The sequence below is a fragment of the Molossus molossus genome, unplaced genomic scaffold (genome assembly GCF_014108415.1).
Source record: "Molossus molossus isolate mMolMol1 unplaced genomic scaffold, mMolMol1.p scaffold_m16_p_20, whole genome shotgun sequence".
NCBI lineage: Eukaryota > Metazoa > Chordata > Mammalia > Chiroptera > Molossidae > Molossus > Molossus molossus.
In genome coordinates this window covers 32,903,076-32,975,164 of record NW_023425356.1, presented here as the reverse complement: position 1 = coordinate 32,975,164, position 72,089 = coordinate 32,903,076, and the positions used below count along the sequence as shown (strand labels likewise).

At 39.0% G+C, this 72,089-nt stretch overlaps 2 protein-coding genes and 1 long non-coding RNA gene across 3 annotated transcripts; 1 reads left to right on the top strand and 2 right to left on the bottom strand.

Moving 5' to 3' along the window:
* Window positions 1-41,920: 41,920 nt before the first annotated feature.
* LOC118637253 (C4b-binding protein alpha chain-like) lies at window positions 41,921-47,840 on the bottom strand. The gene is made up of 4 exons (XM_036272512.1): window positions 47,637-47,840; window positions 44,993-45,184; window positions 42,758-42,933; window positions 41,921-42,203 (listed from the first exon to the last, which is right to left on the bottom strand). Exons 1-4 carry the CDS (start codon window positions 47,758-47,760, stop codon window positions 42,069-42,071), a joined length of 627 nt encoding a protein of 208 aa, XP_036128405.1. The 5' UTR covers window positions 47,761-47,840; the 3' UTR covers window positions 41,921-42,068.
* Window positions 47,841-47,932: 92 nt separating this feature from the next.
* Window positions 47,933-51,219, top strand: LOC118637254. Its single transcript, XR_004960927.1, has 3 exons — window positions 47,933-48,044; window positions 49,826-49,974; window positions 51,032-51,219. It is a non-coding gene; the product is annotated as an uncharacterized LOC118637254 (long non-coding RNA).
* Window positions 51,220-62,406: 11,187 nt separating this feature from the next.
* Window positions 62,407-71,766, bottom strand: LOC118637741 (apolipoprotein R-like). Its single transcript, XM_036273296.1, has 4 exons — window positions 71,682-71,766; window positions 64,537-64,704; window positions 63,110-63,285; window positions 62,407-62,580 (listed from the first exon to the last, which is right to left on the bottom strand). Exons 1-4 carry the CDS (start codon window positions 71,764-71,766, stop codon window positions 62,407-62,409), a joined length of 603 nt encoding a protein of 200 aa, XP_036129189.1.
* Between the last annotated feature and the right edge of the window lie 323 nt (window positions 71,767-72,089).

Genomic DNA, 72,089 nt, shown 5'->3' with positions numbered 1-72,089 from the left:
ATTCAAAATGATGGAGATACAGGGCAGAGGGTCTGAGTCCCCAAATCACACTTGGAGGAAAGTGACCTGTAGGAACCATTTTGAACTTTACAAAAGGAAGAAAGAAACTTCTGTTGTATTCAACCACTAAAATTTAAGGGCTTATTTGTTATAGCAGCTAGCAAACCTTACATATCAATTAATATCTAGTTCCCCTTGGACTTCACTTGTTGTTTAACTATCTTTTGTATTGGGAGTTGTAGTAGGTTCTGATTTTTATGGAAACTCAAAGACATCAAGAAAGATCATTAAATTCCTTAAGGTAACTGTCTATAGTGATAGATGGAAGCTGAAAATAAGGTTCTCAGATGAGAACCTACACACTTCCAGCTTTTTGCCTAGCGGTGTTCCCAGTTGGCAACCTCTAATACCCTTGAATACATCTGTATCGTTTATTTCTAACCAGGACTTCCAGACTCTTTTTGAGTTTGTTCAACAGATTTAGCATGGATTTACAAGAAGCTGAGATTTTGTTGGTGGTCACTGGTTTAGTCAAGTGTAAATGATGAAAGCATTCTTTTATATAAAGGGGGTGTGTTCTGAATGAGAGTGTAACCCACCCCTCTGTGGTTTTTTAAAAATATTGTTTCTGTGAAAAGTGTTTTTTTAAAGATGAATTGTGAATTAACATGTAACCTGTGAGTAAATGGCGTATTTGTGTAAGAATTCCAGGAACTAGCTTCTGGGGAGGAGGCTGACTCTAGCAACTGGACATTCTGGCTCTGGGAGATTTGTTGACTCTCAACCATAAAAACCAGACTTCCACTTGACCAGTTTTGAGATAATCAACAGACTGGACTGTGTTGACTTACACATAGAGAATTTTCTATTATTATTATTTTTTAGTCCTCAGCCGAGGACATTTTTTGATATTTTGTTCAGACAGAGTGGGAGGGAGAGAGAGAGAGAGAAACATCGACGTGAAAGGGACACATCGAGTGGCTGCCACCCACACGACCCAACCAGGGCTGGGGACAAACTGCAACCGAGGTACATGCCCTTAGCGGGAACCGAACCCGGGTCTCTCTGGACCGCAGGCTGACGCTCCAACTGCTGAGCCAAACTGGCCAGGGCACACATAGAGAATTTTCAAACTCCCTCACCCTGATTTCTTTTTCTCCTTTCCATCTCCCTCCTAATAAAAAACCCTTGCCTGCACTGAGATGTTCAGATGGTCTTTGTGACAAGAGTCTGCCATGTTCTCAGGTTGCTGGCACTTTAATAAACTGTCTTTCCTTGAACCGGCACCTGTCTCTTGAGTATTGGATTTCGAAGCTGCAGGCAGCCAAACCTGGGTTTGGTATCAAGATGATAAAAGTAATGTGAAAAAAACATTGTGCTGGTAAGTTGATACCTTATCATCGTTGCCTACATTCTGGGTAACTGTAAGCAATTATTCCAGAATCAATTTGACAGTTTGAGTGACCCTGTTCAGTGAACGCAGATGTGGAAAGCTCTAAAAAGAGCTTTTAAAAGAAACCTTGAAGTAGATTTGGAAACTTGAAGGGTGGGGAAGCTATGCAAAGGGCAAGGTGACCATGGAAGCAGATTGAATTTTGGAAAAGCTTGATGTTCGGTATTTAGTTAGAAGTGTACCACTTTGGAAAGGGTGACTCTAGGGTGTGCATCAAATACACATTTTGGCCTAATGTCAAATGGCTGAGTATTAAAGTATAATATTTGATCAAAATGGAGGTCAAAGCCTACTATCAATATCATGGATTGCATTTGAATGCTACAGGGGGAAAAACTATTTATTTTACCCAAAACAGTTTAATAATTATTGCAAATATATTATACAAGTTAATAGTAAAAAACATTTTTTATTTTAAATTTTTATTTATTAATTTGTTTTTGTTACAGATGTTTCTCATTTTTCCCCCATTGACACCCTCCTCCCCTTCCCCTCTGCCCCATCCCCAGCTTTGTTGTCTATGTTCATTGGTCATGCATACATGCATGTAAGTTCTGTGGTTTATCTCTTCCCCCACAAACCCCCCCCTCCTCTGAGGCTCTATGTCTCTAGGTAGCAGCACTATTTACAAAAAAAATTTTTTTAATCTTCGCCCAAGGATACTTTTTCTCAAATATCTTCAGATAGAGTGGGAAAGGAAGAGAGAGAGAGAAACATCAATGTGAGAGAGACACATAGATTGGATGCCTCCTGCATGACCCCTCCAGGGCCATGGACAAACCGCAACCAAGGTACATGCCCTTGACAGAAATCAAACCCACTACTCTTTGGTCTGCAGGCCGACACTCTAACCACTGAGCCAAAGTGGCCAGGGCAATAGCCAAATTTTTTTTTTACTTTTTTATTTATGTAATTTTGTTACAGATGTTTCTCTATTTTTTCCCCATTGACACCTTCCTCCCCATCCTCCTCACCCCACACCCGGCTTTGTTGTCCATGTCCATTGGTTATGCGTGCATGCATATAATTTCTGTGGTTTATCTCTTTCCTCCCCCCACCACCCAGAATGTGGCTGCACCAGTCTGCATTCCCACCAGCAGTGTACTAGAGTCCCCTTTTCTCCACACCCTTGCTAACACTTGTTGTTTGATGATTTGTTGATGGTGGCCATTCTGACAGGTGTGAGGTGATACCTCATTGTTGTTTTAATTTGCATCTCTCTGATGATTACTGATGTTGAGCATTTCTTCATATGTCTCTTGGCCATTTTTATGTCCTGTTTGGAGAGGTGTCTATTTAGGTCCTCTGACCATTTTTTAATTGGGTTCTTTGTCTTCCTTTTGTTGAGCTGTATGAGCACTATATATATATTGGAAAGTAACCCCTTATCTGATGTATCATTGGCAATTATGCTCTTCCATGCAGTGGGTTGCCTTTCCATTTTGGTGGTTTTTTCTTTTGCTGTGCAGAAGATTTTGAGTTTGATTTAGTCCCATGTGTTCATTTTTTCCTTTGTTTCTGTTGCCTTAGGCGATGTATCAGTGAAAATTCTGCTGTGTATAATGTCTGAAATTTTGTTGCCTACATTTTCTTCTAGGATTTTTATGTACTCATGAGTCACATTTAAGTCTTTTATCCATTTTGAGTTTATTTTTGTGTATGGCGTAAGCTGATGGTCTAGTTTCATTTTTTTTGCATGTAGCTGTCCAATTTTTCCAACACCATTTATTAAAGAGGCTGTCTTTACTCCATTGTATGCTCTTGCCTACAATATTAATTGAGCATAATGTCTTGGGTCCATTTCTGGGTTCTCTGTTCTGTTCCACTGGTCTATATGCCTATTCTTGTGCCAGTACCAGGCTGTTTTGATTACAGTAGCTTTGTAGTATAACCTGATGTCTGGTATTGTGATCCTCCCTACTTTGTTCTTTTTCAAGATTGCTGTGGCTATTTGGGGTCTTTTTTGGTTCCATATGAACTTTTGAAGTATTTGTTCTAGTTCTGTGAAATATGTCGTTAGTATTTTGATGGGGATTGCATTGAATCTATAGATTGCTTTGGGTAATATAGATATTTTAACGATGTTAATTCTTCCAATCCATGATCAAGGTATGTGCTCCCACTTTTTTATATCTTCTTCTATTTCCTTTTTCAATGTCCTGTAGTTTTCTGCCAATAGGTCCTTTACTTTTTTTTTTTTTTTTTTTTGGTATGTACCCCTAGCAGGAACAAAACCCAGGACTCTCTGGTCCACAGGCCAACACTCCAACCACTGAGCCAAACTGGCCAGGGTGGTCCTTTACTTCTTTGGTTAAGTTTATTCCTAGGTATCTTAGTTTTTTTGCCACGAGTGTAAATAGAATTTTTTTTTTTAGTTTCTCTTTCTGTGAGTTCATCATTGGTGTATAAGAATGCCGTCAATTTCTTGACATTAATTTTGTATCCTGCTACTTTGCCAAATTCATTTATTAAGTCTAGTAGATTTTTGATGGAGTCTTTAGGGTTTTCTATGTATAATATCATGTCATCTGCAAATAATGACAGTTTCACTTCCTCCTTTCCAATTTGGATTCACTTTATTTTTTCTTCATGTCTGATTGCTGTGGCTAAGACTTCCAGTACTATGTTAAATAAAAGTGGTGAAAGTGGACATCCCTGTCTTGTTCCTGTTCTTAATGGAAATGTTTTTAGTTTCTGCCCATTGAGTATGATGTTGGCTGTAGGTCTTTCATATATGGCCTTATTATGTCGAGATATGATCCCTCTATTCCCACATTCCTGAGCATTTTTATCAGAAACGGATGCTGGATTTTGTCGAATGCTTTTTCAGCATCTATTGATATGATCATGTAGTTTTTATTCTTTATTTTGTTTATGTGGTGTATGACATTTATTGATTTGCTAATATTGTACCAGCCTTACATCCCTGGGATGAATCCCACTTGGTCATGGTGAATAACTTTTTTGATGTATTGCTGGATCCGATTTGCTAGTATTTTGTTCAGGATTTTGGTGTCTATGTTCATCAGGGATATTGGCCTGTAGTTTTGTTTCTTTGTAGTGCCTTTTTCTGGTTTTGGAATTAGAATTATGCTGGCCTCATAAAACGAGTTTGGAAGTCTTCCTTCTTCTTGAATTTTTTGAAATAGTTTGAGGAGAATGGGTGTTAGTTCTCTTTTGAATGTTCGTTAAAACTCCCCCATGAAGCCATCCGGGCCTGGGCTTTTGTTTGCTGTGAGCATCTTGATTACCTCTTCAATTTCTTCTGTTGTTATTGGTCTCTTCAAGTTTTCTATCTCTTCCAGGTCCAGTTTTGGGAGACTGTGTTTCTAGAAATTTGTCCATTTTGCTTAGATTGTCAAATTTGTTCCCATATAGTTGTTCATAGTAGCTGTTAACGATCTTTTATATTTCTGTGGTGTTGGTTGTTACTTCTCCTCTTTCATTTCTGATTTTGTGTATTTGGGTTCTCTCTCTTTGTTTCTTGGTGAGTCTAGCTAAGGGTCCATCAATCTTGTTTATCTTTTCGAAAAACCAGCTCTTTGTTTCATTGATCCTTTGAATTGTTTTTTTTGGTCTCTATGTCATTTATTTCTGCTGTGATCTTTACTGTTTCTTTCCTTCTACTTGCTCTGGGGTTTTCTTTTTGTTTGCTTTCTAATTCTTTAAGTTGTGAGGCTAGACAGTCAATTAAAAATTTTTCTTGTTCAGAACTGCTCTTGCTGCATCCCATAGATTTTGTGTTGTTGTGTCTTCATTTTCATTGGTGTCCAGGAAGTTTTAAATTTTTTTCTTGATCTCCTCGGTAACCCATTTATTGTTTAATAACATGCTATTTAGCCTCCATGTGTTGAAATGTCTTTGCATGTTCTTGTTGTAATTGATTTCTAGTTTCATGCCATTGTGATCTGAGAAGATGCTTGATATGATTTCAATCTTCTTGAACTTGTAGAGATTTAGTTTGTGTCCTATCATGTGGTCTATCTTTGAGAATGTCCCATGTGCACTTGAGAAGAATGTGTATTCTGTAGTTTGGGGTGCAATTCTCTGTAGATATCTATTAAATCCATTTGGTCTAGTTCTTCATTCAGAGTCTCTGTTTTCTTGCTAATTTTTTGTCTAGAGGATCTATCCAGTGCTGTCAACGGGGTGTTGAAGTCCCCTGCTATGATTGCGTTGCTGTCGATTTCTTCTTGGAAGTCCTCCAGAAGATTTTTAATATATTTTGGTGCTCCTATATTGGGTGCATATATGTTTATCAAGGTTATATCTTGCTGTTGGATAGGTCCTTTCAATATTATGTAGTTGCCTTCTTTGTCTCTAGTTATGGCTTTCATTTTGAAATCTATTTGATCAGATATGAGTATTGCTACCCCAGGTTTTTTTTGCTTTCCATTTGCTTGGAAAATTTTTTTCCATCCCTTCACTTTCAACCTATGTGAGTGTTTTGTTGTTAGGTGGGTCTCTTATAAACAACATATAGATGAGTCATGCTTCCTTATCCAATCAGCTACTCTGTATCTTTTTATGGGAGCATTCAATCCATTTACATTTAAGGTGATCATTGATATGTACTTATTTATTGCCATTTTTGTTTAGTGTGGTTCTATTTTTCTTCCCATTTCTCCTGCTAATTACAGCAGTCCTTTTAACATTTCTTGCAGTGCTGGTTTGGTGCTAATGTATTCCCTTAGCCTTTTTTTGTCTGGGAAGCTCTTTATTTGACCTTCTATTTTGAATGATAGCCTTGCTGGGTAGAGTAGTCTGGGAGTCATTTTTTAATTTCCAATTGATTTATTTTCAGCGTCTCTATGTCCTTACTCATGCTGTTGAGCTTCCTCAAGATCATGGCTCTGAATTCTAGCTCTGTTAACATGCCTAGCTGCTCCACATTGATCTCATCTTCGGTGGAGGTCTCTTGCTCTTTCATTTGGCTTCGGTTTCTGTGTTTCACCATTTTGGCTATCACAGTGGGCTTTGGAGCCTGCCAAGTTATCCCTGTGTGTGTTGGTGTTCTGCTGTTTGTGGCTCCCTCTCTTGGATTCAGATGAGTGAGGGAGGACCCACATTAAACACCACTGTCAAGTCTTACTTTCCTGGTTAAAGTTGCTAGCCCAGGAAAGGTACTGTTATCCTCTAGCTTTTTGCCTGGAGGCCAGCAGTCGAGGTTACTTGATGAGTTTTGGGTTGTCAGTTGATTGAAAAACTCCCTCAGGTGCTCAGCATAAGGGGATTTCACGAGGGTGGGGCAGATGCTGGTTGTTAATGAGCTTCAATTAGTACTTCAATGGCCCACAGGGTGGGTTAGGATCTCTGAGGGAGGGGCCTCTGCCTCTTCCCAGAGCCCTGGGAAGGAACAACATGGCCACCGTCCTGCGTGGCAGCAACTTAGCAAAAGCTCTGAGTGCCCTCCAAATCCCTAGTGTCCCGACACAGTTCCAGTCCAGTCTGCCCTCCCTCCGCCGGAGCCCAAGGTGAGTGGCTGTGGCTGTTTCAGCCTCTGTCCCGGCTCTGTGCTGTGGGGCCGCCTGGGAGTGTAACCCGAGGGCGCTGCTCCCAGCTAAGGCCGCTGCCGAGCTGCCGACCATGGGCTCACAGCCCCCGTCTCGTGCCTTCGCTATCCTACCAGGATCGAGTCAGTGTCCCTGGCTATATGGTCCTTGCAAGCTGCTTTTCTGTTGGTTTTTCCCGTTGATTTGTCTGTGTTATAGTTGTGATTCCAGTTTGGTTCTGGGAGATGGTCTGTGTAGCTTCGTTCACTCCGCTGCCATTTTGGAATCGACTGCTTATAATTTTAATGACTTTTTAATATCCACTGCTCTCTCTCAGTGCCTAAAACAGTGCCTGGCACATTGTAGCTACTCTATGAATATTTGATAAATGAATGAATAAATTCTACTGTTTATAACAACATCATATTTGAAACCAGTCCTTGATTGATAAACATTTGGGTTGTCTTCAATGTATTGCTATTACAGATAATCTTGGCCTAAACTTCTGCCTTCCCTGTGGAATCCCCTGGCCCTTACTGTCTCTAGAGTCTCTCTGCTGGCGTTCCTGTATTCATGTTTATTAAAATACACTCTGCTTCCTGTGTGATCAGCTGAGGAATTGCCCTTGATTGGTGTTCACAAGAAACTCGAAAGGAATGAGTACATATCAGTGTATAGCTTTGGCTGTGTAGCTATGGGATTGTTGTTCTCTGCTCCTTTTAAAATTCCCTTAAAGTGACTTGCTTCTGCCACTAAGAGATAATGTCTTAAAGAGCCAATGTGAGATTGTCATGTTCCTTCCACTGCAGCAGAAGTTCCTTCTGCGTGGGTCTCAGAGCAGAGCCTGGCCCATCCCGACCAACCCAAGATGGGCATGTAGTTTTAGCAAGAAATAAACCTTTGTGTTTTTAAGTCCCTGAGATTTGGGCATTGTTGATTCTGGAAGCAGACCTAGCCCTTCCCAACTAATACACAATGGGAAAGACCACATTGAGTGCTTGTGGCTTCTGAAGGCATCCTGTGGGTTCCCTGTTTCATTTCCTCCCCCAGGGCTGGGCTGGCCACTCTGGGCTCCTTCCAGAGGCCATGCTCCAGATATATGACCTTTGTGAGTGCAGTCCACATCCTCTCTGACTACCTTTTTCTGATAAAAATTTTCTCTATCCATTGCTAACTTCCTCCAAAAAAATTGTTACCTCAGCAAATGTATTATATAATTCTCTTGCAAAGAAATTGGAAGAAGACACAATATAATAGTTATTTTGAGACATATTCTTAGTACCCTTGTCAGCCTCACCCTGGACCATTGCTTTCCCAGGGCATTGCATGTAATGTCCCTGAAGCTCCCCCTGTTTCCTGCTTCCTTGCTTGGCCTGATTTGTTAGGACCATGAGAAAAACTTGCAGGGTCACTTGTGTCATTCTTATCACACCCATTACAGAAAAGAGAAGCTCTGTGGTGTGAGGTTCTGTAGCTGCATTAGGAGAAGACTTCCATTACACTTCCTTTTCATCCCCACTCAGATCCTAGTCAGGGGTTATCCATGTGATCTAGAAACAATGCATTGGGTGCATATCCAACTCAGTCTCTTCCTCCAAGGTCTCTATCATTTTTGCTTGTGTAGTCTACACAAAGACCACATCAACTACCATAACACAATAACAGAAAGTGTGTTATTTCATATGCCAAAGCCTAGATCAGTTCTTTGTAAGTCGAATATGTCCCACATATAATGAGCCCAGCAAGATGCCCTAGGCTGATAACTTGACATAATTGCCAAGTTGATAACTGACACCCCTCTGTGCCTTAGCTTAACAAAATGCAAGCAGATTACAAGGGTATTTGGATTGTTTTTGCTGCAAAACAGTTCTAAAATTCAGTTGCCTAAACAACTACCTATAAACAAGGATTCTTCTGAGCAGTCTTTCTAGTATGGCTCAGGCTCAGCTAATCTCAGTTAGATTTTGCCATGTGTCTATGGTCAGATGGTGAGTTGTCTGAGGATTGGCTAGTCCCGATGGCTTCACTCACATGTATGGCAATTGACCGGCTATTAGCCGGGACAAAGAAGGAGCATCTATCTTTTATCACCCTATAGGTTAGCCTAGATTTATTCACATGATGGTGGACACAGGCTCCCAAGGGCAAGTCCTAATACCCAAAGAGATTTGCAAGGTTCTGCTGGCATCATATATGCCCCTTTGTCCCCTGACCAAAGAAAATCATAAGGCAGCTTAAACTCAAGGAAAGAAGAAAGACTCTACCTTTAATAAGAGGGATGGTTAAGAATGTGGACACATCTGTAGAAGCCTTTAAGGCCATTTCTTGCCATCTGCCAGAAGAAGGTAGTCTCCAACTCAGGCCTCAGGCTTCCTCTGAACAGCTTTCTGGTTATACAGGGTGAAACCCCTGCAGCGCACTCATCCCGGGCCCTCCAGCACCCTTCAGAAGCCTGAGTCACTCCCGTGTCATCTCTTGTTCTCCACTTTGGCACTGGTATTTGTAGTACTAAACAACTGTTCTGTAAGGCTTGGGATTATTACTTTTGTACCTAATATAGGAATTATTTTAAATCAGGAAATCAAGATTTAAAACTTTGGTAACTTACCATTTATTTCTATGTGTATTTTCAAGAGCTGGAGAAATTAGAGCACTGAGTTATTTTAATTTCTCTTACTTCTTCACTTCAAGTACTGGCATTCCTGTAATATCTCATATTCTACCCATAGATGAATAATCTAGTATCTTGTACCTGGCATTGCATTCTTTGTACATTTTTCCTTAGAGTTTCCTGATTCTAAGGCATAAAAGGTCAAATATACCCCCAAATTTATGAAAACATAAACATATATTATTTTAATATTTGTAAACAACTGCATTGTAGAAGATCTAGAATTGAATTATATAGTGTGATAGCCATTAGCCATATGTGGTTATTGAGCACTTGAAATGTGGCTAGTTTGAATTTAGATGTGCTATAAACAGTAAAATACATACTATCTTTTGAAGGTATGATATTAAAAAAAACCTCTTAATTATCACATTAATAATGTTTATATTGATTACATGTTAAAATGATAATATTTTGCAAAATTGGGTTAAATAAGATATATTACTAAAATTTTCTTCACTTGTTTATTTTTACTTTCATTAATGTAACTTGAAAATTATATAATGTGGTTTGGCTGTCAGAATTTAATCTAGCTATTTATGGAAAAATAAATGTAAAGTGGTTATATAAATATCAGTCCAATTATATTTTAGTGTATTTGAGAACAAAGAAAATTTCAATTATAAAGAAGGTTATTACATGAAAAGGGGGTCAATTCATCAATAAGACATACAAATTCTAACTATTTATGCCCCTAGTAATAGAACTTCAGAATACATGAAGCAAAAACTGAAAGCAGACAAAAATAAAAGGCAAATCCACAATTATAGTTGGAAATTTGATACCCTTCTCTCAATAATGGATAGAACAAGTAGACAGAACACCAGCAAGTATAGAGAATACAGGAACCAAACTAACAACCAACTTGATCTAATTGGCATTTATAGGAAATGCCACTCAACAGCAGCAAAATACACAATCTTTTTGAGTTCATATGGGACAGTGAGCAAGATACCACATTCTCAGCTATAAAACATGTATCAATAGATTTTTGAAAGGATTCACATTATATACATTATGTTGTCTGTTCACACTGGTATAATACTAGGCATCTGTGACAGAAGATAATTTGAAAAATCCTCCAAATACTTGGAAATTAAATAACATACTTCTAAACCCATGGCTATAAGAAGATGTTGAAAAAGAAATTAGAAACTATTTTGCACTGAATGAAACTGTAGCACCGCCTATTAAAATTTTTGGAATGCCATGATAGCAGTTCTGAGAAATTTACAGTACTAAATGCTTATATTAGAGCCCAGCCAGTGTGGCGCAGTTGGTTGAGCGTCATCCCATGTACCAGGAGGAAAATAGTTTGATTCCTGGTCAGGGCACATGTCTGGGTTGTGGGTTTGATCCCCAGTAGGGGATGTGCAGGAGGCAGTCAATCAGTGTCTCTCTCTCATTAATGTTTCTATCTTCTCTCCCTCTCCCTTCTTCTCTCTGAAATCAATAAAAACATATAGAGAAATTAAATGCTTATGTTAGAAAAGAAAGCTCCAAGTCAAAACCTCAGTTTCCACCTTAAGAAACTAGAAACAGAAAACCCATGTAAACCCAAAGTGAGCAGAGTAATGATCAAAGCATAAATCAATGGCATGGCAAAGGGAAACACAATAGAGTTAATCAATGAATCTGAAAGCTGGTCCTTTGAGAAGATCGACAAAACAATACACCTGTAGCCAGAGTGGTCAGAAAGAAAAGGAGGGAGAGACCGTCAGGAAAGAGCATCCCTACAGAGTTTACGGTTATTAAAGGATAATAAGAAATTCCCAACAGCAAAAATTAGTAAGGTAAAAGATACCGTAGTTTGTGTGAATGTGGAGAGAAAACAAATTATCCTGTACAGTGAAGTACATTGACACTGATACTCCTTTCCCGAGCATATATCCAAGAGAAAGCCTCAAGCAGTTTTGTAAAGAGATGTGTACAGGAAAATTTATCACAGATTTGTATGTGGTAAATGGGAGTTGGAGGCAACCTAGGTGGTCACCATAAGGGAAATGGATAGTAAAACGTATGGAATACTATGCAGCCCTCAGAAACAAGGAATGTGATGAACATACACATCCCAAACCTGCATGCACATTTAAGGACATCTGTCACACTTTCAAGTTGGTTCCTGGATGGGAGAAAGAAAGAAATGTGGAATGGCAATGAAGAGATAAGGAACAAAGGGGCAAGGGGTGTTCCCAGTGACCAAAGGCAACAGTCTCCTATGCACTAAGGACTATGCACCTGACGTCCAGGAAGAACGAGAAAAAAATTGCATGAACACTGCTATTTACAATGTTCATTGCTCTTCACAACAACTAAAATATAATAAAATGGAAAAGAAACCTAACTTTAGAAAGTGGATTTGTGAGGGGCACTCATATCGTATGACATAGATAATCCAAACGAAAATGAAGACAAACTGATGCTTAATAATGTAATTATTTTAGCTAGCCTGCCAAATCCAGAAAAGTCAAAACTTAAGCTGAGTGATAATGGCATAAAGTATTAGTAGTTCCACATTCTGGGGTCACTATGTGTATTGGCAAGTTTTACCAAAGTTATTTACTGCAATAAATGATTATGCTTAAGTGTTGTGGATAAACTGAGGTTTTCTCCCTAGAGTGGTACAAAAAAGTACATCGTTTCTGCATCTTCTTGGAAAAAGAGATGCAGTAAATTTAAATGCTTTTCTCCTTGGTTGTCTTTTTCTTCTGTGTTTTGCTCTTCAGAGACAGTTTATGTAACTCCAGGATCACTTTCGAGACCTGGGGACTTAGGAGACACTGTAAAAGTCTTTTGCCTTCCAGAACTACTTCACAATCTTCAGGGACCATCTGAAAAAGAAAATCAAAAGGATGATTTCTCATAGTTTCCCCATCCTTGTAAAGGCCTGTGCTTCTTCAGGAAGTCTTGCGTAAGTGGGGAGATTGGAAGATGAAGAATGACTGCAGTAGTGATTGATGGGCAGGAAACTCCAGTGAAATACTGTGGATCCTAGCAGAGTATTTCCCTTAGAGCTGAATCCTTATCTGTCCTTAGGTAACAATTAGTATCAGCTCAAGCAGAGAGCAGTGGTGTGTGGCAAGAGAATCCTCCCAAATATCTGAAAGAAATACCTGCATGTCAGTTCGGGGGACCAACCAGAAATGGGGCAAAAGCACATCATATGCTGGGGAAAATACTGAGAGCTAGGGCCATGACATTTGTCAGCAAGACTCCTGTTCACAAGTCTGGAACGACCAGTTATACATAAGATAGCAATGAACTTTTCTACCCCTGCAAACACATCACAATGCTTCAAGGTGGAAAGAACCAGTAAACATCTTATAAATTAACCCTAGCCACTGATATAGTCCTTCAGGACACACTACTAATTTTCCTATTTTCTGTAATTTATTTTAAGGGGTATGTGACATAAAATTTATTAAATAGTATTATTCAACCCCTCACACTTGGGCACACCCAGCCTTCAAGAATTTTCTCTGAGCAAAAGATTTTCTGGAAGCCAGCCATCTTATAGCCAAGGTCACACTGGACGGCGACAGTTTCAGGGTTAACATACTGATCCTTTACAATGGACAGCTTTCCATTTCTGGTATTAGGCACAAAGTAGTAATCAAAACACATTTTATTAGCATCTTGAGTATAATATCATAATAACAAAGATAAGAAACATTGCTCAATTCTATCTTTTCTTTCTACGCTACTGATCCACCAAGACTACCACCACCACTCTCACCTCTACCAACACAGCCATGGCTTGTGTTTACTGAGCACTTGCTGTGTGTCCGCCTGTGCGCCAGCACAGTGCAGGCATTGTTTCATGGAAGCCTTAAGCAACTCTGTGCCAGAGACACTGTAGTCATCTCCAAGGCAGAGGTGAGGAAACTGAGGCACGGAGACGCTAAATGGCTTGCCGCAAATCTCACAGCAACTTTTAAGTGTCAGAGCCAGAATGTGAACCCAGGGGGTCTAGTTCCAGATTCTGAGCTTACTTCCTCACTTACACGACGGCTCTCCTTGCCTCGGGTTTCTCCTGTGTGATATGAAAACAGCAACAGCAACTTAGTTCCTGAAATTGGGGTATTTAGCGACACTTTTTCCTGGCTTTTCACTGAATTTTCCTGGCTTTTCCTGAGTTTTCACTGAAAACTCACACTCAGAGAATTTTCATCCTGCCTTGTGTTCCCACATCTTCATCTTTATTTATGTGGTGCTTTCTCCCTCCTCCAATGATTTAGTCAATCACACCTATGTAATAAGGTCTCCATAAAAATAACAAGAGGACAAGATTCAGAGAGCTTCCTGGTGGATGAAGATTCCTCGTCTTCATTCATCTAATTCAATTCTCACTTTCTCTGCTCTGTTTGGTGTTCTTGGACTCCAATTCCCACATGAGCAGAGGGGCGGGCAGAAAGGGGGTGTCCCCACACCTCCGGTAAGTAACTCTCTAGACACTGTAATTTAACTCGATTCTGACACTATCTACCCAGAGATAGCACCTCCATGCCCACTTCCGGTGTCTTTTACAAGCCTAGGTTACAGTTATCACCTGTGCTTCTGGTGCACCCACTCTCTGAACTTCAGATGCAAGTCACAAGTCCAGGTTGTTTCCTGTATTTCTGACTAACTGGCCATAAATCAGAGGTTCCCATGACCCTTCCTCCAGTTAGTTCAATCAATTTGCTAGAGCAGCTCACAGAACTCAAGGACAGATTTTACTTACTAGATTGCCAGTTTATTGTAAAAGAGCATAACTCAGCAACAGCCAGATGAAAGAGGTGCACGGGGCGAGGTATTTGGAAAGGTGTGCAGGGCTTCCGTGCCCTCCCCAGGCGTACCACCTTCCCTGTAGCTCCACCTGTTCACAAGCCTGCAGCTCTCGGATCCTCATCCTCTTCATTTTTTTTTATGGGGACTTTATTACATAGGACTGATTGATTAGATAATTGTCCATAAGGGGTGGACCATATCTCTAACCCCTCTCCCATACCCAGAGGATAGGGAGATGTGATTCTAATAATGTGGTTGGCTCCCCTGGAAACCAGCCCCCATCCTTAGACAGGGTTCAAAAATTACCTCATGAAACAATAAAAGACACCTTTGTAATCCTGTCTTTTAGGTAATTCCCAGGGTTTGGGAAGCTATGAGCCAGTAACTGTGGACAAAGGCCTAATATATGTATGAAAAGTATAAATATATATATATAAATCCCAATATCTCATCAGTGAATTTCCCCAACTTTCCATGGAATAAAACAGTGTGGTTTCTTTGAACTATATAACACTTGTTAATAAAAATAGGAGTATTTGTCAAAGCACTGTGTTAACCACTCCACTTAATTCTCAGAACAACCTTATTATTTAAGTAGTATTATCCCCATTTACATATGAAAGTACAAACTAACAGAATAAATAAGTCATACATAGAAGACTAAATAAATACATCACACAAAGTTAATGAATGAATGGAGTACAGTTAAGGTCCTTTTGCCTTTAAAATATGTGTTCTCAGTGACACTGTTCTCTGTCGCACCAATGTGGCAGTTGTCTTATAATGTATGTGTAGATTTATGTCTGTGGATAGATATAAATAGATAACAGATGGAAGATCTTTATTCTAACTTTTGCATCTTGAGATCATGGAGCACATTTTATACCTCTTCAATGAAACAGGAATTTAGCAGTTTCCTCTGTAAAGAATAGTCCCAAAATACATATTTGTGTGAAGATTATTTTGTGTCTATACCGAAATTCTAGGGCTCAAATATGGCCTTTCCTGAGCAGCATACTAATGTCAAAAGAGAGCAGAAAATGTGTACTATAGGAAGAGAAAGAATACTGTGAGTTATATGTCAGATAATGCCTCCTGGGGTAGGAGGAATTGATAAGTAGCTACACTGGTGAAAGGTACTGTACATTTGGGGAGAATTATATTAGCAAGGATGGGAGGGGGGAAATGCATAAAATATTCATAGTTAGTAGAAAAATTTGACTAGAGAATCATATGGGGAAGACATGAGAAATAAGAGTATAAAATAAACTGGGGTCAGAGTACAGCAGATTTTGAATAACAGACTGAGTTTAAAGACATAATTCCATAAGTAGAGAATTTTTTTATTAAAAAGTTTTAATGTTGACACTATTGCAGATTTCCCCCATTTTCACCCCCTTTGCCCAACTCTACCCCCTTCACTCCGCACCCCACCCCCCCTTGGCCTTCACCACACTGGAAACTCAGGGAAAGATAAACTAATGAGACTACATCGAACTAAAAAACTTCTGCACAGGAAAAAAAAAATCAACAAAATGAAAAGAGAAACCATTGTATGGGAGAACATATTCCCCAATGATACATTCGATGAGGGGTTAATTTACAAAATATATAAAGGACTTATACAATTCAACATCAGGAAGGTAAACAATCCAATTTTTTAAAAAACGGGCAAAGGACCTGAATAGACACTTCTCCCAATGGCTCATAGACATATGAAAAAATGCTCAAGGTGACTAATCATCAGACAGATGCAAGTTAAAACTACAATGAGGTATCCTCTCATTGCATCAGAATTGCTACTATCAATAAATCAGCAAGCAACAGGTACTGGTGAGGATGTGGAGATAAGTAGAGGAATTTTAAAGAAAATTTAAAAGAGGAGCTTATCTAAAAAGATAATTGAAAGTCACAAGGCTTGTTGACCAATAGTATATGGCCTTCCTTCATTGACTTAGGGAATATGGAAGAAGAAATTCAGACAAACATGGAGGATTGGTGGAATAAATACAATACACACACACACACACACACACACACACACACACACACGCACACACAAATCATCAGGTCCAGTTTCCAAGCAAACACTTGAAGAAGTTCATAATCTGACACTGACTCTTTTGTCTAGTTTTCAGCCTTATCTTAATTATTTTATTCTTTTGCAGTAGAATAAACTTTCAAAAGAAAGATGCCTCCATATCCTCCTTAGAAAATATCAATGTCACCATGGTTTTAAGGTGTATCAATAAGTCTAAATATGCATATAGTTGGACTTAAATTCCTTTAGAACCATAGAAATCAAGCAGCACATCATCCCCCAATATCCAAAATCTTGTACTTTAATGTCATAAGAGCTGGTGTGGGAATTTCTGAATAAATATTTTAAAATTCAGGTTAGAAATTAACTCACATATAAAATTATGAGAGGAAAATGGAAGGATTTGTAAATGAAAGGACACTTAAGAGATGTATCAACTAATTGCAATGTTCAGGCCTTATTTGGATTCTCAGTCAAACAAATAAAACCATTATAGAAATATTTATGAGACAACTGGGAAAATTTGAATGCTGGATATTTGAAATTATAAAATTATTATTTAATTTTAGATATAATAATGGTTTGTGGTTATGTTTTTAGAAAAGAATGCTTATCTTTTTTCTTTCTTTATCCTTTTGTTGTTCTTGTTTGTTACAGATGTTTCTCTTTTTTCCCCCAGACACCCTCCTCCCAATTCGTTCCCCCCCTCCCCCCCCCCGAGCATTGTTGTCTATGACCATTGGTTATGCATACATGCATATAAGTTCTTTGGTTTATCTCATCCCTCTCCCCTAACCCCTTCCTCTGAGGACTGTTAGTCTGAATCATACTCCTTTCTATGTCTCTGGGTCTATTTTTTTCACCAGCTTATTTTGTTCATTATATTCCACAAATAAGTGAGATCATGTGGTATTTTCTTTCTCTGATTGGCTTATTTTGTTCAGCATAATACTCTCCAGGTTCCTCCATGTAACCTCAAAAGATAAGAGATCTTTCTTTCTTACAGTTGCATAGTGTTCCATTGTATATATGTACCACAGCTTTTTTTTATCCACTCATCTACTGATGGACACTTGGGCTATTTCCAGATCTTGGCAATTGTAAATAGTGCTTCTATGAACATAGGGGTACATATATTCTATTTAATTGGTGTTTCAGGCTTCTTAGGGTATATTCCTAGAAGTGGGATCACTGGATCAAATGACAGTTCAATTTTTTATTTATTTATTTATTTACTTACTTACTTATTTATTTATTTTTTGGTACATGCCCCTAGCGGAAACTGAACCCAGGACTCTCTGGTCTGCAGGCCAATGCTCCAACCGCTGAGCCAATCCAGCCAGGGCCAATTTTTAATTTTTTGAGAAAACACAATATTGTTTTCCATAGTGGCTGCACGAGTCTAAGAATGCTTATCTTTTAGAGATACATGCTAAAATACTTGGAAGTGAAATAATGTGTCCAAGACTTCCTTCTAAATAACCTAGAGTGGGCAAAGTGGGTATGGACATTGTCAACATAAGAAACATTCAGACCCATAGAGAATTTTTGTGAATTTCTTTGAGCCAAACTGTCAACAATTTCCGGAAAGCAAAATCTCAGCATATTGGGATAATGCTCCAGAGAATGGCCGTTTTGCACCTTATTTTATCCATTACAATCAAGACACAATGAGTTACATGAAATCCACTGGTGACAGATTAGGGAAGTGGGAGAAAGTAAAGCAGGGAAATCTCTGAGATTGGGCGAAAAGTAAAATGATAGACGCATACATCTTTTATATACGTGGGCACAGGACTATTAACAGTGAACAGTTAACAAGATAATAATAACAGTGAGCGGATTTATGGTCTCCACCCTGGTGAATTGGTTGTGCTCTCAGGGGTCTGGAAAAAGGGAAGTTACCCTAACATTCCAAAGGTATGTTACCATAGATGCAAACAGACAATAGACATGCTCGAAGTGCTGATTGACTTTTGTCAGAGAAGAGTCTAGCCTAGGCCATGACTATCCTTTGTAGATACTTTAGGTTTTTGAGTTTGCAAGGCCTCCACACAGGCCTTCCCTGAGCTTGTCAGGTTAGCATGTGGCACTTTTTGGTCCACAATATGGATAAAACAAGATTGGCCATGAGTTGATAATTGTTGAAGCTGGGCAATGAGTACATGGAGTTTTGTCTATGTTTGAAAGTATTCAAAGGAGAAAATAAAAAAGAAATCATATGGCCAAATAATAAAAAAAATCCCCTGGAATGCATGTTAACTTATGTTCAACATAATGAAAATCTCCCCATGGAGTCCTACAGGTACTGGCAAACACTTTCAATATTAATTTATGAAAATTACTTAACAAAGCACAAAAAACAAAACTTTATGTTTAGAAATGTTTTATGATTTACAAAGAACATTTTATATACATAACTCAGAAATGTAGACTTTAGTTCCTTTTCTCAGAATTGGTGGTAACAATTACAATTTCACATTTGCTTTACAGATGATAAAATTACAATAATCTATTAGAAACAAAAATATCTCTGGAGATAACAAACTCATTTCAAAACTAAAGAAAATTTAAGTATTTGTGAATTCATATTTATATATAAGAAAGTGAAGTTATTTGTAAGTCATTCTTATCTTTTTACTAGAGCAACCTTTTTTCTCTAGTAATCGTATAGGCCTAAAAGTATTAAAACCATTCGGAAATATTTTGGAATTTAATCTTTCTATTTAAAAAGTAGAAACTAATAAATAATTTATTATACCACTGATAACGCAATTTAATTGTTAATAAAAATGAACAGTAATAAAACAAGTTATTATACCTTCTCCAGAGTCCTGTAAATTACTGCAATTCGACCATATTTATAAACTTCCTAATATGGAGTGAATACATTTGCAGTTGATTAACTACACTGCCTTCTCTTTATTAACCGAGCACTTCACTCTTGCATCAGCAACGAGCTTACTCACCACGAGGACTGGCGGGACGTAGCAGGCAGGCCAGGTCCCCGCGGAGGCACAGAACCCAGAGTTGCTCCCTGATGCCGGCCTGGTACCTGCTGAGCTAGCAGAAGCACTAGCCAAACCGGAGTTAGAGCAAGTCCCTAGGGGGAAAGTCTGGGTCAAGGCTGAGCTCTGAGGTCCGGGGGAAGCTGAGTGGAAGCGGGCAGAATTCGAGCTCCTGGAATTGACTGAGTCAGAAGGCACTTGAAACCTCAATTCTAGCATCAGGGTCCGATGCTAGAAGCGAGTAGCCTCTGAGGAATTTGGAAGTATAACCCCAATGTTTTCTTTTCATGGTAAGAATGGGAAACTGCTATCTAGAAATATAAATGATTCATTTCTGACCAACGAGACAAAGGATGGGAAAAATAGCACCATGGTGCAGAGTGGGCAGGCTCAGCAACCCTCAAAGCAAAACTGGAGGACAATAAAGCTGTGTGAAGTCCAGTGGAGCTTAGAAATGGGTGGAAAGAAAGCCATTTCGGAGAAACACTTCCCATTAGGAAAAGTGACTTCGGTTATGAGTGTGGACTGCCAAGAGCTGCACGAAATTCAAACATAAACAAAACAAAAATGGACGAAGTTCCATTTCCTTCCTGAAGTTCTAAAGCCTAGTGAAGAGAGAAGCATGAAAACTCAGAGCACAGACAGACCTGAAAAAATGATGCAGACAGTATCTGAGTGGGATGTTCCTTTGCAGGGTCTCGATTCCTGAGGACACCTGGGGAATTGCACTTTGGTGCCATCCTAGTCTGTTAGGAGTGGGAACGGGGGAGCCCGCAGCCCCGAAATAGCATGTGCCAGACAGCGAAGTGGTTAGGAGGGGGGAGCTGGGCAGACAAGAAGGTGTCATAAGACCTTGGGATGTGTTAGATCAGCCAAATGATACATCCAGTCTGTACTATTATGTCTCTGACAAAAGCAGCAACAGACAGTGAGTAATTTTTACCTTTCATGGGAGGTAATACTTGAAGACGTGCTAATGTTGATTAAAAGAAGGCAGTTTTGTGAAAAGCCTGAAAATGACCTTCCTGCTGGGTTCAGCTGCCAAGACTGTTTTAAGTGTTCAAACTCCAGAATGCTTAGCTCTCATCAGACAGAGGTGACTGGATAAATTACGATGTTATAGTGATTACAGCACACTGACATTTCAACCTTCCTGGAGAGAAAGGAAAACAAAAAAATCCGTTATGAATCTGTGTGACTTTAGAAAGAGAATTCAGAACAGAACTGAATATTAAAAAACAAACAAACAAACAAACAAAACAAGCAATTTAAACATTCATTAGAAGACCATTTTAAATTATTCCTCTATTTATTAAGCACTTTTCTTTTCATTTTAATTTTTTACTGTTGAAGTATTACAGATGTCCCCCTTTTTCCTCCATTGACCCCCTTCTTCCTGCTCCCACGCCCCTCCTTATTAAGCAATTCTCACAAATGCTTCCATTTAATTTTACAGCGATCATATAATAATTTTTTTATTCCCCTTCTCAAAAACGGTTAAGTAGCATTTGCCAAAACACAAACAATGAGTAGCTGACCGGGATCGAAACCAGATATGTGCTTTCCACCATAAACCTTGTACTTTTTAAATAATGTGAATATTGTCAAAGGGAAATAGGTGACTAGACAGAGAACCGAAGCAGGGAAGGATGTGGGGTTAAGGGCTAGAGAGCAGAGGCACTATCTCCCTCCCCAAAATCACGAAAGGGGATAATCAAGAGTGACTTAATGAATGGATATTGACATTAATCTTAGTCAAGTTTTTACACTCATGTGTGAATATATTCGATTCTATACAAGTTTATCACATATGTAGGTTTGTGTATCCGTCACCACAGTGAAGACACAGAGCAGTTCCATAACCACAAGGATCCCTCGTGTTGCCTTTACATAACCACAGCCACCTCCCTCCTGGCCATCGCCCCGTCCCTAACCCCTGGCAACCACTAATTTGGCTTCTGTTTCAAAAGTGTTGCATAAATAGAATAATACAGTATGTAATCTTTTGGGATTAGATTTTTTTTTTTCGTTCAGCATAATTCCTTTAACATCCATTCAACTTTTTGTATATGTCAATAGTCTGTTTCTTTTAACTGCTCAGTGGTTTTCCACAGCATAAATGTACCACAGTATTTTAGCTACTCACCTTTTGAGGTGACATCTAGACTCTTTCTAGTTTTGTTTTGTTTTTTAATTAGAATCATTGCCTTAAAAAAAATTATTGATTGATTTGAGAGGGGGAGAGGGGGAGAGGGGGAGAAAGGGAGAGAGAGAAAGAGAGAGAGAGCCGCCTGGCTGGAGGCTCAGTGGTTGAGCATCAGTCCATGCACCAAGAGGTACCTGGTTCGATTGTTGGATTCCTGATCAGGGCACATTCCTGGGCTGCGGGCTTGATCTCCAGCAAGAGGCAGCCAATCCATGTTGATGTTTCTCTGTCTTTAATGTATCTCTCTCTCTCTCTCTCTCTCTCTCTCTCCCCCCTCCCTAAAATCAATATAAAACTTTTTTTTTTTAATCTAAAAAAAAAGAAAGAGAGAGGAGAGAGATACAATTTGTTGTTCCACTTATTTATGCGTTCATGGTTTTTTCTCATATTTGCCCTGACCGGGGATCAAACCTGTAACCTTGGTGTATTGAGATGACACTTTATCACTTTATTTAATTATTATTATTATTATTTTTTAATCCTCACTCGAGGATATTTTTCTGTTCATCTTCAGGTAGAAAGAGAGGGAGAGAGAGAGAAACATCGACGTGAGAGGGCCATGTCGACTGGCTGCCTCCCGCAGGACCCTGACCAGGGCCAGGGATGAACTGCAACTAAGGTACGTGCCCTTGGCTGGAATTGAACCCGGGACCCATTGGTCCACAGGCCGATGCTCCACTGCTGAGCCAAACCGGCCAGGGCGGGATGACACGTTAATCTTGAACTACCAGGGCTGGACTATTTCCTGTTTTTAACTAGGATAAATAAAGGTGATGAGAACATTCACATACAGGTATTTGTGGAAACATAAGCTTTTATCTCTCTGGGACAAACAAAAAGAATGCAATTGGTGAGCCATGTGGTAGTTGCATGTTTCTATTTTTAGGAAACTGTCAGTCGGTTTCCAGAGAGGCTGACCATTTTACCTTACTGCCAGCAACGCATAAACGACTCGTTTCTCCACATCCTAGCCAGCATTTGATGTCAGCATTTTTTCCTTTAGCCATTCTAACAAGTGTAGAGTGTCATTTTGTGATCTTAATTTGCATTTCCCTAATAGCTAATAATGTTAAACATGTTTTCCTGGGCTGATTTTCCACTGACATATACTTTTCAGTGAAATGTCTATTTGTGATTTTTGCCTGGCTCCTACTTGGGTTGTTGGTTTTACTGTTGAGTTTTGAGGGTTCTTTATTCCAGATATTAGTCTTTAGTCAGATATACAGTTTAAAAATATTTTCTTCAGATGATAGTTCTCTTTTATCCTCTTCACATGGTATTTTGCAGAGCAAAGGTTTTTAATTTTAATGATGTCTAATTTATCAATTTTTTCTTTTATGAATCATGTTTTTGGTTTCAAGTCTAAAAATCCTTTGCCTATCCTTATATCCCAAGATTTTTCTCCTATATTTATTTCTAAATGTGCTATAGTTTTACAGTTTACATTTAAATCTTATATCCCATAATATGCTCCTGTGCTTTTTTTTAAATAAAAATTTTTGTATTTTATGTTTTGCGTTTAAGTCTAGGATTCATTTTGAGTTAATTTTTAGATGTGAAGTTTAAATTAAGATTCACGTTTTGCCTATAATGCCCAGTGGCTCCAGCACTATTTGTAAAAGGGCTCTCTTTTTCTTTATTGATTTGCTTTGCTTTTGTCTGATATCGGTGTGTAGAACTGGGCCGTTGTTGTAGGAAAAGGCTCAGGGGGGAGTCTCTGAGTTTCCAGAAGTTCCCATGAGGCTTTTACTCAGATAACAATAATCTCTCGCCCTGGCTGATTTTCAAGTCTGGAAACATGACCTCTGCCTAACCTGGAAAATGTGACTGATCTCTCTGCTCTTTGTCCAGACCTTGATGGCTTCCTTCTATATTTCTATATGTTTTATATAAACAAATGATTTGGTTTACCCAAATATCTGATCTCATCGATCTGAGCTTCCTCTCGACATTTGTCAATACTGTAAATACTCTCACTGAGTAGATTAGTGATGACAGAGGGGTTGATGCAAAGTCCCCATGCCTATTATGTCTAAATATTTGTGAGGAAAACATGGGGACAATAAAGGGGAGAGGTATGATATTGCCCAGCTCAGGTCATCTTATCATCCATAGTTTGAGATATATAATAGGAGATAAAATTTACCAGTGGGGCACAAACACTATACTTTTTTTTTTAATTTAATCCTCACCAGAGGATTTTGTTTGTTTGTTTGTTTGCATTTATCTTCAGACAGAGTGGAAGGGAGGGAGGGAGGGAGAGAGAGAGAAACATCAATGTGAGAGAGACACATCGATTGGTTGCCTCCCACACGACCCCACCCACAGCCGGGGACAAACCGCAACCGAGGAACATGCCCTTGGTCAGAATCGAACCCGGGACTCCTTGGTCCACAGGCCAATGCTCTAACCATTGAGCCAAACCGGCCAGGGCCACAAACTATACTCTTAACTGAATAATCTGGAGAACAACAACAAAACCTATTACCATAGCTATTGTTTACCGCACTGGTGAAACCTAGTAAGCCACCAGAGGGAGCCAAAACAGCACAGATAAGATTTCTGAATACTGGGACTTAGTCACAGTGTCCCACCACACTGGTGACAGTAATCTAAGGGATATCAGGAATAGCTGTAAAAAGGCAAAAAAGTGGCAGCCAATAAAAACATTAACAAGATGAACTCTACTGTAAGGAAAACGGCAGTTTGTCCTGTATGTGAATGCATTATTGGTAAGAATATTCTAAGCAAATTTTAAAAACCTGCCATTACTTCCCAGATCACTAAGGTTTGGAAGACACACCCTTTTTCCAATAATTTATTCAATCTTTAAAATTTTATTCTTCAATTACAGTTTACACTCAACACGTTTTTGTACTAGTCTCACATATACAGCACAACAGATAGACATTCACATAGGTTACAAAGTGTGCCCTCCGATAATCCCAGTGCCCATCTGGCACCATCAATAATTATTACAGAATTGTTAACTATATTCCCTATTCTTTTCTTACGTCCTCATATTTTACTTAATTTTTATTTAAATATTATATGCATACAAAAAAGTGCAATATCTTAAGTATAGAGCTAATTGACTTTTCACACACTTAATCACACCCATGACATATCGCTCAGATGAAGAAACAAAACATTACCAGAAACTTCATAGCCCTCCTCAAGCCCCCTTTCTAAGAGGGACTGCTCTTATGACTTCAAACACTGTAAATATGGATTATTTTTGCCTGTTTTTGTACATTACATAAATGAAATAAAACAGTATGTACTATTTATGCCTGTCATCTTTCACTAAACATTTCAGGTTCTGAAATTCATTCAATTCTTGTAGTACATTTCATCATGTGACATGCCCTAACTAATCTATCCTTTCTACCACACATGAGCATTTGGGTAGTTTCCAGTTTGGGACTATTACAGATAGGGCTGCTATGAATATTCTACTACAGGTCCATTGTTGGGCAGGTGTGTGCCTTTCTGAGGGATAACTGCTAGGGGTGAAATAGTAGATCCTAGAGGAAGCACATCTGCTTTCGTAGTTACTGCTAACAAAATTTCCAAGGCAGTTGGATGAATTTACACTTTCACCAACATTTTTTCAGAGTTATGATTGCAGTATATTTTTGCTGACACTTGTAATTCTGCATGGTAGCAAAACATTGAGCTTTGTTTTCTGATATAGTTGTTCTTTTATTGCTGTTAGCAACAAGTCCAACTTACTTTCTCAGTACATAACAACTGTAGCTATACTTGAAATTCCTTATAAGAGAGGCAACCTGATCCCTTGTGCATTTGTGAGTGGTCTTTGTGTGTGTGTGTGTGTGTGTATGTGTGTGTCTTTGACCTACTTTAATTCTTATGAAAATCAATAACCACTTAAGACATATAGCCATTTTTTCTCTTTGACTTCCTTCTCTTAAGAAACAAAATTCAGATTGGTGTTTCAGGTTTCTTAGGGTATATTCCTAGAAGTGGGATCACTGGGTCAAATGGCAGTTCAATTTTTAACTTTTTGAGGTAACTCCATAGTGTTTTCCACAGTGGCTGCACCAGTCTGCATTCCCACCAGCAGTGCACTAGAGTCCCCTTTTCTCCACACCCTCGCCAACACTTGTTTAATGATTTGTTGATGGGGGCCATTCTGAGGTGATATCTGAGGTGCGAGGTGATATCTCATAGTTGTTTAATTTGCATCTCTCTGATTACTGATGTTGAGCATTTCTTCATATGTCTCTTGGCCATTTGTATGTCCTTTTTGGAGAGGTGTCTATTTAGTTCCTCTGCCCATTTGTTAATTGGGTTCTTTGTCTTCCTTTTGTTGAGTTGTATAAGCACTCTATATATTTTGAAAATTAACCCCTTATCTGATGTATCATTGGCGATTATGGTCTCCCATACAGTGGGATCCCTTTCCGTTTTGATGGTTGTTTCTTTTGCTGTGCAGAAGTTTTTTAGTTTGATATAGTCCCATGTGTTCATTTTTTCCTTTGTTTCTCTTGCCTTAGGTGTTTAATCAGTGAAAATTCTGCTGCGTATGATGCCTGAGATTTTGTTGCCTACATTTTCTTCTAGAATTAATATATGTATCCCTATGTTCATAGCAGCACTATTTACATTAGCTAAGATCTGGAAACAACCTAAGTGTCAATCAGTAGATGAGTGGATTAAACAGCTGTGGTACATGTACATAATGGAATACTATACAACTGTAAGAAAGATCTCTTATCCTTTGAGATGGCATGGAAGGACCTAGAGAATAGTATGCTAAGCGAAACAAGCCAAGCAGAGAAAGACAAATATCACATGATCTCACTTATTTGTGGAATATAAGGAACTAAACAAACTGCTGAACAAAATTAACCCAGAGACATAGAGGTGGGGTACGGACTGACAAGCCTCAGAGAAGGGGGGTTAGGGGGAGAGAGACAAACCACAGAATTACATGCATGTATGCATGACCAATGAACATAGACAACAAAGCTGGGAATGGGGCGGGTGAGGAAGGGGAGGACGGTGTCAATGGGGGAAAAATGAGAAACATCTGTAACAAAAACAAATTAATAAATAAATAAATGAAAAAAAAAAATTTAGCCCAGTCTGTGTGGCTCAGCAGATTGAGCATCCTCATAATAATGAACTGAGAGGTCCCCTGGGGCACATGTCCCAGTTTCAGGCTCAATGCCCAGTAGGGGGCATGCAGGAGGCAGCCAATTCATGTATCTCTTTCACGTTGATGTTTCTATCTCTCTCTCCCTTACCCTCTCTCTAAAAGATCAATAAACCATATTTTAAAAAATAAAAGAAACAAAATTTATTTGCAGTTGCCTTACTTGTCCATAGTTTTACTGCACATCATGTTCATAGTTGAGGGAGCAAATGTATTTCTAGAAAGAGTTTATTTGTTTTCTGGAATTTTTGTAACAGTATTGCACACTAAAATATTTTTCTTTAGCTGTATGCATGTATATCTAAGGGACAATATTTCATCAATTTATATTAAGCCTTTTAAAGGGCTTTTTCATTATTTTTTATATTATTTTAAAAGTTCATTCAATTTATTTAAACTAAAAACAAACAAACAAAAAAACCCAATTCAGTCATTTCTCCCCCTCTCCCCTCACTTAGCATAATATCTTTGAGGTCTATCCATGTTGTGGTCCATGCACTGTGGCTTTAATTGTAATTTTCTTGACATCTTTTCATATGTCTATAGGCCAGCTGAATATCCTTTTTTTGGTGGGGGGAAGGCTCTTCAGATCTTTTGTCCATTGTTTTGGTGGGTTGATTATATTTTTCTTATTTATGTGTAAGGATTTGTAAGAGTTCTTTATATATTTTGGATATAAGTCCTTAATTGGACATAGTTATTGAGAATGTCACTTCCTAGTCTGGAGCTTGCTCGCTCCCTCCTGTAGTGGTGTCTGTATTAGTGTGCTGGGGATCCCATAACAAACTATCACAGATTAGATGGCTTAAACAACAAAGATTTATTTTCTCACAGTTCTGGAGCCTGGAAGTCTGGAGTCAAAGTTTTATCAGATATAGTTTCTAATGGAAGCTAGGAGGGAGAATCTGTTCCAGGTCTCTCCTGGTCTTGCAGATGCTCGCTTTTTTGCTGTATCTTCACAGGGTCATACCTTTGCAAGTACATGTGTCTGAGCTCTCTCTCTCTCTCTGTGTCCAAATTTCCTCTTTATATAAGGACACCATTCATATTGGATCAGGGCCCACCCTAAATGGGATTTTAACTTAATTACATTTTTAAAACTTTATCTCCAAATATACTTAAATTCTGAGATACTAGAGTACCTGAGATTTGAACATATAAATTTGGGTGATACAATTAAGTGACTTTCTTTTTTTAAGATACAATTGATATAGCACAAAATTTACCATTTTAAAATGTACAATTCATAAGGTTGTGTAACCATCACCACTAATTCCAGATCATTTTTATCACCCCAAAAGGGACCCCCTTGCCCTTTAGCAATCACTCTTCAGTCCCTTTCCACATCGACTTTCTGTGTCTATAGATTTTTCTTTTCTGGGTATTTTAGGTAAATTGAATTATATAATATGTGGTTTTGGGGGTCTGGCTTTCTTTTACTCAGTCTAATATTATCAAAGTTCATGCCCTGGCCGGTTTGGCTCAGCGGTTAGAGCGTCAGCCTGCGGTCCAGAGAGACCGGGTTTGGTTCCCGGTAAGGGCATGTACCTCGGTTGCAGTTTGTCCCCGGCCCTGATTGGGTTTTGTGGGTGGCAACCACTCATTGTGTCCCTTTCACATCAATATTTCTCTCTCTCTCTCTCCCTCCCACTCTATCTGAACAAAATATCGAAAAATGTCCTTGGGTGTGGATTAAAAAAAAAAAAAAGTTCATCCATGTTGTAGCATGTGTCAGTAAATCATTACTTTTTAGATTTTTAGAGGGAGTGGAAGAGAGAGAGAGAAACATTGATGTGAGAGAGACACATCGACTTGTTGCCTCCCACACGACCCTGACAGGGAAGGGATCAAACTGCAACCCAGGTATGTGCCTTTGACTGGGAATGGAACCCACAACCCTTTGGTCTATGGACCAGTGCTCTGACCCCTGAGCCAAACTGGTCAGGGCAGTACTTCATTACTTTTTATGACTGAATAATATTCTATTGTATGGGTAAACCACATTTGTTCATTTTTTTGTCAGTTGGGTTATTTCTACTTTTGGGCTATTAATGCTGCTGTGGACATTCATGTGCATGTGATTCTCTAAAGCTATGCTTTCAGCTCTCATGGGTATATCACTAGGCTGAACTTTTGGGTCATATGGTGACTCTAATATTTTGAGGAACTTATTAACTTTTCCAAGGCAACAATAACATTTTATATTACTAGAAGCAGTATTTGAGTGTTTCAGTCTCTCCACATCATCCCCAACTAATAAAATTGAAGAAGTAATAAACAAACTCCCAGGAAACAATCATCCTAAACTGGATGGATTTACAGAAGAGTTTCATCAAACATTCAAAGAAGAACACCTATCCTCCTCAAACTATTCCAAAAAATGTAAGGGGAAGTAACATTATCCTAATTCCAAAACCAGATAATGACACTACAAAGAAAAAATTATAGGTCAATATCCCTGATGAACACAGATGCTAAAATCTTCAGTGAAGTATTAGCAAACTAGATCCAGGAAAATATTAAAAAGATCATATACCATGACCAAGTAGGATTTATTCTGGGGATGCAAGGCTATGTAATATTTGCAAATCAATAAATGTGATATATTGCATAAACAAAATAAAGGATAAAAATCACATGATCATATCTATAGACACAGAAAAAAACATTCAACAAAATCCAGCACCCATTTATAATAAAAACTCAGCAAAGTTGGACTAGAGGAATCAGATCTCAACATCATAAAGGCCATATATGACAAACCTACAGCCAACATCATACTCAGTGGGAAAAAAACTAAGTGTTTCCCTTAAGAACAGGAACAAGACGAGGATGTCTGCTTTTACTACTCTTATTCAACATAGTACTGGAATTCCTAGCCACAGTGATCAGACAAGGAGAAAAGATGAAAGGCATCTAAATTGGTAAGGAGGAATAAAATTATCATTATTTACAGATGACATGATCTTGTACATAGAAAATCCTAAAGACTCCACCAAAAAAATACTAGGTTTGATAAATAACCTTGGCAAAGTAACAGGATACAAAGTAAAATTCAACAAATCAATGGCATTTTTATACACCAATAATGAACTCTCAGAAAAAGAAACTAAAAAAAAATTCCATTTACTATTGCAACAATAAAAAGAAATAAGATACCTAGGAATAAATTTAACCAAGGAGGTAAAAGAAGTGTTCTTGAAAAACTGTAGGATATTAAAAAGAAAAATACAAACAAGTGGATGTGTATACTATGTTCATGGGTTAGAAGAATTAACATCATTAAAATGTCCCTATTACCCAAAGCAATCTACATATTCAACACAATCCATATTAAAATGCTAATGACATACTTCACAGAACTAGAACAAATACTCCAAAAATTTATCTGGAACCAAAAAAAGAACTTTGTTCTTGAGAAAAAAGAACAAAGTTGGAGGAATCACAATACCAGATATCAAACTATACTACAATGCCACTGTAATCAAAACAGCCAGGTATTGGCACGAGAATGGGCATATAGATCAATGGAACAGAACTGAGACCCCAGAAATTGACCCACACCATTACAGTCAATTAATATTTGACAAAGGAGGCAAGAGCATACCATGGAGTAAAGACAGTCTTTTCAACAAATGGTGTTGGAAAAACCATTTTTTTTGGTTTTTCCAAAAAAACAGGACAGGCACATGCAAAAAGATAAAACTAGACCACCAACTTACACCATACACAAGAATAAACTCAAACTAGATAAAAGAATTAAATGTAATTCACAAAACCATAAAAACCCTAGAAGAAAAGATAGGCAGTAAAATCTCAGACATCTCTGATTGTAGAATTTTGCCGATACATTTTCAAGGGCAAGAGAATCAAAGGAAAAAATAAACAAATGAAACTACATCAAACTAAAAGGCTACTGCACAGTTTAAGAGGCCACCATCAAAATGAAAAGGAAATCCACTGTATGGGAGAACATACTCACCAAAGATACATCTGATAAGGGGTTAATTTCTAAAATATATAAAGTATTCATACAACTCAACAAAAGGAAGATAAACAATACAATTAAAAATGGGCAAAGGACCTAGACACGTCTCCAAAGAGGACATACAAATGGCCAATAGACATATGAAAAAAATGCTCAGTCACTAATCATCAGAGAAATGCCAATTAAAATCACAATGAGATATTACCTCACACTTGGCAGGATGACTGTCATCAATAAATCAACAAACAACAAGTGCTGGAGAGGAGCTGGAAAAAAGGGAACCCTAGTACACTGTTGGAGGGAATGTAGACAAGTGCAGCCACTATGGAAAACAGTATGGAGTTTTCTCAAAAAATTAAAAATGAAACTACTGTTTCACTCTTCAATCTCACTTCTGGGAATATATCCTAAAAACCCTAAAACACCAATCAGAAAGAATATATGCACCCCTATGTTCATAGCAGCACCATTTATAATAGCTAAGATCTGGAAACAGCCTAAGTGTCTAACAGTAGATGAGTGGATAAAAAAGCTGTGGTACATTTATGTAATAAAATACTATTCAGCTATTAAAAAAAAAAAAATGAGAAAGCATGGAGGGACCTGGAGGTTATTATGCTAACTGAAATAAGCCAATCAGAGAAAGACAAATATCACATAATCTCACTTATTTGTGAAAGCTAATGAACAAAATGAATTGACCAACAAAATAAGTTCCAAGGCATAGAGGCATGAAACAGACTGACATATCTCAGAGGTGAGTGGGACAAGAAAAGATAAACCAAAGAACTTACACACTTATGTGTATAGCCCATGGACACAGACAAGAGTGTAGTGAAGGCCTTCAGTATTTGGGGCTGGGCAGAAGGGAGTAAAGGGGGCCAAAATGGGGGACATCTGTAATACTGTCAACAATAAATATATACATATATATATAATTTTTTAAATGTACAGTGATACCTCGGTTCTCGAACATAATTCGTTCCAGGAGGACGGTCGAGAACCAAATTGTTCGAGAACCGACGCAATGAAACCCAATAGGAAATAATGGAAACTGGATTAATTCGTTCCAAGCCCCAGAAAATGCCTATTTACTGGCCTAATTTGTATATAATATGTAGAAAAACATAAGTCTCAACAAGAAATAAAAGTGTACAGTATGTCTAAGGGTTAAATTCAGTGTAAAGCGTGACTCCTCTCTCCACAAAGCGTGACTCTCTCTCTGCACTCACACTGATGACGCAAGCAAGGCGCGCTGGGCCGAATGAACGCCATTTGGCTCAACTCGGCTCATCTCGGAAGTTCGAGTTCCAAATATTTGTTCGGATTCCAAGACAAAAGTTTCTCGAATCTCCTGGTCGAATACCGATTTGGTCGAAAGTCAAGGCGTTCGAGAACCGAGGTATCACTGTATATAGATCAGTTTCAAATAAGTAATATATATATATATACATGTGTGTGTGTATATATACATATTCATCATAGTGAGTGGAAGTGGTATGTCACTATGGTTTTGATTCGTGTTTCTCTAATAACTAATGATACTGAGTATATTTTTAATTGCTTATTAGCCATTTCTTTAGAAACCTTAATGATGTCTTTAATAAATAAAAATACTTATTTTAATATTGGACAAGTTACAACATTTTTTCATAATGCTTCTTATGTTGTTTATATACTAAATATTTACTCACTTCAAGATTATAAAGATATTTTTTATGTGTGTTATTTATATTTTTATCTTTCACATGTAGATCTATAATCCATTTTATATTTCTTTAGGGTAGCAGTAAGGTAAGAGTCATCCAAATTTTTCCATGCAGCTCTCCAACTGACCTAGGAAATATACATTTAAAAAATACTTGCCTACCACACTGAAAAGTCTAATTTGTCACAATTAAGGTAAATATATTAAGATAAGATAGACGTAAATATTTCTCAATTCTGTGTTCAGCTGTTTCAAGATTATGTTGGCTATTCTTGGCTCTTTTCATGGCCCTGGGCTCTCTTGTTAAACCCAGAAAGTGAAAAGATCACATATTTTTGGTTTGTGACACCACAGAAGGAATTACATTCAGCAGAAATGCCATCTCTCTTGGCCTGCTGGGGGTTAGCACAATGCAATGAACTACAAGCACACACTGGTAGGAGTGAGGGGGAGCATTTCAAGAGAGCAAAAGGCTCCAGATCTCTGGTGCAGCCCAATTTATTTGCAGAGTCATTCCCCAGGTTACATGTTGATTTAGGTAGTTATTTCCTTGAGATGGTGCCTCCGCTGACCATACAGCCAAGTCCTGTTTCTCACTTTTTACAGTGAAGAGACATCAAAGATAAAAAAATAACAAATCCATCCTCTTCTGGGCTTCCTTGCCCATTATCCTCTCTGGGTGGTCTTCCAACCCTTTAACATGTAAATCTTATCTATTCACATGCAAACAAACATTCAGTTCCAAACAGGGCGGTCTTTCTGCCCTCCTGGCAAACCTATCTATCCACACACACTTTGATCCTAGGCTGGCCAAGTTGTGAGAATGCATATCATAAGATTACATTTTGTTCATCCACCAAACCCCCATCCCTACATCTCCCCTCTTTTTGTTTTCTTGAAATTGAGGAATTGCCATGGCTGCGGTGGTCAGGAGTGTCATCACTCGCTTTTCACTCTTCTGCATAGAGGACACCACATGCCAGAGTCCTCAGAGTACTACGAGGCCAACACAGAAAATTTTAAAAAATTGATCTTTTGTACCAAGTTTGAGCTCATGGATCTTCAAACCTACCTTTATGAATAATTATTGAACAGTTACTTTGAACAAATCCCACAAATGAAATGGTAAGTGTAGTTAGTTAGTTCTGCCTTCAATGGTTAATGGTCATAGATACTCAATAAAATCAAAGTGCTATAAATAATGCAATATAAAGAAAATAGCATGTAGATAGAGGTTGATAGGTGAAAAGGGCAGTGAAATGAAACATAAACTTAGAAGCGCTCATTTCTTCATTTTACATAGCACATGCATGTAGTAAAAGCTCAAGAGAAAAGACCAAGGTGGATAGATCAATAAAGAGGAGATTACAGAAATCTTCTTAAGAAGCATTGAACACTTCCCACCCTCCAATACTCTAGATACATGTCCATTTCAAAATAAAACAAACACACAAGTAGTTAAACCTTCTTGCTGCCCATCATGCTAAAAAGAAGTTCACCATTACAGAAGTGTCACTCACACATATGGAGATGTCAATCAATATTTTAGGGTCCCATTTCTTCACATAAGCAGAAAGCAAGGGCTGTCTCCAAAACCCACCTTCTAATTAATATTTTCAGAGACAGAAAAAATGATACTGTGTTCATGAAAAAAAAAAAGAAGAACAAGATGCTACTTAAAAGCAACTTATACAGAATAAGAACAAGTTATTAGAAATTAAAATATGATAGATTTTAAACTTCAATAAATATCTTAAAGTACAAAGTCAGGAAAATCTCCCAGAAAGTAGAACACAAAGAACAAAATACCGAAAGTAGGACAAAAATTAGAGTTATAACAATATTTTACTAAAGGGAGTTCCAAGGAGTGGAAAAAACAAGTAAAACAAAACAAAATGAAAACAAAAAATTTAAAAATACTAAAAATGTTCCCTGTCCCAGCAAGTACCCAGATCAATACACAAAAAACATTCTAAAGCAAGGCCACAGGGATAAAGAGAAGATACCAAAATGTCTCAGAATGAGAGCTAGAAAAAAAGATGAACAACATTGTATAAAGGATTAGAATATCATGTATTAAGTCATAGCAGCACTGGAAGGCACATAGCAATAGAGAAATACAAAATTCTGAGAGAAGCCACACTTCATGCAAGCAATCTATTAATTAACTGTGCAGGTAGGGGGGGAAGATATTTTAAGACACTTAAGGACTCAAATATTTATTTCCTGGGCACCCTTTCATAGGCACCTTCTGAAGGATCTGTTCCAACAAAAAGTAAAAGTAAACTAAACAGAAAAAGACTTAGAGTCAACGTAATAAGAAGAGCAGCAAAGGAAAGACCTAAGATTTTAAAGTAAACAGCTCACCCTGGCCAGGTGGCTCAGCTGGTTAGAGCGTCATCCCATTCACCTAAAGGTTTTGGTTTCGATTCCCAGTAAATACCTAGGCACATACCTAGGCTGTGGTTCCATCACCAGTTGGGGAGCATATGGGAGGCAAATGATCCATGTTTCTCTTTCACATTGATCTCTCCCTCTCTCACTTCCTCTCTCTCTAAAACCAATAAACATATCCTTGGGTAAGAATTATAATAAATAAATAAATAAATAAATAAATAAATAAATAAATAAATAAATAACTAGCTAGCTTATTTCAGAACCACTGAATAGAGGGCCTGGGAAGAAAACCTCCAGGAGAGGTGCTGGGAGGTGTGTGGAATTGAAACAGCATCTGACATGTGTGAGCACTAGGAAATATGTTAGTATACTCTGACAGATCTGTGGGAGCACGTCGCAGGACTCAGCAGTGGGAACACAGAAAACCAAGCCAACAAGCAAACAGAAAAACAAGATAAATTATTAATGCCTTAAAAATGAAAGAGTTGTCTTGTAAGTAAATAAATTCACAGATTGCTGCTTGGCTTACCTTGGCTTAGCGAAGATCAAGATTTGTTTAGTCATAAGAATGTAAACACTGAATATTAATTTAACCAAGGAGTGAGATGTAACTATACCATGAGGAAAGATGTCAAAGACTTAAACTCTATTCTCTCTTTATAGTAAGTCAATACATAATGTTTAAAAATAATAAATAAATGCAGAATCAGAATATTATTTGGAAATATGTAGATAAATATCATAAGAAAGAGCTAAAGAAGTTGAAATGATTATTTGGGGGAATAAAACCAAAGGATGAGATTAAATGGGTAAGAATATTAGAGTTTTCATTATAAGTCTTCTTGGATTCTCTGATTTTTAAATTACTTGCTGATATTGTTTTAATAAAATAGTCAAGTATTAAAAATAAAGTTGCATAAGTAATAAGTAATATATTATTTAAAGCCATGAAGGTAAGTAATCAATAAAAAATAAATTAGCCTGGTCGGCATGGCTCAGTGGTTGAGCATCAACCCATGCACCAAGAGGTCGCCAGTTCAATTCCCAATCAGGGCACATGCCCAGGTTGTGGGCCCAATCCCCAGTGAAGGGCATGCAGGAGGCGGCCAATCGATGTTCTCTCTAATCAATGTTTCTATCTCTCTCTCCCTCTCCTTTCCTCTCTCTCTAAAATCAATAAAGAAAAAAAATTGTGTTTTAAAGAAAAAAATTATATGAGACCAACCAATGAAGAGAGAAGGGAGAGGGAAAGTAGGAACTGGACTGATCATTTTGTAGCAGAAAATCAATATCTATATCTTTTTTTTTTTTTTTTAAAGTGCACACACTTTATTTCTAGTTAGAATAAAAGAAAATCTGAACAACGGTTGAACTTGGTGAGCTGGGCAGATCTCAAGGAGGAAACTCTAGGACATCTTTTGTTCAAACAGGAAGCTGATCTAAATTCCCATCCCCGTGCTCCATCTTGGCTTCCTCCTTGCCGCAGCTGCCTCAGGGCTGTGGAGAGCCTGCCCAGAACACATCAAGTAGAAGACAAGAAGCCCAGGTCATTCTCAAGAGTGCCTGGCCCATCCATTCCAGTCTAGTTTTAATCCAGTTAGTCCTCCCAAGAGAAACACAGTGTCTGTCTTTGGAATTCCTTTTGCTCTTCATCAACTCTTGACTGGAAAGGAACTTGTGAAGAACGGGCCAAGGCTCAGGGTTTGACTGTATAGCCAACACTCCTGAAGCAACCAGGATAGCAGTCCCTCTCAAAGGGACGAAATCAGCAGAGTACTAGAAAAGTCCTGCTTACATTCTTGTGAGGCCATTTTCTTGACCCTTGTTACTACCCATTCATCTCCATTAGGATCAATGTGATGCATGGTTCAGTCATTCAAGTCCACTCATGAAAGTCTCTTTGACTTTGTCCCCAAAATTGTAGAGATGGATCTTGACGTTATTTCAGTTGGATTCACCCAAAATCTACAGTATATGCTAGGCAAAGAAGACACATCTGGTCTACAATGTATCTCAAATTAGGCTCTCTCCTATCTAATCAAACTCATCCAACTGGGTAAATAATGTGTGTATCAGATAATAACATATAATTGTAGTTCCTAAAAAATATTAGATAACTATTTGTTCAATTAATTAATGAATAAAACTCAATAAAGTTGCAAAATCTCTCAAATTTAACACTACAATCCCAACCCCCTTGAACTGTGCTATATTAATCTCTTTTCCCCAATAGAAGTATTAAGTCCTAATAAAATCTATCTGCTCTCCATTTTTCTAAGATGTGTGCCACAATGGTTCTTTTCCTTGATTCCTTCACATTCTTTTTAGCTCCAGCTGGTTGAGGTATCACTGAGTTGAAGGCTGCTTGCTGAGAGGCAAAAGGGTATTTCATGAGGATTAATACACTGGGAGCCAGAGCTTCTTCAGCTTCACACAAAGTTCCTGGAGCTTTTGGTAGACTGCACACGGGTCCCTGGGGTTGCTGCTTCTCTGAGGTTGGGTTTTCTTGGCTCCAACTGTGCCCTGAGGGGTTTATGAAGTGGGGCTTCACAGGACCTTCCTCTTGGCCTTTGCTCTCTTCGTCACACTGCAGGGCTATCTCCCCCCTGGGACCCAACCGCAGGACACCTGGCAGGTGGGTAGACCCACAATAGGCATCTGGAGATCTGGAGGTCCTGGCACGTAAAGCACACCAGTTGTTGAGGCCATCTGGGCCTCCTCCCTCTGGGAATCTGCATCCAACCTACGCTGCCACATTTTGGCCAGCACCTGGTTCCGCTCCTCTACATTAAGAGGCCACACAGCATACCCGAGCCGCTGGAGTGGAGACTTGGGTACGACCAGCTGGCACCGCTTCTCCGCCAGGAGCAGCTGCGGACGTGCACAGCTTCACCCTGGTCTAGTACCTGTTGCAGGTCTTCCCACGCCCGACCAAACTGCCAGACCAGCCCATCCCAGTCCTAGCGCAGCCCAGGCAGCTGGGAAGCCGGAGCCCAGGCGGCGGTCTCGTGCTCGTCCAGTTGCTCCTTCAGCTGCAGGAGCCTGCGCAAGTGCTCCTCTTGCTACCTCGAGGCCACACGCACGCCTAAGGCCAGCGCGCTCCAGGCCCAGGCCCTCTTGCTGGTGTGCGGCACCTGAGGGTTGGCCACAATGCTTCGCAGCTCATCCTCTATCTCGTTCCAGGGTCGCTCGCTGAAGTCCTAGCCATTGCCGTTTTTGAGCACCAATTCGTTGATGAACAGGACTAGCTCCCTGTTGCGGAAACCGCTCCTGGCGTCCCCTAAGGCTACTGTCATGGTGGCCTAGTCAGCAGATCCCTGCCACTGCCGTTGTAAGCTGTGGCCACCTACCGATTGGCTCCTCACCTCCTTGCTCAGTCCCACTTCAGTCCTTGCCCAGTCCTGTCCTCCTTGGCCTCCTTTTTTTCACCCACTCGTTCTGAGTGAAGCCAATTCGCTTACCACACGAATATCTACTGAGATCAACAGGGTAGCATGATACAGAGCTCCAAATTACACCACAAGGTGTGTGGCAACACACCGGCCTTGGCAGTGCATTCCCTGCTTGGCAGGCAAGTCGGGAGCTGCACTGAGCTCTGCTCTGGAGCTACTTTTCTTGGCACAAGGCCTCCTACGGGGCAAGCCGGCTGGGAGACTGCCCGGGACTTCAGTGAGCCCAGAGATGAGTTTCTGAAGCACAACACCCAGACACGCGGAATGAATTTCTAACCTGGGAGGATAAGTAGGTGCAAGGGGTATTCTTTGTGGTTCAGCTCCCTCTCCCATAACTCAGTTGCTATAGCAAACTTTCTATACAGGCGCAAGCTGTCTGCACTCTTCCTTCCGCATCCTAAGCAGATAACCCTGGAGTTTCTCTCGTTAAGAAAATCCCGCGATTGCCCTGGCTGGTAGAGCGTCAGATCACACAGCAAAGGGTTGCAGGTTCGATTCCCGGTAAAAGGCATGTACCTGGGTTGCAGGTTCAATCATGTCCCCAGCAGGTGCATAGTGGAAGCAACCAAGACACATCGATGTTTCTCACTCTCCTTCCCTCCCTCCCTTTCACTCTCTCTAAAAATCAATGGAAAAAATATATATATATATATCCTTGGGTGAGGATTAACAAGAAGAAGAAGGAGGAAGAGGAGGAGATCCAGCGATTGAGCCACAAAGTCACTTAGCTTTCCTTGCTAAACCCTATCTTCATGCTCTAGATCCAGTGCCTCCTGTTCCTTTGCCTCAGACTTCAGTACATCTTATTCCCCCTGTATTTCCAGTACCGCCACCTCTTTCCTGTGCTACTGGATATTTTATTCCCCATACAGTAAAACGGTTCAAATTTCCTCTGATCTTAGAAACATTTCCTCCCTCTACCCCATGCCCTGGCTTTTCTCTCTTCTTGTTAGAAAGTAGTCTGCACTATGGCCACTCCATTGTGTTTTCTTCGTCATTCAACCTACTTTTTTTTGTGCCCCACTGCCCAGATTTAGTGAAGATTATCTGATAAAGTCACTAGCAGTCCCTACTCCAGGAACAAAGCTAGTGGACACTTTGAAAGTGAATTTTCAATAGGATTTGATTCTGCTAACCATTCCCTCCTTAACATTTCATCCTGCCTTGGTTTCTGTGACATCTCATTCTACTGATGTTCCTCCTATCCCTATGCCTTATCTTTCTCAGTTTCTTTGAACTTGTCCTTCTGCCCAAAGCCCCAAAGTGGTGTTTCCCCAGTTTTGTCCTCAGACTCCTCCTCTTTTTATTCTATATGCTCTTCTTGGATGAGCTTATTCACTCACATAATTTTCAATATCTATATCTTAAAGATAAAAAGTCAAAATGATATCATGTGTGTATCCTCTTCAGAGGGATTAAGCTAAACAGCAGAAAAATTCAAAACAGTAGGACTGAGGCACAAAAAGAGAATAACTTTTCTTTATTTTTTAAAAAGAATTTTATTGGTTTTTAGTGAGAAAGAAAGGGAGCAGGAAAGAGAGAAATATTGATTGGTTGCCTCCCTTACATTCCCCACTGGGGATCCAGCAGAAATCCAGGCATGTTCCCTGACCAGGAATCAAACCAGCAACCCTTTGATGCACACTGATACCCAACCAACTGAGCCACACTGGCCAGGGCAAAGCATTTTATTTATACGTTTTTTCAACCCCTTTGAAGGTTTGAATTTTTGTTTGCACACCCATGTATTACTTTGATAATTATAACTATGTGTCATTAATTTAGAATTAACAAAAAATTGTGACATAACGTACATCAGTGTGAAAATGTTTCCACGTTGCCCACCCTCCACATACAGAGACTGAGGGGGAAGAAATGTAGAAAGACTCATAATTCAGAGATTCCCCTAAATGTTCTCTACAGCATGGTGCCCAAACCTAATGGATGGCCCTTTGTTTATGTGATTACCTTCATGAATTTTTGCACAAAAATCCCTGAGACTAGGGAAAGACAGAGAGCTAAAATGCTTTCTCTAATAAAGAGAAATGGGTTTCCGGGGTAGTGAGAACAAGAATGGAGGATGTGTGTCAAGAAGATCTGACCAGAAAGTGGCAGATCAGACAAGTCCGGAGGCTGGCAGGGTCACGCAGAGAAACTCAGCCAGATAAGATTCCTGGTGACAGTGGAAGGCAATGGTCTTTGAAGATCACAGTTACGTCACATCCAATGTGGAAGTCCTGTCTGGGAGCCAGCCACCTCCTCATCTGTTAACTCTAAATCTGTAGTAAAAATCAGCTACGCAGCTTTCTTGTGTGACTTGTTTTGCAGACATCAAGGAAATGGTTTCTATTATTGATCAAGGTGCAATGGGGAACCAGAGTCCAGCCACAGTAGGTAAGCATGAGTGAGGATGAAATTTCAAAGGAGGCCAAAAATGGAAAGAATTGTTGACTGTTGGGAATATAAGGCTTCTGAGAATATCCAGGGTGATAAGAGGGACTCATGGCATAAGCTCTGCCCAGCCCCTCTCATCTCTTTTATCATTTCTGTGCACCCCTCTGCAGGCTTCTCTGTGTTTTGGTTTCTAAAGGTCATACCTTCCACTCTCTTAGCTGCTGGACAGCTTTGTCCCCACATAGAGCTAGACTTCCTGGGGGCTTCTGTGCCTCCAAAGTGGCCATTGATCAATAATTGACTGGTACAGCAGAATGAAAGACCAGTTCCTCTGCCTGACATTGGACAAAATTTAAGCAAATTCATAGTCCAGAGTTCCCTTTGAGACAAGGTTAAGCCCCTCTCTGTAGGACTTTGCCTGATTGCCCTGCTGGGCTCCTTTCCTGCCCTGTCCTGCTCATCCTACCCCCTTCTCCTTTCTTAATAACTCACTTGTATATGAATCCTCTTCTCAATGTCTGCTTCTGGGGAATCTGACTTAAAAGAGACCCTAAAGCCATTTTAATTGAAATATTTAAAAAGTGATTAAAGTGAACTGGAAGACTCGGGTGTGCCCAAGAGGAATGTTTGGGTTCCATAAGCTCAGGCTTTCAAAGACTTCCAAGCTGGTAATTGTTGAATGGAAGGAAAGTTGAGCAAAACTAGGTATGTCTTAAATAGAAAGAGGAAGTGAGAAGTTCTAGAAAAATCCTGGGGATCAAATAGGGAGAGAAAGGAGAATACTTGCAGGAAGATGTGATATTCGACCTGGGCATCGAAGGATGGGAAGGAAGTGGGGATGGAGGGTGAACACACCTCAGACAAAGTACAAGTAAGTATTTTGAGGACCATATATACCCTGAAACATGGTAAAAAGGAAAAGAACATGAATCAGAAAAACATTAGGAAATGATTCATATAGGACCCTAATTTTTCATTACACAGGAATTAAAGAAAAAAAAAAAAAACACCTGGAGTTTTGACAGGTGATTATATATTTCTGCCATTTCACCAAATCCAGGAAAACAGAGGCTTAATCTGAGCTAAGATATAAATTATCAATAGTTCTACATTATCAGTGTCATTAAGATTCTCCTAAAAGGTCTGCGGGCTTTTTTGTTTGTTTGTTTAGTTTTTTCAGTAAATAATAGTACTTCAGTAGCAATTAATAATAATAAAAAAAATGTACCTAATACTTTATTCGGTGGGGAGAATGAGTGAGGGTTAATGGATGTACTGGTTTCTAACTGGTGTTTCTCTTTGAGTCTTACTCTTCCTTGAGTCGTTTAATCTCCAGAGACAGTTTATACACCTCCAGGGCCATTTTCACGTCCTCCGGCTCTGGGAGACACTGAATGAGTTTACTGCCTTCTAGTACTTGCTCACAGCCATTATGGATTTCCTGGAAGAGACAAAAGGATGGATTTTGAGAAACTTTCTCTCCAAACTGTAAAAGTAGAAGATTCCTTCAGGATGCCTCACTTGTGACAACAAAATCGGAGTATCAAGACCCTCCTCAGGACTGATGGAAGAAATGCAAGATACTAGGGTCCAGACCGATGAAGCAGGGAGAGAACAATGCTGCCTAAGACACCCAGGGGACCTCTCGAGGGACAGCTGCGGGGATGATTTTGGTGGCTATGCAAAAGCATAACACTTATATAATACTTATGGTAGAAAATACAAGGCTGGGGCCAGGTTACCTGGATCCTTGGAAACCTCCCTTGTATCTAGAGGCCCGGCTCTTTTTGCTATTCAAGGAGAGAATTAGAACTTGCTTTAATGAGCTCACCAAGTGATTTGAGGGTGAAATTGCTGATTCCAAAAGTGATTTAAACAACTCAGAAATGGGTCCTGACAAAAGTCAGATGTCATTAGTGTTGACTGGGACAGTTTTCTGAAGCAGACTACCATGTTCAGAATGTGATATAACACCCTGAAAGGTGTACCACTTACCCACACACACTTGGGCGCCTCTGGATACCAGGTTCTGTTTTCTGAGCAGGTGATACTTTCAGAGCCGACCATACCATAGCCAGAGTCACATTGGATGGTGACATTTTCAGGCTCAACATACTGATATTTATCCTCAGACAGCTTTCCATGTTCTACCTCTGGTCTCAGACACAGAGCTGTTGTTATGGAAACACAATTTTGATCATCTTGTGATTCTCAGAATAAGATCTTACAATAGTAGAGTATACTGAGGGGTGAATAACTGATTAAAAATTATACCTGCATGATGAGAGTTGTGTTTACCTCTATTTATTATACTATTATAACAATAATAATAATAATTTACATTATACTATCAACATAAAACATTATTCTTATCTCCATTTTGCTAGAGAGAAAAATTAGGTGCAGATAAGTTATGTGACTTGTTTAAGGTTGCTTAGCTTTGAGGTGACATAATTATGACACAAAACTAGGGATTGTGGTTCTAGAATTTGAGTTTTCAAAGCTACTATATCTCAAAACATTACTCTTTGCATGATCCTAAGTATGTAGTTTTATATTTTTTATTAAGTTTTTTAATATATTTTTTCCTTTACTGATTTTAGAGAGGAAGTAAAAGGGAGAGAGAGAGAGAAGCATCAATGAGAGAGAACATCAACTGGCTGCCTCCTGCATGTCCTCCACTGGGGATTGGGCCCACAACCTGGGCATGTGTCCTGGCTGGGAATTGAACCAGCAGCCTCTTAGTGCATGGGTCGATGCTCAACCACTGAGCCACACCAGCCAGACCAAGTATGTAGTGTTAAATTGCATAGCCTTAATATCTCCCTGTATTAAATGGAGGCAAAGGAGAGAAATTAGCCCCTTGAGTTGGTATTTACAGTGTGATTTTTTTAAAAGGCCCACCTAATATTCTTTGTGGTCAATGTGAAAAATAAAACAATGAAGGTCTGGAATATAACATAAAAGGATATATTTCTGTGACCTTGTTGTAGGTAAATATTTCTTTTAAAAGACACAAAAAGCTCCACCATCAAAAAAAAAAAGATTGATACATTGAGCAAAATGTAATGTAGAACTTCTGTTTATCAAAACTAGGACACTCGCCCTGGCCGGTTTGGTTCAGCAGTTAGAGCGTCGGCCCGCGGTCCTGAGAGACCCGGGTTCGGTTCCCGCTAAGGGCGCGTACCTCGGTTGCAGTTTGTCCCCGGCCCTGGTCGGTTGTGCGGGTGGCAGCCACTTGATGTGTTCCTTTCACATCGATGTTTCTCTCTCTCTCTCTGTTCCTCTCTCTCCCTCCCACTCTACCTGAACAAAAAAAAAAAAAAAAGGAAAAATGTCCTCGGGTGAGGATAAAAAAAAACAAAAACTAGGACACTCATACACTACTGGTGGAAACGTAAATTGTTGCAACCACTTTTGAACAAAATTTAGTATCATCTACTAAAAATGAATATGTGTTTCCTTTATGAAACAGTAATTCTACTCCTAAGTTTACTCCCAACAGAAGTGATGGCACATTTGTACCAAGAGACATGTACAAGAATGTTTATAAGAGCATTCGTTATCCATGATAGCCTAAAACATAAAAAATTCAAACTTTTATAAGATACGTAAAATGTGGTATATTATTCAAAGGAATATTATGCAGCAAGGAAAATTAATAAACTATCATTACGTGTAAGAACATAGGTGATTTTCCAAAACATAATGTTGAGGTAACAAGCCAGGCACAATAGAGTACATGCTTGATTATTTTATATAAAGTTAAAAAGTTGACAAAATTAATCCATGGTATTAGAATAGTGACCACCTTTGGTGAGTAAATGAGAGAGGACAAGTAGAAAACTTCTGGTGTGTTGACAATGGTAGTGCTTCCTGACCTGAGTGATAGTTTCATGGGTCAGCTCACTTTCTGATAATTGTTGACCTATACACTTAAGATTTATGCACAGTTCTATAGTATGTCATATTTAAATTAAAACTTGTATTAAAACAAATCAAAAACTGGTTGCCTAGACTACCTCTGAAAACATACATGTTGGTAATAGCAGGGTTAACTGGATGATAAGTTCACACTTTAAAAATAGTGTACTATATGCATGCATTAATATTAACTACATGAAATGAATAAACAGAATACAATTTTCTAAGTGCTGCTTCTGGCTGGGAGAAGACTCATTTTCATGGTGGTTGTACCTTAGCAGGAGCCATCAGTAAAGTTGAAGTTACCTTTACACTGTGGAGCTGGAGATGACCATTGTGAATTTCTGCAGGTGATTTTGGCCTCTCCAACCAGAATATATCCTTCATCACATGTATAGTACAACACAGTCGTAAAGGAAAAAAATGAACTCATGTCATGATAGGATCCATGGACAATGCTAGGAGACACACTGCAGTCTTCAATGGTGAGAGAGGAGTCTGGAAGAGAATGAGCTAGAGTTTAATCTATTTAATAATTCAGATTGAGGGACTCCTCTCATTTGATAGAACTAAGTCATTATATATATTTTAAAGGTTCTAGGAGTCACCAGATATTGAGGAGATAGGAAACAGTAAGCAATCGACCAGAATGGGAGGTGGGTTTGACCACACCCCAGGAATTGCAGTTGGCAGGTCCTCAGTGATGACGGAGTACCCACAAAAACAAACAAACAAACTCACATGAGACAGAGTAAGCTTTAAACATCCGTGAGGCCAAGAATCAGCTCAGGTCAAGCACTATTTCCCTTACCTCTGCCTCTCCCAAGGCTTCTACTCTGGGAGGTTCAGAAAGCACAGTAACAGCAATTCCAAGGTAACATCTGTTTAATTCACCTGTGTATGAGTCAACAACTTCCATGTAGCCTGTCCTAAACCTCAGATTAAGCACCTTCATAGAAATATAAAAAATAGCTATTGCCCTGGCCGATGTGGCTCAGTTGGTTGGAGTGTCATTCCATACACCAAAAGGTCACAGGTTCTAATTTCCAGTCAGAGCACATACCCAGGTTGCTGGTTCAATCTCTGGTTGGGGTGCATATGGGAGGCAACTAATGGATGTTTCTCTCTCACATCGATGTTTTACACTTTCTCCCTCTCCCTTCCTCTCTCTCTAAAATCAATAAAAGCTCTTGCCCAGCCAGTGTGGCTCAGTGGATTGAGCATCATCCTATGGACTAAGAGGTCACAGTTTGATTCCAGTCAGGGCACATGCCTAGGTTGTAGGCTCAGTCCCCAGTAGGGGACGTGCAGGAGGCAGCTGATCGATGTATCTCTCTCACATTGATGTTTCTTTCCCTTCCTCTTTCTCTAAAATATCAATAAAAACATCATTAAAAAATAGCTCTTAATTTTTACAAATGAACATATATATGGAGTTCTGTACCAGGATATTGGGTTATATTAAGAGCTATACTTGCAATGTACTGAGAAAGAGAAGATACAGCCATTTAAACAGTTATACCACAACACCAGTCACACACGTGCCGGAAGAGCAGGACAGGAAATGAGTGCTACAGGACAAGGTGTTGACAGAACCGAGGCCTGGAGTACCAGGGGAAGGCGTCCAGGAATGCGTTGGAGATACATCTTGAAGGACGAGTAGAAGTGAGTAACTGATAAGATAGTAAAAGCAGATCAGTATTGAGGCGATGAACATCGTCTCTGGCATCAGAAGATTGTTACAGTAAAGAAAAGGGTGGGGCAGAGACAGAAAGGAGATTCAGGTCAAAGTTGACAGACAGTAAATGCCATTCCAGAGGGTAAAGGCCATAGATAATGGAAGATTTGAGGTGACAGAAGAAAGAGACAGGGAAACAGACACATGAGGAAATAGTGATAAGGTCTTCTCCTGTTACCTGAGACTCCAACTGAGGAGAACTCAGAGACAATGTTGGAAGCCTGAACATACCCTGAGGAGAAAGTTCTTTGTGCTGTACTGACTCTATAACCTGATTAGTAATTGTCCTCAACAATGTTCATGGGTTTGATGTGAAAAATCACCTTCCAAATGGAAAGCATGCCTTAATGAACCCATGCTCCGCCCTTACCACCCTCAGTGCTGGAGAAAGCATGGCTTCCACACTTTCAAATCAATCTGCCAGCTCACTGAGAGCATTCAACTGTTATTTTAGAGTCAGGATTTTCCCTCGAAGCTATCCCAAATCCTACATTTTTATGCCATGAGAGCCATTTGTAGGGAATATACATATAAATATCTTTATTATGAAAATTAATTATCTCGGGTTAAAAAAATAATCTTATCTGGCACAAGAGAAGAATATATTGCTTAAAGGACATTTCCATTTAAATAATATAACAACAAATTAATTTCTATTAATAACAGATTCTGATAAGTTATTTCAAACCCTTTTACTTCTCCTTCTTTTGTAAAAATTTTTCTACATTTCAATAGCAATGCCTTACAATTATTATATAATGGTTTATAGTTTGTAAGCACCTTATATTTTAACCTAGAAAATTTAATAAGTGTGATAACAGACAATATTTTTGCTTTACTGATGGAAAATTTTTTCCCAATGAATCGCTAAGACTGTAGATGAAGTAATTTGGAAAGTAAATGTGTTTTAAGCATTTTGGAGCATTTAAATATAATAACTTGATTTGAAAATTAGATTATTTCTTGCTAAAGCAGCCTCTCAAGAATTTTTACATATCAACACAATTATTCTAGACATAATAACAGCCTCTATCTAGAACAATTTATTTTATATTTTAAAATTCTTCACTTTTATTAATAATATAGTTCGTTGTACTCTTTTGAAAAGGTTATAAATTACCACCATTTCGCTATATTTCATGAATTCTTGTTTGATATTTTTCTCTATATCTTAGAGAAATACCCCCTTCCCTCAATAACCACTGTACTCACCACACAGGCCAGAAGAGCACAGCAGTAGGGCCACGACCCCAAGGAGGTGTAAGGGTGGGAGAATGCCCTGCAACTTGGGAGGCATGGTGCAAGGTCTCAGAGGTGCCACACTGGTGCTCAGCATTCTTGGACACCTTGAATCAAGACGAAGAAAAGTTCTCTAAGTAACAGTTGAAATGGTGCCTAAGCCAAGGATCTCGGTTGGCCTTGGCAAAGTCCCAGTACTGCGTCACCAAAGGGGAGGGGCAGTAGGAGTGACTAGAAGACCAGGTGTTGCCCACAGATCTGTCAGGGCCAGCTGATAAAATTTGGGAAGAAGAGTCTGGGGCTTGATGCAAGAGCCCTCTGGGGTTCTGTGTGTATTTATTATTGTAACCCCAAGAATTCATTGCTGTTCAGATGGTGCAGGTAACAAGTTTCTTTCTGGATATACACATGATTCTTCTCTGGGTAAACAAAGATAAAAGGTACCAGGATTGCAGGTTCTGATGCACAGGGTATGTGGTGGGCTGTCCAGAAATTACAAGGCGTAGTACGAAAGAAAAGAAAATATCTGAGAAACAGTACTTGTCTAGGAAAGTGGTTTCTTCAAGTAGGGGTATGAATTGCTCACAGAATAACTTTTTTAATGTAGAAAATTAAATTTCTTTCTAGTTAGTCTATGGTCTAGCCAGAACAGACTAATATGAGTCTATAAGTGTGAAAATACTGAAGAATCCAGTCCAAACAATCATTATGCATGTATCACTTCAGCGGGAACTCCTTTACTTCTTGGGTTTGCTGATGTGTATAAAACACCAAATGATTCACTCCATGTAACTATTCTAGTGTGGAAACTATTCTAGTCTGTGTTTGATCAAAAAAAGCATGCACTGAAAGGTAAATGATGAATTAAAAAGAAAGGAAGATGTAGTATGACTTTTCGAATACCTTGATGATGCTGGATCCCGGGGAAGCCCAGCTCTCTGTCTATAAGCTCTAAACACTTTGTCTAAAGGCACATTTGTTTCATGAATTGGTAACCCTGAAACTAAGTTTCTCTTAACCATCTCAGACTGCCTGGGTGTTTATCCAGATTACTTCCTAAACTATCTCCTTAACTGGGACAGAAATTGCCAGCTTGGATTCTGTATCTTGCCCACCAACTGGGGATATCTGTGTTTAGATAGTTGTCTAAAACAAAAATGTAGGCTCTGGAGATTGTTCTAAAGTGATCTTCATTACTCAGCTGAACTGGAATGACTACTACATACCAATTATAACCAAATGTTTCTCTCTCAAAAATAAATCAGATGAATTACCAATATAATCGAGTGAAATTCTTTGAAATATTGAGGTAAGCACAATTACATTCCAACTTCTTAGAGAGAAAGGAAGAAAAATAAATCTACTAGATGGTTACTTCCTTTAGAAAGAGGAACCACAATAAAGAGAAGTAATTTAAATGATTAGCCAGAAACCTGCTTTCAATCTTTCAGCATGTAATGTATCAGAACTTTACATAAATTATCAGAATTAATCTTCAAACAACACTGTGGCCTAGCTCTTACCTTCCTCACTGCACAAATGAGGACACCAGCTGAGATGGATTCAGCCCTCAAATGTGTCTGATTACTAGTGGCTAAGTCAAATTCTGAGCCCAAGACTAATTTTAAAATACAAGCTTTTTCTTTATACCAAAATAATTTTTACTTTTTGGCCAATATTGGCTTCCTGTTAGGATAATGAACCAGCCATTTGGGAGTAAATCAACACTATTGGGCTTAACCCAATGGTATGCCCACCTCCAGAGGCTGCTGCTGCCACAGTTAATGGCATAGATTTGTGACCTTCTCCAGAGGATGTGCTGAAATGACAGGAGTCTCCTCATCCTAATGTACCTAGGAAGTCATACCCTCCCTGCCCCACAGGAGCAACCAATGCCCAGCTAATATTGGGATACAAAAGCCCTGTCTCTAGTCTGGACAATTGTGTGGTATAGTTTATACTCTAGAGCTCACTGTGCAGCACGTGAAGGCTACACTAGCTGGGGACACATCCCTGCTCAGCTCTTCGCTCTTCTACCATGCTGCTTCATTCCCTTCTAGTTTTGTGTGTGTTTGTTTTTTCCTGAAAAGCACAAACATCAAAATTGTATATACATCTGCATCCGTTCTGGAGAAACTGACTGAAGACAGTTTGTGCCACAGGTGGACCTCAAAAGCAGACTCTAAGAATGGGATTATAGAATTGGATCACCCACCAGCCAACTGGCCATCATGACTCCATCATTGGTAATGGGTGACGTATTGGCAGTCCTGGCTTGCTGTAGCATTTCAACCATGCACATTTCCACCTGGTAAGTTGTCACAGGACACAGATGGAAGGGGACACACTGGCTTGTGCAATAGCTCTGACATTTGAGAGGGGAAGTGGAAACAGAAATAATGGTTATGAAATTGAATGACTGAGTCTCATTAATACAGGCTCTGTGCCTCTTAGCTGTAAATGAAAGACCAAGACAGTCAATCACAATCAAAATCCAGTGTGAAAGCCAGAAGACCTCCTTGTCAGTATTTAAAAAAAGTTTTGTCTCAGGTAGCTGGGAGGCTAATCATGCTAAAGGCCAGACTTACGTTATAATCATAAAAGAATAATAGCACTGCCCTGGCCAGTTTGGCTCAGCAGTTAGAATGTCAACCTGCAGTCCAGAAAGACCCGGGTTCAGTTCCCGCTAAGGGCGCGTACCTTGGTTGCATTTTGTCCCCAGCCCTGGTTGGGTTGTGCGGGTGGCAGCCACTCGATGTGTCCCTTTCACGTCAATGTTTCTCTCTCTCTCTTCCTCTCTCTCCCCCCTACTCTATCTGAACAAAAAATGGAAAAATGTCCTCAGGTGAGGATAAAAAAAAAAAAAGAACACCAGCCAGTGTGGCTCAGTGGATTGAGCAATGTCCCATGAACAGAGAGGTCCCGGTTTGATTCCCAATCAAGACACATGCCTGGGTTTGTGGGTTTGATCCCCAACAGGGGGCGTGCAAGAGGCAGCTGATGGATGTATCTCTTTCATATAGATGTTTCGGCCTCTTTCTCCCTTCCTCTTTCTAAAAAAATAAATAAAAACATATTTGAAAAAAAACAGTAGCACTTCAGTAAAAGAAGTCTTCTACTCAAAAGCAGGACCCTGGTGGGAGGAGTGGTGCCTGTGGGCCTCGCATGAGGCTGTCTGAGGAGATGCACTACAGAACCCTAACCGCAGATTCCCCTACACCCAAAGTGCCGGCAGAGTTGCTCCACTTCCCTGGGCTATAAGGTAGTGCCCCCCGTTACTTGAAGACCATGCACAGGAATCAAATGTGTCAGATATCTTATAAGGCCATAATTGCTCACCTCAAATTCTGCTCACACTTCCCCTCCAGGCATCAGACCAACAGCTGAAGTCAAATCTCATCATGAACTGACTAAGAACGTGCTGGACCTGCAAAGGGAGGAGCAGACTCATCTGCAGGATCTGTGGGACCTGCCTAGCATGTGTCAGGAGTTGGGAGAGTGTGCCTAGGAGAGGATCTTTAAGCGGGACACCCTCTCTCATAAAACCCTGGCAAGTGACCTGGGAGTCCGTTTTTATATGTTTCTGTGATGCTCTTGGACATTTAAGAAAAGTGGTGGTCTATTTTAAATGGGGTAGAGATTTCAGAGCTGCACTGGCAGGCTAAGGAACTGATCCAAGGCTCAGAAGAGTAGACAGAGTGATCTATTTTATAAAACCCGAAGACCCACCAGCTGTTTTCTTCATGAGAACCCTGAGGATGTACCATTCACCAAGACAATAAGGAATGCACCAGTGACAGGGACCAATATTACAGAGAAAACTGGCTTATGCTGGAGGGCATGCCGTTATCCAACGTGGCTTCCTGGTAGTAGCGGGTCACATAGACTCCCAGGAGAACAGAGCTAAGTGGCAGCACTTAACCTTCAGAATTATTGGAACGCTAGGACTAGGGTGATGAAAAAGATTTGCCTAGGATGCAAAATTAAAGAAGGCACTCGTTCTCAGGGTTGTGCAGGTTCTGACCCTGACAGAGTGCCTCCCTAAGAGTGAGGCATGCAGGGCAGCAAGGTAGGGATGCAGCGGTGGGAGAGGACATCCACTATGCTGTTTCTTAGGGTCAGCTAACATAGGTATCACTTCGCATATAATCTAAAGACATCAAGAATAACCATACAAACACTGAGGTCAGCCACTCCAGTAGGAAGTCACGATCTTTTGCACGATTGCTTTTTTGTTGTTGTTGGCAATTTTCTCACCAGTTCTCAGAGTGAAAGTGAGGACAGATTTATTTTTATTTATTTATTTATTTTGCATTTATCTTCAGATAGAACGTGAAGGAGAGAGGGGGGAAGAGAGAGAGAGAAAAACATCGATAAGAGAGACACATTGAGCGGCCACCACCCATATAACCCCAACCAGGGCTGGGGACAAAAGGCAACTGAGGCACATGCCCCCAGCGGGAACCGAACCCAGAACTCTCTGGTCTGCAGGCCGACTCTCCAACCTCTGAGCCAAACCGGCCAGGGCCAGATTTTTATGAGGAAGGACTGTGCAATACCACAGCAAGTTTACATAGGAGAAATTCTCTAGCCTTCAGTAACTTTGCCCTAGAATCTTTAGAAACTTATTAGATCTGAGCCCTAGGGACAGAAAGTGTCACCATGACCCCAGGTAAAACAGGAGCTACAGGGGGCAGGCAATCATGGTTATCTCCCAGTGATCCACGGAGTTTATGAACCCAATAAGTGGTCATTTCTGTGGTGCTCATGTATGGAGCAGTTTGGAGGAGTCTAATAATAGTTTTCTGAACTTTGGAATGAAAACTATCAAAGTAAGAAAACCCATGTATAAAAAAAACTACAAATAATAGCACCAAATGTTTTCCCTTACGATTAGGAATCAAAACAGAGATATCCACTCTCATTATTCCTATTCAGCAATACTGGAGGTCCCAACTAGTGCAATAAGGCTGGACAAATAAGTAAAAGGCATACAGTTTGAAAAGGCAAAAGCAAAACTGTATTTATTCACAGACAACATAATTGTTCATTTGGTATATTCCAAAGAGTGTATAGCACTCATGAGAGAATTTAATAGGATCACAATCATCCAAATATAAAAATTAATTACATTTCTAAATTCTAGCAATGAAAAATTGGAAATTGAAATTTTAGAAGTATTACCCTCTCAGGGGTGACAAAAGACATTTTCAAAGAGCACGCACTTTAAGATTACAAACTTTGTCAAAGTGACAAAATGATAGAAATGGAGGACAGATTAGTAATTGCCAGTGTTAGGGATGGTGGGCCAGGGGAGAGGGGAAAGTGTAAATATAAAGGGATACTTCAACAGGGATCTTTGTGGTGATGGAATATATCTGTTTCTTGATTGTTGAACTGGTTACACAAATCTACACAGTGATAAAATAGCATAGAACTATACACACACTGAGCCAATATAAATTCCTTGACATTATTGATATTATTGTAGTTCTCTGAAATATAACTATTGAGAGAAACCAGGTGAAGGGTATACAAAACCTCTCTGTACTATCATTGTGACTTTCTGTGTCTCTATAATTATTTCAAAATAATAGTTTTTAAAAAATGACACATCTCTGTGTGGTGCATTATAGCTAAAAACTCCAAAACATCAATGAAAGAAAAAAAAACAAAAACAAAAATTTTAAAAACCTAAGTAAATGCAGTGATACATTGTGTTCATGGGTTGAAAGCCTTGATATTCTTAAGAAATCAATTCTCTTCAAATTGATCTAGAGAGTCAAAGCATTCCAAAACAAACCTTAGCAGATGCATTGTATAAATTGATGAGCTTTTTCTAAAATGTAATATGTGGATAAGTGAATGAACTAGAATAGCCAAAACAATTTTTCAAAAGAACTAAAAGTTAAAAGACTCATACTTTTATTTTAAGACTGAAAAGCTACCATGAGTAACACGCTGTGGTCTTGATGGAAAAAATAAAGTCAGGAAATACACTAACATATATGTGGTTAATTGATTGTAGACAAAGGTACCAAGGTAATTCAGTGGAGGAAGGGTAGCCTTTTCAACAAATGGTACCAGAACATTTGGACATCCATATGCAAAAACAAACAAACAAACAAAAAACTTGAACTCTTACATTTCACCTTACTAATTTTTAATTAGTACCAAATTTTCATCTCATATAACTTTATATAAGCAAGCCTCTGAGGGAAATACAAAAATGAATTTATCATAAAGGAAGGAAAAACATTTCACTTAAAACAAGAAGATGAACGCGAATGCTCTGCTCTCCAGGAATGGGTGCAATCATTTGAAGAAAGAAAGTAAATACTCTCAGTGCTAACAGTGTAAAGCTATGTTGCAGTGAAAACTGGCTGAGAGGCTTAGGCAGAAGCAGAGAAGGAGTAATCTCATCATGCATGGTAGACATTCAAGTTAATAAAGAAGCAGACAGGAGAATGAAGGATTCATCTCAGAAGAAACTGGTCAGTAACAGAGAAGACACCAATAAACACTGATATTTGGGGATTCTTCCTAATTTGTTAGGGTATACACTAAGCTGTGGAAACAAAAGCAGTTTATATCTCTCTCATGCAACTGTTCAGAGGAAGAAGCACATTCGGGATTGGTCAGCATCTCTGTCCAACGAGGTCATCCGGGATTTAGGTCCCTTCCTCTTTGTTGCTCCAGTGCTCTCTGGCTTTCTCATCAGAGTGGTGGAAGCTGGTGAGCCAGCACCCAGTCAGCACTTTAGTCATCTGGCAAAAGAGGAAGTGGAAGGTAAGCAGCTTCCTTTTTAAGAACGTGACTGGGAAACTGCACCAAGGAAGGCTCTAGCTGATATTTAAAGGGGTGAGAGTAGTTCTATTACTAAAAGCAGGTAGGGGGAAATAAATACTGGCAAATAATTAGCAGCATCTGATACAACTCCAAATAAGAAAAAAATAGCTCACTTTCAATCTCCCCATGCACATATAACGTTAATCATTTCATATTGGTATCCTCGTTAAAAATCAATGTATAACTGCCCTGGCTGAGTATCTCATTTGGTTAGAGTGTCCTTCAGATATGCCAAGGTTGCAGATTTGATCCCTGGTCAGGGCATGTATAAGAAGCAACCAAGCCCTGGCCGGTTTGGCTCAGCGGTTAGAGCGTCGGCCTGCGGTCCCGAGAGACCTGGGTTCGGTTCCCGCTAAGGGCACGTACCTCGGTTGCAGTTTGTCCCCGGCCCTGGTTGGTCGTGCAGGTGGCAGCCACTCGATGTGTCCCTTTCACGTCGATGTTTCTCTCTCTCTCTCTTCCTCTCTCTCCCTCCCTCTCTATCTGAACAAAAAATGTCCTCGGGTGAGGATAAAAAAAAAAAAAAGAAGAAGCAACCAAGTGGAATAATGAATTGATGTTCCTCTCTCTCTCTAAAATCAATATATTTAAAACATTTTTAAATTAATGTATAACTTAGAATCATCATCAACAGAAGTTTACAGAGAGCAGAATAGAGCTTACAAAGAAATTACTATTAACATTCTCTGAGATATATGAGTAGGCATTCTATCCATAAAGAATAGAACACTGCTAATACCGGAAGGAGAAGAATCAGAGAAAGAAATAGAGAACCTGTTTGAAGAAATAATGACAGAAAACTTCCCTAAACTGGTGAAGGAAAAAGTCACACAAGTCCAGGAAACACAGAGAATCCCAAACAAGATGAACCCCAGAAGACCCACAGCTAGACACATCATAATAAAAATGGCAAACATTAAAGACAAAGAAAGAATCTTAAAGGAAGCAAGAGAGAGACAGAAAGTTACCTACAAGGGAGCTCCCATTAGATTGTCAGCTGATTTCTCAATAGGAACAATGCAGGCCAGAAGGGAGTGGCATGAAGTATACAAAGTAATGCAAGGCAAGGGTCTGAATCCAAGACTACTCTATCCAGCAAGGATATCATGCAAAATTGAAAGGGAAATAAAGAGCTTCACAGATTTAAAAAAAAAAAAAAGCTAAAGGAATTTACCACCACCAAACTAGCACTGCAAGAAATGCTGAAGGGACTATTAGAAGAAGAAGAAGAAGAAGAAGAAGAAGAAGAAGAAGAAGAAGAAGAAGAAGAAGAAGAGAGAAGCACAGGCATAAAATTAAAATGGCAACTAATAACTATCTATTAATAATTACCTTAAATGTAAATGGCTTAAATGCTCCAATCAAAAGACGTAGGGTAGCTGATTGGATAAGAAAACACGACCCATATATATGCTGTCTACAAGAGACCCACCTCACAACAAAAGACTCACACAGGATGAAAGTGAAGGGATGGAAAAACATTTTCCAAGCAAATGGAAATTTTTTAAAAAGCTGATGTAGCAATACTCATATCTGACAAGATAGACTTCAAAACAAGAGCCATAATAAGAGACAGAGAGGGTTACTACATACTATTAAAAGGAGCAATCCAACAAGAGGATATAACCCTGGTAAACATATACGCACCAAATATGGGAGCACCAAAATATATTTTAAAAATTCTGGAGGACTTCTAGAGAGAGATCAATAGCAACACGATCAGTGGGTGACTTTAACACACCACTGACACCACTGGATAGATCTTCTAGACAAAAAACTTAACAAGGACATAGAGTCCTTATAAGACAAACTAGATCAATTGGACTTAATTGATATTTACAGAACATTTCACCTAAAGCTGCAGACTATACATTCTTTTCAAGTGCACATGGGTCATTCTCAAAGATAGACCACATGTTAGGACACAAAGTGAGTCTGTACAAATTCAAGAAAATTGAAATCATATCAAGCATCTTCTCAAATCACAGTGGCATGAAATTAGAACTCAATTACAATAAAAACATACAAAAACATTCAAACACTTGGAGGCTAAATAGCATGCTATTAAACAACAAATGGGTTACTAGCGAGATCAAGGAAGAAATTAAAAACTTCCTGGAAACCAATGAAAACAAACACACAACAACACAAAATCTATGGGACACAGCGAAAGCACTAGAAAGTAAACGAAAAGAAAAACCCAGACCTAGTAGGAGGAAGAAAATAGTAAAGGTCAGAGCAGAAATAAACAACATACAGACTAAAAAAACAATTCAAAAGATCAATGAAACAAAAAGCTGGCTCTTTGAAAAGATAAACAAGATCGATGAACCTTTAGCCAAACTCACCAAGAAACAAAAAAAAGAGAAACCAGATAAACAAAATCATAAAGGAAAGAGGAGAAGTAACAACCGACACCACAGAAATACAAAGGATCATTGAAACACACTATGAACAGTTACATGCCAACAAATTGAACAATCTACGAGAAATGGACAAATTTCTAGAAACATATGGCCTCCCTAAACGGAACCAGGAAGAGATAGAAAACTTGAACAGACTAATAACAATAAAGGAAATTGAAGATGTAATTAAGAAACTCCCAGCAAACAAAAGCCCAGGCCCAGATGGCTTCATGGAAGAGTTTTACCGAACATTCAAAGAAGATCTAACACCTATTCTCCTCAAACTATTCCAAAAAATCCAAGAAGACAGAACACTTCCAAACTCATTCTATGAGGCCGGCATAATCCTAATTCCAAAACCGGATAAAGTCACTACAAAGAAAGAAAACTACAGGCCAATATCCCTAATGAACACAGATGCCAAAATCCTTAACAAAATATTAGCAAATTGGAGCCAGTAATACATCAAAAAAGTTATTCATCGTGACCAAGTGGGTGTTATCCCAGGCATGCAAGGATGGTACAATATTCGCAAATCAATAAATGTGATATACCACATAAACAAAATGAAAGATAACAACCATAAATCATATGAATAGATGCCGAAAAAGCATTTGACAAAATCCAACACCCATTTTTGATAAAAACGCTCAGCAATGTGGGGACAGAGGAATCATATCTCAACATAATAAAGGCCATATATAAAAAACCTACAGCCAGCATCATACTCAATGGGCAGAAACTAAAAGCATTCCCCTTAAGAATGGGAACAAGACAGGGATGCCCACCTTCACCACTCTTATTTAACATAGTACTGGAAGTCTTAGCCACAGCAATTAGACAGGAAGAAAAAATAAAAGGGATCCAAATTGGAAAGGAGAAAGTGAAACTGTCATTATTTGCAGATGACATGATATTGTACACAGAAAACCCTAAAGACTCCATCAAAAATCTACTAGACTTAATAAGTGAATTTGGCAAAGTAGCAGGATACAAAATTAACATCAAGAAATTGACAGCATCCTAAGCAAAACAAGCCAAACAGAGAAAGACAAGTATCATATGATCTCACTTATTTGTGGAATATAATGAACATAGCAGTCTGACTAATGGGGTAGTTCAAGAGATGTGGAAGTGGGGTACAGACTTACTATCCCCAGAAGAGGGAGTGGGGGGGGGAGAGATAAACCACAGAACTTATATGCATGTATGCATGAACAATGGACAGGGACAACAAAGCTGGGAAGAGGGCGGAAAGGGAGGGGGAGGAGGGAATCAGTGAGGGGAAAAGGAGAAACATCTGTAACAAAAATAAATAAATTAAGAAAAAAAAAAGAAATTGACAGCATTCTTATACACCAATGATGAAATCACAGAAAGAAAAACTAAAAAGACAATCCCATTTACCATCACAGCAAAAAAATTAAGATACCTAGGAATAAACTTAACGAAAGAAGTAAAGGCCCTCTTTACAGAAAACTACAGGTCATTGAAAAAAGAAATAGAGGAAAATGTAAAAAAGTGTAAGCATATACCTTGTTCATGAATTGGAAGAATTAACATCATTAAGATGTCCATATTACCCAAAGCAATCTATAGATTCAATGCAATCCCCATCAAAATACTAATGACATACTTCACAGAACTAAAACAAACACTCCAAAAGTTTATATGGAACCAAAAAAGACCCCAAATAGCCACAGAAATCTTGAAAAAGAAGAACAAAGCAGGAGGGATCACATGACCAGATTTCAGGTTATACCACACAGCCACTGTCATAAAAATAAGCTTGGTACTGGCCCAGGAACAGGCAGATAGGTCAATGGAACAGAATAGAGAACCCAGAAATTGACCCAAGGTAATATGCTCAATTAATATTCTACAAAGGTGGCAAGAGCGTACAGTGGTGTCAAGACAGTCTCTTCAATAAAGGGTGTTGGGGAAACTGGACAGCTACTGCAAAAGAATGAAGCTAGAACACCAACTAGAAATATAATGCACTAAACAAACTGCTGAACAAAATTAACCCAGAGACATGGAGGTGGGGTACAGGCTGACAAGCCTCAGAGGAGGGGGATGTTTGTAGGGGAAGATATTGACCACAGAACATACATGCATGTATGCATGACCAATGAATATAGACAACAAAGCTGAGGATGGGGTCGGGGGGGAAGGGGAGGAGGGTGTCAATGAGGGGAAAATGAGAAACATCTGTAACAAAAACAAATTAATAAATAAAATTTTTTTTAAAAGAATAGAACACTGCTTTAAAATGAATTTTCAAAAAATTAATAAAATAATTGAAATACAAAGTCAAGGAAATATCTTCAAATAATGGAGTAGAGGGATGAAATAGAGATAATATAAAAAACTGAGAGAAAATATAAGAAAATTATAGAATTGATAAAGAAGTCTAATATCTGACCAGTAGGATATTCATAAAAAGAAAATTAAATATTACTGAACAAACTATACCAAGAAAATTTCTCTGAAAAAAGAATAGGTGTTTTCTTGTGAAAAAAAAAAAAAAAAAATACAGATAAAGAAAAAAAATCCTATACTATCAATAATAAGAATGGCTACCAATCTCTCAACTGCAATATTGGTGTCTTTCATGCAAGAAAATATCCTTTAAAAATTCTAAAAGATTATAATTTTTGACCCAGTTTTCTACTTCCAACCAAATTATCGATCAAGTATTTAGATATAGTTTCAAAGATGCAGGAGCTTGATATTTTACTTCCGATATGTCATTTCGTAAGCGTCTCCTTGAGGATATGCTCCAGTGAAATGAGGCAATAAATCAAGAAAGAGGAGAACATGAATTCAAAATCCAAAGGCAGACAGAGCAGGAAAGCAAGTATACAGATATGAGAAACTCCACTGCATGTCAAAGTGTGTGGCAGACAAAATCAAATTCCTGTCAAGATCACTAGGGCCCTACCACTTTAGCACACTCTAACCTCACTTCCCACCCCACTCTCTGCTTTGTTTGCTTATAGCCCTACCCTGGAGGTTACTTCGAACAGTCCTATAGATGCCATTGGTGAGCAGTGTCCCCTTGATCAGGAGCAAGCCTAGCTGGCCTGAAATGTGGGTCAGAGGTCCTGTGAGCAAGCCGCCAGTGTCAGAGGGAATTAGTGAATAAATACCCAAGGTCTTCATTCTCAGGAGGACAAATCACAGTTGTGTTCCACACACCTTTGGAGGGCAATCAGCATAACTGAGCCCCTGTCAGCAACAACAATAATAATAATCCCCTCAGTGATGCTCCCTCTTTAGGTTGTCCTCTCTTCTTCTGCTTACTACCTACTCCCAAAGTGCTTTCTGGGGATCACCTATCATGGAAAATAGGTACCCACAAATCCTTGCCTTAAGGAAAACTCATAAGAAACATGAAGCAAAAGGAATTCCTAGTATTCCATAAATAAGTGAGATCATGTGGTACTTGTCTTTCTCTGATAGGCTGATTTCATTTAGCATAATACTTTCCAGGTCCCTCCATGTCATCTCAAAGAATAAGAGCTCTTTCTTTCTTACAGCTGCATAGTATTCCATTGTGTAAATGTACCACAGCTTTTTTTTTTTTAATCCTCACCCAAGGATATTTTTCCATTTATTATCAGATAGAGTGGGAGGGAGGAGGAGAGAGCGGGGGTGGGGGGGAATATGGACATGAGAGAGACACATTGACTGGTTGCCTCCCACATAACCCGACCAGGGCTGGGGATGAACCGCAACAGAGGTACTTGCTCTTGACCGGAATCAAACTTGGGACTCACTGGTCTGCAGGCCGATACTCTAACCACTGAGCAAAACCAGCCAGGGCTTACCACAGCTTCTTGTTTAATAAAAAAAATTTTTTTTCATTGATTTTAGAGACAGAGGAAGGGAGAGAGGGAGGTAGAAACATCAATGAGAGAGAACATTGATTGGCTGCCTCCTGCACGCCCCTCACTGGGGATTGTGCCCTGACCAGGAATCAAACCAGTAACCTCTTGGTGTATGGGTCAACGCTCAACCACTAAGCCACACTGGCTGGGCATACCACAGCTTTTTTATGCACTAATCTACTGATGGGCACTAGGCTGTTTCCAGATCTTCACTATTGTAAATAGCGCTGCTATGAACATAGAGGTGCATATATTCTTTCTGATTGGTGTTTGAGGCTTCTTAGAATATATTCCGAGAAGTGGGATCACTTGAAGGCAGGAAGGGTGTGGGAGAGGGGAGGATAGGGACACTGCGGGGAAAAGAGGGTGGACATCTGTAACACTTTCAACAATAGAGCTTTTTAAAAAATTTCTAGTAGCAGGAGCAGGTAATGACTTTTAAGATTATGGATAGATACAGCCCAAGGTAGGTGGGTTTTTCTAACAGTTCAAGCTGCTCTGTGATGTCTGTGATTCACCGAAAGCTTGCTACACTCCATTGTCTCTTCAGAGTAGTGTGGGGAAATTAAACAAAAGAAGCTGATGTTCACCATGAGATCCTGTGTACTACGGAAAGCTCAGAAAGCTAATAGAGCTGAAACATGAGTAAGGAAGATATTTCAGAGGTCACAACGTTGGAGGAAGCAGTGAGAGGAAGTGAATAAAGCCTCTGAAATACCTCAAGATACAAAAAAAAAACAAAACAAAACTGATATAGAGTTTCTCCTTGGGTGTAGATAGTTGTTCAAGGCTTTTTTTATTTTCTATTAAGGAAAATGAGGACCAAATCAGTTGGGGGACTTGGAAATACACAGGTGGTTGCCATGCACGCTTCATATTCATCAGTTGCTCTCCGAGGATGACATAAGTGGGCTAGACACACTGTGTAAGGCAGTGCAGAGGTAGCCTTAGTGAGAAGAAACACCAAGTGCATAGGGACTTTATTGATTGATTGATTGATTGATTGATTGATTGATGTTAGAGACAGAGAAAGGGAGAGGAAGAGAGAGATAGAAACATCAATGAGAGAGAACATCAACCGGCTACCTCCTGCATGCCCCCTATTGGGGATCAGGCCCACAACCTGGGCATGTGCCCTGACTGGGAATTGAACCAGTGATCCCTTGGTGCATGAATCCATGCTCAACAAAGTGAGCCAAAATGGCCGGGCGCATGGGAACTTTAAAAAGGGCAAAACTTCCTTCAAATGAGGGAAAACACACAAGGCTTTCAGGTGTGAAGACATTTAGTGTAAGTTTTAAAGGACATGAATAACCAGGACATGTTGAACTCAAGAAAAAAGCATTCAAAGACAACACATCTGTGTGGATGCAATACATATCTTCAAGATCTATACAGGAAAATAAAAGTATTAACTACAAGATGAATTAGTCTAAGACCATCACTTGATGAGATATGAAATGACTGTGAACACAAATAGTTTGTATATGTGCATATTTATTAAGATGAATGTGGGGACCAAAAGGACAGTAGATTGATAAACTAAAGTGACCCACATTAAATGGAAGGTACCAAGGTACCTTTTCCTGGGGAAAATCACAGCGGTGACTCCGGAGAGGATTTCTTTGCCTTGTCTCTCTGTAGTTCGAGGAGCTCAATTTCCAAAGACAATTTATGTAACTCCAGAGCCATCTTCACATCCTCCACTCTTGGGAGACAGTGCAAGAATTTTCTGCCTGGTAGAACTTGCTCACAGCCTTCAGGGAGCGCCTGAAAGAGACATAGGTAGTGGGTGTGGTTGAGAGGCTTCTCTCCAGGTCATGACAATGCAGGACTACAGGAGCAGGTCCAAGACCAGCTCCAGGACTGATGGGTGAGCAGGAAAACCAGGAAACACCTCGTCCACCACCATAGTCTTCCCAAAGGATATAGATCTGTTCTGAGACAGCTTCCCAGAAGGCCTCTGTGGGGACAGAGGCTCCTTTGGCTAACCACCCAGAAATGGAATACAGTGTGTTATATAGTCTAGAATAGAAAACTAGGAAGTCAGTATGCCCAGCTTTCTGAGAACCTCCTGTCCTTAAGGGGCTTGGTTTGTCCTGTTCTCAATTGAAAGTATGAAAACTTGCCACCCTAATGGACCAGACTACTTCAAGAAAAAACAAGAGCATTCTTGTGAATGACTCAGAAATGAATCCTGGCCAGTCAGATCTCGCCTTTGCTGGCTGGGACAGTGCTTTGGGGTGGCACCATTTTTAGGGTTTAATAACACAGAAATTTCTTGAATTGTTCCACTTACCCACTCACACTTGGGCACCTTTGGGTACCAGGTCCTGTTCTCCAAGCAGGTGATAGTTTGGGGACCGACCACACCATAGCCAGAGTCACACTGGATGGTGACATTTTCAGATTCAACAAACTGATTCTGATCCCCAGACAGCTTTCCATGTTCAACCTCTGGTTTCGGACACAGAGCTACAACAAAAGCACAGTTACGCATTTGGAAATCTAAGGAATTAGATTTCTGGCTGGAATTATTCAAATGAGCAACATAATTGTTGTATCTTTTTCAATGTTGATAGCAGTCATATTAGCTCACATGTTCTGTGAGCATCGGCTCACACAGTCTTCAGAGCCAAGCATTTTATGTGATTACCTCATGTCAGTCTCACTCCTCTCTATGAAGTGAGCACTGTTATTATTCCCATTTGTCTAGGAGAATATGAGGTACAGAAAAGTTAAAAAACTAGTTCAACACATAACAAGATGTTAAATACCATGATCATGCATAAAAAAAAAGGCACATGACCCCAGACTCTCAGCTGTCAAAGCAACAATCCCTCATATTGTGATCCCTACAAGACACTAAGGATAATATTTTTTCTCTTGTCTGTTATCCTATTGTGTGCAATGGAGACAATGGTGGCAAATAATTCCTGGAGTTGTTGATGATGGCAAAGTGATATTAAACCTGTGTGCATGTAAAATACAGACCTGATCTTAACTCCTCCTGTCTACACAACAGGTTGCAAACTGGGAATCCCACACCACAGGCCTCCATCGTTGGCAGGGTGCCCTGCAGGGCATGGGGCTCTGCTGCAAACACCTGTCACTTCCTGGTGTTTGCAATTTACCCCTGAGAGCCTACATTCATACCAGAGCAAGTTCCATGAAAATTTTGCTACAGGCCACAGTTACACTCAGAGAAGATGTACCACCTGTAGACTATTTCCAGAAATATACAAGAAAGTCGGAGAAGGCTAAATTTTGTAACTGGAAGAAAGAAGGGGAGATTAATTTTTTCTGTATGTCTCTTGTACTTTCTTGCGTTGGGTACTTTTTTTTTTTTAATCCTCACTGAGGATACTTTTCCTTTAATATCTCCATTTATCTGGGAGGGAGGGAGGGAGAGAGAAGGAGAAAGAGAAAACATCAATATGAGAGAGACACACCGATTGGTTGTACCCCACATGACCCCGACCAGGGCTGCGGACAAACTGCAACTGAGGTACGTGACCTTGACCAGAACCAAACTCGAGACTCACTGCTTGGCAGGCTGACGCTCCCACCTCTGAGTCAAACCAGCCAGGGCTCAGTACTATTTGAATGTAGTAATTATTTAAAATAAATAAATTAAATGTTTTTGTACTCTGTCTATCTGAAAAGAAACTTTGTTCTCAATCCCTTCATGACAGTTCCACCCTCTTAGCCATGGGCTGGAGTTACCTTTACATTGAGGGGCTGGACCTGACCAGCGTGAAGAACTGCAGGTCAGTGTGGGCTTTCCAACCAGAGCATATCCTTCGTCACATTCATATTTAATCTCCTTAGTTTGGAAAATGTATGAAGTTTGTTGGTGACGTCCGTGGGCAATGAAAGGAGGAGAACTGCAACCTTGATGGTAAGACATAAAGTGAGAGAGCTTAAACTAATACAATGTAAAAGGCAACGCATCCTAGAATCTGTGTGGCTTGTAGAAGGCTTTGTCCTGTCCTGACATCTTCTCTGCCCACAGGACCACTTAGCCAAACACGAGTACCTGCACTACCCTCCTGTAAGCCTCAGGCTGAAGAACCATCATGGCACCCTACTAGACCACATGGTGGTCATTTCCATTACCTTCAAAAGTATAATCTGAATAAACAAAATTGGTAATTGGTCCAATATCCATATTGGTTGTTGATGAAGGGTTAAGAGCAATCATATCCAAAAGGCCAAGTAGAAGCCATTGATCTGACCTAGGCCCCTCCTTCTTGAAGCAAAGAAAGTAAATTTAAAATATATATCATATTAACCAATGTCACTCCAATAAATTTGCTTTGAAATACATAAACATATATGTAGTAGGAAAGGAAGAATTAGTGCCACTCTTAAAGAACTAAAGATGCAGATGTGGTCATTCCCCTCATATATTCATTTATTTCCCCATTCTGTCTACTACAAAAATTAGAATTCTGGACGATTACAGTAGACTATTGAAAAGTCAACATTTTAGCTCCTGTGTATCACATGTGATTATCTTTTTCAGAGCAAATTAATATGTCTTCAGGTACATGAGGCCACTGATTGAGCAAAGGCCTTCTTGCCCATCCTATCAGGAAAGAAGATCAGAAACATTTCACATACACATGGAAGGGTCAAGATCATAAATTGGCAGTTTTACCCCTGGGCTATAAAAACTCACCTGCTCCTCTCATAATAGAGTCTGAAGGTTTCACGAGCATCTGGAAATCCACAGAATGTCACATTGGTCCAGTGTACCAATGGCATTATGTTAATTCTACCCAATCAGCAAAAAGTAAGTAGTGTGATGATGCTCTGAGTACAGAAGGAAAGAAGGAAGAAAGGAAGCAAGTTCAGAAAAGCAGGCTCAAATAGATTTGGGCAAGTCTTGTTTCTCAGGTGAAGACATATGGACCAGAAGAAAGGAAAGAAAAGAGAATAAATAACAAGAAACAGAATTGATAATCTACTGATGATCTGCATGTGGCTTAATCTCGCTGATTCAAGAAAATGTGAATGAACAATAGAGAAAAAAATTAAAATTTGAACTAGAGGTAATGCCTCTGTATACATTTATCCACTCCAAGGACCATGATATACAAATTATTTCACCTAATATGAAACCTTCCCTTAATAATCTCTATCATTTTGATATGAATAAACTTCTAAAATAACATAATTTCATAAGCTCTTACTCTCATCGCATCTTGGTGTTTCAGGACTCCAGGTGCCATCTTTTTGGCATGAAGCTTCAGAGTGATGTCTCTCACGGCAGGAATATGAAACTGAGTCTCCGTTGATATAGACACAGCTATTGTCAGAGCCGCTTCTTTTCTGTTGAGTGATTTTTCCACTTTTCAGTTCTGGTATTGGGCAACATACCTCTGAAAATAAAAAGTGAGACTAATGGTTAGTAAAATCACCCTGAGGAGACTCCTATAGCTAATAATCTTATTTCCATCTTTGGAAGAACTCACCACAGAAGGGAGACTGGGAAAACAGACAAGGGTTCCAAGACTCTTTGAGTCCTCGCTCCCTGACCCTGATTTGCTAAATTAGTTCAACCCAGTCATTTCCCTCCAACTAAATAATTTCATTAGGCGTCTCCAAAATGAGAAGTTGGGTTAAACCTGTACAAAAATGTAAATTTTCAAAAAATTTCAAAAGCAACGACAAATAACATTTTTCTCCTTTTGGTTTCATTAGGACTGAAACCAAGTAATGGTAGTTTCAGAATTGCATATTTCTACAAATAAAAGTTTAAAAAAATTTACCAACCCATTGTCATTTAGAGGACCCCTCCCAGCCTTTCCCATGGATCCTTTAACCTTTTCTAGTAGTACTTTCTTATATGAACCTTCTTCTATAGACTAACTAATCCATCTTACCAAATATGCCACCTACATTTCCACACTCATGCCAGTGTTTTTCTTCTGTACCCTACCTAAAATGACACTCTTTTTCTCTGCTACCTATTCAAGTCCTATTTGCTGTCTGAATGCTTCTCTTAGTGACCCAGCAAATAGTCATCATTTATTTCTCAGCTCCTACAGCAGTTAGTATGAAAAGATTATATATTATATCCATCTGCTTATTTAGATCTTACTATCATCTAGACACAATGTATAACATTATCTATTTATACTATGACATTATGTACACTATACATAGTATTTGCATACTAGTATACTATAGGTACTATGTATATATAATCTATACATTTCAGATATTACCTCATCCAGTCATCACAACATTCCTAAGAGATGCACATTATTATGTTTCCCACTTTTTACACCAGAAAATAGACTCTTGGATAGCTTAAGTGTCTTATCCAAGTGAAACGGCTATTGAGAGACAGAGACAGTTTATAACAATATGTCCAAAGATAAGAAATGCCAACAAGACGGATATTGAAGAGAAAGGGAAAACTGAGAGTTAAAAGATAAAATACCATTTCCTAGAGAAATTGGAAGTATATTTTAAAGTTTGAATAAAAATGGCTTTGATAGTTGAGATATAGGCAAGTATTTTGTATTGGAGCAGCAATTTGAGCAAAGACTTGAAGGCAGCAAAAGTTGTCATTAAAGCATGAAAGAGAGGCAAGCTCGGAAACTAGAGCAAGACAGATTTGGGCATATTTTATACCAAACATGGTCCAGAGGTAAGGTGGGATTTTGTGGGAATGGAAGAGGAGGGGATAAATACTCAGGAACCTGAAAGGATCATAAGAGACTCTGTGACTTGTTGGACATAATCTACCTTCACTGCTTCATATAGAAAAAGGAGGCCTGGCCAGGCCATTGTGGCTCATTGGTTGAGCATTGACCCATCATGCACCAAGAGGTCACTGGTTTAATTCCTGGTCAAGGCACATGCCCAGGTTGTGGGTCAAATCCCCAGTAGGGGGCATGCTGGAGGCAGCCAATCGATATTCTCTCTCACCAATGTTACTATCTCTTTCTCCCTCTTCATTTCACTCTCTCTAAAAATAAAATCAATAAAGAAAAAAATTAAAAAAAGAAAAAGGAGGCCTGAAAGGTCAAGGCCAGGGAAGATAATGAGAGAGCTGGGGTTGGGTAGAGCTTTGGATGCATAATAGACATGGCCACTGCAATTTACAAGAGAGGAGAGTCACTGAGGATATATGACTTTTTTTCTACCTAACCTTAAATTTTCTTTTAAAATATCCATCATTATGATATAAAAAATTCAAAAATAAAATAGCTTATAGCGCCCCCTTGAAAAAAACTCTGAAGTCACTCTGTGACATTTTAAAATTTTATAAAGTTTGAACATCATAGTATCATCCTGGGGCTCCAGAAATTAACTGTGGCAAAGGATGACAAGTTGACATTTGGTGACTCCAGATTACCTCTGCTTTGCATGTAATTCTTGTATCATCAAAATAGGAAAATTACCCAAGATCACTTGACTAGGAAACTGTCTCCAGTGAAATAGACACAGCTACTGGTGAAATCTCTTCTCTTTTCAGTGATTTTTATCCATGCAAAATGCTCTACATTAATTGCTCTGATAGATGGTACAAGGGATATGTATGTAGATATTTTTAAAATATTCTGAGAAATTCTTTCTTATTTTAAAGAAGAAATTATATGAGTAGATAAATAAGAAATGTTACTTTTATCCTAATTCCAAAACCAGATAAAGACATTACAAAGAAAGAAAATTATAGGCCAATATTCCCTATGAACACAGATGCTAAAATCCTCAACAAAATGTTAGCAAATCAGATCCAGCAATATATTAAAAATATTATACACCATGACCAAGCGGGATTGATTCCAGGATACAAGGCTGGTACAATATTTGCAAATCAATAAATGTGATATATCATATAAACAAAATAAGGATAAAAAACATGTGATCATATCAATCAATGCTGAAAAAGCATTCAACAAAATCCAGCATCCATTTAATAAAAAGTCTCAGCAAAGTGGGAATAGAGGGATCATACCTCCACATAATAAAGGCCATATATGACAAACCTACAGCTAATATTATATTCAATGGTTCAAAACTAAAAGCATTTCCCTTGAGTTTGAGAACAAGACAGGGATGTCTGCCTTCACCACTCTTATTCAACATACTACTGGAAGTCTTAGACACAGCAACCAGACAAGAAGAAGAAATAAAGGCATCCAAAATGGAAAGGAGGAAGTAAAACTGTCATTATATGCAGATGACACAATATTGTACATAGAAAACCCTAAGATTTAATAAAGAAATTTGGCAAAGTAGAAGGACACAAAATTAACATCTAAAAATTAATGGCATTTTTATACGCCAGTAAAGAACTCTAAGAAAAACAAAATGTTTTAAAAAATCCCAATTACCATTGCAACAACAACAAAAATAAGACACCTAAGAATAAACTTAACCAAGAAGGTGAAAGACCTGTACTCGGAAAACTATAGGACATTGAAAAAAGAAAAAGAGAAAGATACAAATAAGTGGAAGCATATACTGGATTCATGGACTGGAAGAATTAACATTGCTAAAATGTCCCTACTACCCAAAGCAATCTATAGATTCAGTGTAATCTGTATTAAAATACCAACAGCATATTTCACAGATCTAGAACAGAAATTTGAAAAGTTTATGTGGAACCAAAAAGGACCACGAATAGCCCCAGCAATCTTGAAAAAGAACAAAGTTGGAGGGATCACAATACTGGTATCAAACTACCATATACTACAAAGCCATTATAATTAAACCAGCCTTGTACTGGCGTAAGAACAGGCATATAGATCAATAGAACAGAACTGAAACCCCAGAAATCTACCCATGCCATTATTGTCAATTAATATTTGACAAAGAAGGCAAGATCATACAGTGGAGTAAAGACAGTCTCTTCAATAAATGGTGTTGGGAAAATTGGACAGATATATGCAAAAAAGAAAAAAGAAAAGAACCACCAACTTACACAATACACAACAACAAACTCAAAATGAGTTAAAGACTTAAATGTAAGTGTCAAAACAATAAAAATCCTAGAAAAATACATCGGCAGTAAAATCTCAGACATCTCATGTAGCAGTATTTTTACCAATACATCTTCTAGGGCAAGAAAAACAAAGGACAAAAATAAACGCATGGGACTACATTAAACTAAAAAGCTTCTGCACAGCAAAAGAAACCATCCTCCAAATGCAAAGGGAACCCACTGTATGGGAGAACATATTTGCCAATGATACACTGGATAAGTGGTTAATTTCCAAAATATAGAGGGGTCATAAAATTTAAAAAAGGAAGACAAATGATGCAGTTATAAAATGGACAAAGGGCCTGAATAGACCTTCTCTAAAGAGGACATACAGATGGCCAATAGATTCATGAAAAAATACTCAACATCACTAATCATCAGAGAGATGCAAATTAAAACCTTAATGAGTTATCACCTCACACCTGTCAGAATGGCTACCTTCAATAAACCAACAAACAACAAATACTGGCAAGGAGGTGGAGAAAAGGGAACCCTAGCACAGTGCTGGTGGGAATGAAGACTGGTGCAGCTATGGTGGAAAATAGTATGAAGTTTCCTCAAAAAATTAAAAATGGAACTGCAGTTTGGCCCAACAATCTCACTTCTGGGAATATATCCTAAGAATCCTGAAACACAAATTAGAAAGAACATATGCACCCTTATGTTCATAGCAGCATTATTTATAATATCTAAGATCCGAAAACAGCCCAAGTGACCAATATATCAGTGGATAAAAATGCTGAGGTACATTTACACAATAGAATACTATGCAGCTGGAAAAAAAAAAAAAGAAGGACCTCTTACCCTTTGGGATAGCATGGATGGACCTGGATATTATTATGCTAAGTGAAATAATCCAGTCAGAGAAAGACAAATATCACATAATCTCACTTTTATATGTGCAATCTAATGAACAAAATAAACTGATGAACAAAATAGGTCCAGAGGCATGCATTAATGGAACAGACTGACAGATCTCAGACGGGAGAGAGGTGGTGGTATGAGAAAAGATTAACCAAAGAACATATGTGCATATATGTTATAAACTGTCTATTCAGGCCCTTTGTCCATTTTATAACATGTGCATATAGCCCATGGATGCAGACAATAATGTGGTAAAGGCCTGGGGTAGGGCTGTGTTTATATGGAAGGGTCCAAGGAAGAGGTAATGGGGGACATCTATAATATTGGCAACAATTTTAAAAATTTTACAAAAATAAAAATTTTTTAAAAAAGAAACGTTAGTTTTGTTGGCATATTTCCATTTATAAATGAAAACAATTACTCATGTCTGCATTTATAACCAGCACTAACCTAGAGAGGTCTGCAGGACCTTCTAATTTCTTTCAGGACTCATTGGTTAGGAACAATTATTCACTAATTTTCAATACAATACCTTACACTTATATAGTATCTTTAGTTTATATTGTACTTTGTACGTTCACTCTAATAAATTCACTCATTATTTGTAATAACAGAATTTTACTTTCTGTACTGCAAAAGTTTTTTACTCGATTATGGATGTAATAGAAAAAATAATTAACCCTTTAAAAGAATTAATTCTTTAAGAATTTAGGAGTCTCTTTTTAAAATAATATAACATTAATATAAAAATTAAAAGGTTTTTTTGTGGCTAGATCAGCTCCTCAAGGATTTATAATATTTTGCTGTCCAAGTAATTATAGCCTATACCAGAAGTACTAAAATTATTTGAGTGTATTTCTTAATAAAATACCTCTTTGTACTTTTCCAAAATTGTACTGAATTATTGTCAATTGATTATATCTAACTAATTTTTAATCCAAAATTCTGCCTCCTACCTTGGCTTAAACACACCCATCTTCCCTGTCACTTTTGTACTCACCACACTGGACATGTAGACTTTGCAACAGAGACAAAACCCCGAGGAGGCACAGTGGTGGGAAAATTCTCTGCAACTGGGGAGACATGGTGAAGAGTCTCGGAGATTCAGCACTGGGACTCAGTGTTCTTAGAGGCCTTCAACAAGCTGAAGTAGAGGGTCTAAGTCACTAGTAAAATGATGCCTGAATCAAGGAACCAAGTCTTGGCAACATCACAGCTTTGAGTCACTAAGGGGGAGGGGCAGAACTGAGTAGATCAGGTAATGGATGGGATTCGACCAAGGCAATTCAATAAAGCTCCAAGTCTTGGGGACAATGATATGCCTTTGACATGAGAACTCCCTGGGATTATGTGAGTATTTACATCATAACTCCAAGACTTTCTTACTGTTATGGGAAACACTTGTTGG

Bases quoted from the DNA above. Each gene is read 5' to 3' on its own strand.
- LOC118637741 (XM_036273296.1), bottom strand. From the start codon at position 71,766: ATGTCTCCCCAGTTGCAGAGAATTTTCCCACCACTGTGCCTCCTCGGG. The intron at 64,705-71,681 runs GTGAGTACAAAA...CTTACCATCAAG, and splicing joins AAGTCTACATGTCCAGTGTG to GTTGCAGTTCTCCTCCTTTC. The intron at 63,286-64,536 runs GTAACTCCAGCC...CTTTTGTTGTAG, and splicing joins TCCAGCCCCTCAATGTAAAG to CTCTGTGTCCGAAACCAGAG.
- LOC118637253 (XM_036272512.1), bottom strand. From the start codon at position 47,760: ATGCTGAGCACCAGTGTGGCACCTCTGAGACCTTGCACCATGCCTCCC. The intron at 45,185-47,636 runs GTGAGTACAGTG...ATTCTCTTCCAG, and splicing joins GTGCTCTTCTGGCCTGTGTG to ACTCCTCTCTCACCATTGAA. The intron at 42,934-44,992 runs GTAACTTCAACT...CCATAACAACAG, and splicing joins TCCAGCTCCACAGTGTAAAG to CTCTGTGTCTGAGACCAGAG.